This window comes from Equus caballus, chromosome 1, assembly GCF_041296265.1.
Source record: "Equus caballus isolate H_3958 breed thoroughbred chromosome 1, TB-T2T, whole genome shotgun sequence".
Lineage (NCBI taxonomy): Eukaryota > Metazoa > Chordata > Mammalia > Perissodactyla > Equidae > Equus > Equus caballus.
This window is the reverse complement of record NC_091684.1, coordinates 3952998-4013945: the sequence shown is the minus strand read 5'-3', so window position 1 is coordinate 4013945 and position 60948 is coordinate 3952998. Positions and strand designations below refer to the sequence as shown.

Sequence of the window (60948 nt, the reverse complement as noted above, 5' to 3'; positions counted from 1 at the left end):
TGCCTCCCCCCCCTTTCTTTCTTTAAACTCAAACTCCAAATCTGATATTGATGCTAGCAGGAATGCACTTGGACATCTGTTTACAGAATGGCTTGGCTTTTATTCCATCAGTTGTCTGGCTAATTGCTACATTATACTTCTGCTCCATTCTGCCTCCTCAGTCAACCCACATTCCATCACCCAAACAGACAGAATTTCAGGGACTTCTTATCTCTGAATCTCAAAATAAACTAGAATGCCAGGAACTTCATGGATTCTCCCTTGGAGGTAAACATTAGGAAGCTCCCTCTGACCCCTCTTGTTAGGTAGGTTCTTATGGGAACGTGGGGAGGCAAAGTTGGGAGGCGACTGGATAAGAATCATACCATGGGACCTACAACATACCTATGAGGGTTAAAATGCTTAGATTCATGCCAGCCACAAGTATTCATATGGGATGTCCCAGGTGCCATGAGGTTGATGAAATTTCTTACATTTTTTCTAAACAAGCTCCATCTCATTATTTGGGAAACTAAGGGGCCAGATAAAATGTTGCCAATGGTTTCTAGGTTTCTACAGGGAATTTTTCCTCTACCTGGAATCCATTTCCCCTCACCCCCACCCCAATCTGGTTGCCACCCTGCCCTCCTTTGGAGCCCAGCTTCATGCCACCTCATCCAAAAGCTCTCCCTGCTTCCTCCCTTGGTGGGGAGGATGTCCGTTACACTTGGAGCCTAGTACCCACCCCCCAACCTGCTCTGGGCAGGGAAGCACCATATTCACCTTTGCATCTGTAGCCCCTGGGCACCCTGCCCAACAGAGTCTGTGATGCAGCAGAGTGTTTGCAGGTGGACTGGGGCTGGTTTGGTGTCTAAACAGTGTCTAGAGAGAACCAGGCATTGTGCTGTTTGGATGCCCTAAAGATTTTGTGTAAATAGTTCCTTTCCTTGTTAATCCCTAGATGTTAGATGAGTAGAGATATGAAGCTCAATACAAATAAAGCCAGGAGCATCTTTCTTAATTAAATTTGAAATGCTAGTAATTATCCACATTATTAGAGGAAATCGAATCTACCTTGTGTCGCTGACAGGACGGGTGTTGGGAGGCTGGTACCTCCTCACTCATGATGGTTTAAGTCACATAAAAATTCAGCCCAAATGGCATCAACTGTCTTCTGAGTGTTCACTGCCCAGGGGTGCCTACTTCAAAGGAGAGACTGAGCAGCTTTTTACCAGTCTGATACACAAATGCCGACTCACACGGACTGCAGATGCCCTCACCGAGCTTGCAGAAGGGGTGGAGCTGTGGTTTTGGCCGGGGGTGGTCTGAGTCGCACTGGTGGCTGTTATCTGCTGCATGCGGAGCCTTCTGCCTCTTTCCCGGGGTGCAGCAGCTGTTGGCCCAGAGAGCAGGGGGTGGGGGTGGAGGAGTCACAGCCGGATGCTGTCACCAGTGGAGGGGTTGGGGCTTGTGTTATGCCTCCGAACACCCACTGCTGGTGTCTCTGTCACAGGAAGGCAGTCATGAATGATGCAAAGCCTTGTACCTTTAGAGGCCAAACCCCTTGGAAAAGCCAGTGGTGGACATTTGGAAATGCCAACATTTGCTCATTCAAGCCTTTTCAATTCCAAAGGGAACTGGAAAACTGAGATTATTCTGATGATACTTGTTTGTTCATTTTGTTTTTTAATTTTTGAAACCTAAATTCTCTAGATCAGCTATTTTTTCAGTTGATGTGTGTGTGCATGTGCATGTGTGTGCATTCATGTGTATCTACAATTATCGAAGGGGTACTTCTGGGAAAATATTTCTTTTCTTTTTTTTTTTTTTTGAGGAAGATTAGCCCTGAGCTAACTACTGCCAATCCTCCTCTTTTTGCTGAGGAAGACCGATCCTGAGCTAACATCCATGCCCATCTTCCTCTACTTTATACACAGGATGCCTACTACAGCATGGCTTTTGTCAAGCAGTGCCATGTCCGCATCTGGGATCCAAACCAGCAAACCCCAGGCCGCCAAGAAGCGGAACATGCGAACTTAACCACTGCGCCACTGGGCCAGCCCCTGGTAAAATATTTCTAAAATCTTTTGTTGCTAGTAAATTTTATGTTTTCTTTATATATAAAAAGCTGGCACATTCTAGATTAAATTAAATCACTAAATTGATATATTTTTAGTTTTTGGGAGTCTTCTCAAGTTTAAGCAACATTTGAATGACAAAACTTCAAGTTTGACAAAATAAAAGAAAACTGGAAGCTTAGGCAGGTTTTGAGAAGCATGTAGATTGAATTATCACTTTCTTCAAACTCAGTAAACTAATTTCAATGTGTTATACCAGAATGTGACTTTTGCCAGCTAATGGATGACATGGTTGGGTTTGCAGTTTGGGGCAAGGCCCTTTAAGGGCCCGCGGGCACTCATAGTCACAGTCAGTGCTGACTGAGGAGAAGGACCTTCATGATTCCTCCACCTCAGCTGCCTGTTTTCCTTGCCCCTCTCTGTCTCTACGGAGATCTTGGGGAATGAGGCACCCCAAAGGGAAAATGCGCAGCTCAATGATGTTCTGAGGTATTGATCTCCCCTTTCCCCTTGCTCCTGCATCCCTGGCCCGTTTCTCCAGACAGGTAACAGTCTGGCTCCACACTGTCCACCTTGGCAGGGGTGGAAGGGGGTGGCGGGGGGTGTGGTGGGAGGCAAGATCAAGGAAGCGTGGAAGCTTTCTGGTCTTTGGTCTGGGTTCAGGCCAAATGAAGGGGAAGGGTTTGTGGGAGGGAGAGGATTGTCTTCCAGATCAGCCCATGAGGTGCCCTGAGCTAGAGGGGACAGGTGGAGGGCTCCTGGGAAGGGTGGCCTGGCTGTGGCCCCTGGGAGCACTGCATGGAGGTGTGAAGGTGCAGAGACGGATGGCTTTGGGTGCTTCTTGGGAGAAAGGCTGGTGTCCCTGGCCTTTCAGAAGATTCCTGTATTCCAGTAACATGGGAGCAACAGGAGCCACTGGCCTTGACGGGGCCCAGACGCTGAGAAGGATGGGCCTGTCAGGGCTGCCCTAGAGGACAGAGACCAGAGCTCCTGCTGCACTGCTGTGGTGAGTTGAAGTGTGTCCCCCAAACTGTGCTCAGCCCCCGGGAGGCAGAATGTGCCCTTATTTGGAAATAAGGTCTTTGCGGATGTAATTAGCTAAGATGAGGTCATCTGCATTAGGGTGGGCCCTGAATCCAATTCCTGTTGTCCTTACAAGAAGAGAAGAAGACATGCAGAGAAACAACGCACAGGGGAGAAGCCCCTGTGATGACGGAGGAGAGACTGCAGCGATGTGTCCACAGCCCAGGAAGGCCTGGAACCACAAAGAGGCGGGAAGACTCCTCCCTCACAGCCTCCAGAGGGAGCGCGGCCGTGCTCACACCTTGATTTTGGGCTTCTGGCCTCCAGAACTGTGAGAGGATAAATTTCTGTTAAGTCACCCAGTTTGTGGTACTTTGTTACAGCAGCCCTAGGAAACTAAGATACCTGCCATGCCAGGTGCTGATGAATTTTTTCTGGAACCCTAACAACAGGGGTTTGGTTAAAAGAAAAAGACCCCAGCAATTGACTAACGTAGAATTTCCAACCAGCCTCACGTGATGGGTGGTGCAGGGTGGGGCCTCAGTGTTTTAATTGCTATGTCTTGCACATCTGAGTTTCTACAACCTGGTTTGCAACTGGCTGGATGTTCTTCATCCTCTTTTGTTTCCTTCCTCTTTCAAACTAGTATTTTGTTTGTTTTTTCTTCTAAATGTATCCCTTTAAATCTCTGGGACTCTCCTTTGCTGGGTCTGCTCACTGCCCCCTCTGCTGTCCACCTGGGAGATGATGCTGGATAAAGTGCCTGGTCCCTGCCACCCAGAGACTGTTCTCTCTTCACTGTCCACTCATCATCTCTGCAGGGACTCCCAGAATGCTAAATCTGTCACCATCCCAGCTTGGAAAGCTGAGTGCCCCAAGAGGAGGTGGATTCAGAATAAAATTCCTTATTATCATCCTTAAGAGGCAAGACCTGTTTCCTGCTAGTTCCTGCATAATGAGTCATCTTTTCCCTTCTTCCCTCTCCCCCAACCTCAGATGTGCACCTGCTGTGGTTCTCTGGATCTGTGGATGCTTCACCAGGCTTTCCCAAGGCACCCCTACCTGGCCTCCTTACCCCAGGGAGTCTGCTCGGCGCCATAGTCTTGGGACACCTCCTTAAACTCTCCAGATAAGGGAGGTAAAAGAAAAAACAAACACAGCTACATTGCAACTCATTTGTTCTCAGCTTGGAACATTTGCATCTGTGCGAGGCAATTAGGCTTAATGGAACGGCCCCGTGCAGAGGGTAAGTGGTTGACTGTGGATATCCGAGGTGCACAGTGGTGCTTCCCTCCTAGAAATGGCCTGTTTGTTCCGAAAGGTTGAAAAACCAGCTCCTGGGGATGACCTCCCATGGCCGACCTTGGTATCCGTCTGTAGTTGCTTTATTGCAGGAGCCAGCAGGAGGGCAATGAGGTGGGTTGGAAGCATGATGGGGATGGGGCTGTGAGGTTTGTCCAAGTGATCCACCCCGATCCCAGACCTCAAAGGTCGTGGAGGAGATGGCGATTGGGGATCGGCAGGTTGCATCAGAGCCAAGGAGACCCCCGGAGAGAAGGGAATAAAGACCACATCTCCCTCCCCGCTGAGGTTCACTGTATGAAACCATCTTAGATTGTTGCGGGGTCATGACTGAGACCCGTGGGCAGAGGCGGCCCTCCATGGGGAAACCTACTTTGAGGTGGAGAGAGTCAGCTGCTGGCAGGGCAGAGACTCATCTTGGGAAAAGTCTGGTTCTGGCACTTGTTCTAGCCTGGCCTTGTGCAAGGGCTTCAAATCAATGACTGAGAAGGTGAGTTGGGGGTGAGTTTAGGATGCCCAGCTGGGCTCCACGGCTCAATGGCCAGCCAAAGCTGAGAGGAATTGGCAGAGGTCACTGTCCTTCCCACCCCTTCCAATGCATCCGCACCCCGCTGTACCCTTCTGCAGTTTCCCTGGGGTTTCTGGAGGCATGTAGGAGTTTTAATTCCAATGCAAGTTTGCATCAACCTGGAATGCATGTCCTGAGTAGGCATTCTAGAAGCAGGGTATCACCCTTGAGGTGAGACCCCAGCGGCACGGGACTTGAATTTCTGCTACTTGTCCCAGTGGGGCCAGGGCTTTGTAACTGGACAAGGCTTAGGGGAGGAGCTGCATAAGGACCCACAAGAGCAATGTGAGTCCCATGGGGTCAGATGACCATCGCAGACCGCACCCTTTGTGCTTCCTGCTTTCTCACTTACAGTGACCGTGATGCTGGTGTATATGTTGGCCAAGGTGGAGAGAGCTGGGCTTGGAAATCAGAGACCTGGGTGAGAAAGTGGCTGCTGCTATGTCTCAGCTGTCACTCCTCCCTGGGGGCATCACTCCTTTCTCCTGGCTCAGATTTCCTTGTCTGGGTGTTGGGTGATGCCTCAGAGCAGGCCTGTGGAAGAGCCTGTTTGACACTGAACGTCCTTGGGTAGGTGGCTCTTTATGACTCTTACTCCCTGCTGTCTGTTTTATGGTGATTCGTACCTCAGGCAGTTTGGATCCAGCCAACGCATGAGCCCTTATGTGAGCTTATTTCCCTCTGAAAACTGGTGGTCCCCATGGTGACCTCCCCAGAACCATGGGACTGGCCTTTAGGGTGTTTCTCTTGCCCCTGCAGATGCCCCCTGATACTGCTATTTATGCCTCACGAGCTCAGTTTGGGTCAGGGGTGAGTTTTTCCTGTTCACTCGTGTCTTGGTGACAGCATTTAACAAAGAGACGTTTTAAGGCATCTTCTGAACTTGTGAATTTTGAGACAAGAATTCTAGCTTTACAAAATCGCTTGCAGAAACAAATTCTGAACTGCAATTTACTTTGCTTAATGAAAAGAAACCAAAAAGCGTGGGCTTGCTGCTTGGCTGGATATTTTCTCTAGACATGGCCCAGCCCATACACGTTCGTGAGCCCCAGGTCTCCAAGCCAGGAGCTTTCAAACTTCAGTAGGTTGACGACCGTGTACAGAAAGTAATCAAGGAGGCTCGTCCTGGAATTCCAAAATAGGGAGTCCTGACTTTGCATCTAGGCGGATCACCACGCCGAGTTAAGAAATGAAACGCCTGCCAGTCCCTGGCAACTCATCACAACGTGTGCTGCTGATTATTTCGGACCCGAATTAGAATTTCCCAACAGAGTCCATCCGTGGGGTGTGGTGTAAAGTCCAGAGCGTGCCCTGGAATAGTCTGGTTTCTGGAACAAGCCATCTAGAGGACTGCTGGGCCGAGTCTATCAGTGTCTGGTGTCTGTGACGGTGAGCAGTTCAGGGCACACAATGGAGGGACACAGGTTTAGTTTTAGCAAGGGTGCGTCCCCTTGGAGAGCGCATGTGTGTGTAACCTCCAAGTGGGAGGAGGCGGCGGGAGGGAGGTGCTGAGGCCTGGATGCCCTGGCTACCTGGGAGTTCACAGTCCCTGCATCCGCTCAGCTGCACCTCCCTGGACTCAAAGTCACTCCTGAGAAGGAAGGCTTTGCCGTGTCATCTGACGGTTCAGGTCGTTACATTGGCCTTGTATCCAACGGCTCGCTTCAATATCGACTTCATTTTCTCCTGTCTCCATCCTAATTTTCCACTGACACTGTTGTGTAATTGCCTGAGGCCTGGGTAATTAATTGTTCGTTCTGGTTGCATCAGTTTAGTCCTCATGAGCGCGGAGGCCCCCATGTTGGGAAGGTCTCTGAATTGGATTTTCATCTGTTCGGCACTGTCATCGTTAATTACGAGAGTCGGAGTGAGGCCATTTTGAAAATGAAAACACATTACCATGACTTCCAGGCATACTGGATCCCATTAAGTTTCTCTTTCTGCTGCCTTGCAGATACATGCAGATAATGGCTTCAGATTGACGTGTAGATAGACGTATAGATAAGATCATGCCCTTGGAGGCGCTTCTATTCTCCTGACAAGGGTACCCGTGAGGGATGCCTATTTCTTGATTTTGCTGTGCTCAACTTAATCTGACAGTTGTACCCTTTGAGAAAGAAAAGAGAAGCGAGCCCCAGGAGACGGCCGCGGCCGCATTGTTCAGCAGGAGGGGGCTCTTGTTGGCAGAGGGCCCGTGCAATAAAGGTCTATTTGAGATGCAGTTTGAGTCTCCCCTCGGCCCCCGTGTGCAGGGTACCTCTCTTTTATGGATTCTTTGAGCACATTTTACTCATGGCCACATGGCAATGTGTCAGTTTACCTGCCTGTCACCACCTCCTAGAAGGACATGAACCTCCAGCACCAGATGCTGCATCTGTGGACAGAATAATGGCTCCATAGACATGTCCACGCCCTTATCCCTGAAATCTGTAAGTACTTATCTAGTGAAAGGGACTTTCCAGATGGGATTAAATTAACTATCTGGAGATGGGGAGATTCTCCTGGATTACCTGGGTGGGCCCACTGTAGTCACAGGGTCCTGACAGGAGGGAGGCAGGAAGGTCAAAGGCAGAAATAGGAGATGTGATGACGGAACCAAAGCTACTCCAGGTTGGAGGGATGAGCTTTGAAGATGGAGGAGGGGCCATGAGCCAAGGAACGCAGGTGCCTCTAGAAGCTGGAAAAGACAAGGAAACAGATTCTCCCCCAGAGCCTGCAAGAGGAAGGCAGCCCTGTGGACGCCTGGATTTTAGAGTTCTGGCCTCCAGAGCTGGAAGAGGATAAATTGTTTTTTTTAAGTCACTGAGTTTACGGTAATTTGTTACAGCAGAAGTAGGAAACTCATATGGTTCCCGATCCTTACCAGGTGCTGAGTGTTGGTCGAATGAAAGATTGCTGGAAAAGGTGAAGCCCCAGAAATGTGGTTTTCACGTGAAATCAATTTCAGGATGAGTGCAAATAAACTCACTGTCTCCTCACTCTGCTGAAATGAAGACCGTTTACTGCCTTTTGATTCATGAGGCTGAATATTCACATGCACGGAGCGATTTTGGTGAAGAGCAGCCTTCGACTGACAATTACAGCACCGTGTAAGACATCTATTAAATGGGAGCTTAAAGGTTTCCATTTAGCTTCCTTTCATGAAGTTTTCATGATGTGTTTAAAGTAAAAATTGTGAGTATGTCACCCTATCATCTTTTTCAAAGACACAGGAAAAAGGTAAGAAAAGAGAGAAGAAAAGCAGTGTTTTGAACTTTTGAAGGCGTCGTTTTCCTGAGCCCTCAAATTCCCGGTGGAAGACATAACACATACCTTTGGCTTAAAAGGATACTTTGTAGCTTTGTGTCTCTTTTGTCCTTTTTATTTTATACCTTAGCATGCCCCTTATTTACAGTCAGCACATTGCCTTCATTTCAATTAACCAGAAGCTGGGCATATCTTCAGGAAGGTGTCAGAGAGAGAGTGAGGGGCAGCAAGTCAGGGGAGCTGAGCGGACATCCTGGCCTGGCCACTGAGTGGCCTGTGACCCCGGGCAGTCACTTCCCTGTTTGATCTTGGTTTCCTCTTCCGTAAAATGAGGGGTCCGAAGAGATAACCCCCCGGCACACCTCCCTCTGAATTCTTGTCCTGCCCAGGCCGTTGTGAGAGCTAATGTAACGGGTCGCCCATCAGTTCCGTTCATCTAGAGATTTCCAAACAAAAAGTCTTTAGACGTATGCTGACCTTCCAGGCTTTTTCGTCCGAGGGGAAAAAAAAAAACAAGTTTCTAAACATGTTAATAAGCTACCCAAAGACCACCATTCATCATTCTGATTGAAACCTTTTAAATGGCGTAATTGTCCTCTGTTTTTCTCAGTTACTGTAATGAAGTAGCTTTTGGGCCCACAGTGATTAACTACAGGCTTGATAGAGTGTGATGCATTTGTCTTTGGGTGTCTGCTTTTTTTGCTTTTAAATTTATCTTAACTCTCTATGTGGGGTGAATTGGATAGGATGGTGCCCCAGGAATGATAATTATTGCCTCCTTCATTTCATCCAAAATTAGCGAGTGGTCATGAAGCTCATACTTTCCCTTTCCATGCGGTGATTTTCCCCTCTTTTTGGCTTATGCAAAAGCTCAGGGCAGTGCTGGTCTTTAGGAGCTCTGCTTCCAAATGAAATCCACAACCCCATAAATACATACTTTAAAAACAGACTTAATATATGGCTTCTTCAAAGATTTATGAGGTTCTGCAACTAGATTTTGTATAAAGAAATTGCAGATCCTAAATTTTATGTTTTAATAAGATCAGAGGGACTGATTCATTGGCTTTTTGGTACTTTACAGAAAGTCGATAAATACAGTTCTTTGACTCCTATGAGACTTTTGGATTTTGGTCTTCCATTTAAGCTCAACTGTACATTACAGTGTAAGATTTCTTGTTGAAATGATTCAGAAAATGCATAATTCAATAACTGAACTGGAAGTCCTTGGGATCATTCACCCTCTCGGATGTGAAGAATATGTAACCCCGTTTGAATTCCCAGTCTGAGGATACTGTTTCTAATTCCACGGGTCAAAGAATTGTCTGGAGTCCCTTAGCAGTAAGTCGGTTGTAAAGAGAAAGATGTAGAAATAATTGCTTATGGCTTTGAGAAGTCTATGAAATCCTGCTGATCCAAATGAGATAAATATGTTATGAGATATAAGAATTATCTGCTCTGGTAAATGTGAGGTGGCCATAACTCACCAGTGTGATTGCATCCCCCGTGTGGAGAATAAACAGTGAGTCACACAGAAGGAGTGGAGACAGGCTGCCAACGTGGGTGGCAATAAAAATGGCTGTCTTTGTTCTTTGCCATAAAACTGACATCCTGCTTAACGACATGACCTCGAAGCCAGCCAGTCACCTGAGGTTGTTTCTGCCTTGCTCTGAAGGATGTGTGTTTAAAGTGAAGATGGAGGAAGTGTGGAGCGGGGAGGCTGGATTGCTGGAGGCACAGAGCATCTCTGTTCTGCACTGCCGCCAGCTGGACCTAGGGTCACAAACAACGTGCCCTGTGGTCCCACAGCAGCCACCGGCCATGCTGGAGATTTAGAACCAGCTCTGGTACCAAGCAGAATTTTGGCATTAATTCTAGTGTCAATTTTCTGGTACCTATGGAGGACTCGGGCGGCACCCTGGACCCGGAGTCCATGTTCTCCTTTCAGAGTGATCAAATGCAGGATGTGGACTGAATAGAAAATGGCATTGCAGCTCTTTTATAAGCCTTCTTTTTAAAATTTTCATGAAAATCACACAGGGAATTCAAGTTCTTCATAGAATTCAAGAAAACAAGAATATACAGATCTTTTAAAAATGAGTAAAGATCACCCACATACTTAGCACCTGGAGTCAACCAAACATTAACGTTTTAAAGTATACTCTTTCAGACTTTTTATACATGTGTGTATGTGTATATTATACTTTTATGATAAAGGATTGCACTTTACATCCTTCTTTCTTTTAATTGAGCTATGATATATACACAGTAAAGTACACCAATCTTACATGTACAGCTTGATACATTTTTACATAGTTATACACTCACGTCACCCCCCCCCCCCCCAACTTCCCTGATCAAGGGAATGGACACTCCTAGTGTCCTGGAAGTCTCCGTTAAAGCCCTTTCTCTTGAGTAGATACTCTAGGAGAACTATTGCTGGGTCATAAAATGCCTGTATGATTAGCTTTAACAGGTACTGCTAAATAGGTTGCTTTTTTTTGAGTGTTCTAATTGTTCTGTATCCTCACAAATTCCTGTCTTTAATTTAGTCATTCTGGTGGGGTGTAAAGGTATTTAACTATGGTTTTAATATGCGTTTTTTTTCTGATAGAGAACTATGTTGGAAACCTTTTCATATGCTTATTGGCTATTTGAACATCCTCTTTTACAATTTACCTTTAACAGTCTTTGACCATTTTTAAAAATTAGGTAGACTTTGGTCACTGATTTGTGAGACTGGATGTGAGTTCACGTTTGGACATATGCTTTTCAAATTTTCACTCAATTTTTTTTTTTAATGAGTGGGCGTTCTTAATGTTAATATGTCAAATTTATTGTTTTTCTTTTCTGTTAATGCTTTTTGTTGTGTTAAGAAATATTTCCCTATACAAGATGATGAAAATATGTTCGTATGTTTTCTTTTTAAACCTTATCATTTGCATTTAGGTTTACAATAAGTCTTGAATTAATTTCTGGATATGGTTTGAAGTAGGATAAAAGTTTATGGGTCTTTTCCCATCTGGATATTCAGTTGCTTCATTACCAAGTATTAAAGAATCTGTCCTCTCCCCACTGAATTCAGATGGCTTTTTTCGTAAAGCAGGGGACTGCATATGCATGTCTATTTCTGTATTTTTCACTCTAGCATCGGTCTGCTTAGCCATCGTTGCAGAGATGGCACATGGCCCTGATTCCTGCAGCTTAGAGTAAGTCTTGCTACCTGATCGTTTGTCTCCCACCTTCTCTGTTCTTCCTCTAGACTGACTTGTCTATTCTAGGTTCTTTGTATTTCCAAATAAATTGTAGAATTGGCTCGTCTGTCAACTTACACAAAAATACTTGCTGGGATTTTAATTGTGCTTGCATTGAATCAGGAGATCACTTTGAGAACTGACTTTTTTAAAAAAGTGCTTTTTCTAATCCATGATTAAGGAATATCTCTCCTTTTACTTGCATCTTCCTTATTTCAGTAGTATTTTATAGTTTTTGATGTAGAGGTCTTGCACTTGAAAAAAACAAATTTATTATAGATATTTGATGTCTTTTGATGCTATATTAAACAGTATTTGAAAAACTTTTTCTTATTTTTGTTGATAGTATTTAGAAACGAAATAGACTTTGTTTATTGATCATGTTTCCAGTGACCTTTCTAAGTTCACCTATTAATTCTGAGTTTATTTGTAGATTATTTTGGATTTTCTATATATGCAATTATGTATCTGTGGATCATGACATTTTAATTTCATCTATCTATATATCATCATCATCAAGTTTACAAATTCCTTGGCAGAAAATGTTTCATGACAGCTTTTATCATCTTCCTGAGGTTTATGGGATCTCAGTGATGTCTCCTTTTCCATTTATGATAGTGGTAATTTTTTCTTCTCTTTTTGCCTCATCATTCTTGCTAGGAGATTTTCAATTTTATTAACATTTTTAAAATAAGATGATTTGACTTTGATTCTCTGTGTTGTAAATCTGTTTTCTATTTCGTTGATACCTGCTCTTGTCTTTGTTATTTATTTTCTTCAACTTTAATTTGCTGTTCTTCTAGATTCTTAGATGGAAGTTTGGATAATGGTTGTCAATCGTTTCTTCCTGTCTTCTTTTAATATTTACATTTAGGGCCATTAATTCCTCTCCAAGCACTACTTTGCCTTCATCTCACAATTTTTAATATTCATATTTCCATTATCGTCCCTTCAAAATGTTTTCCTTCGTAATTTAATCTTCACTGTGGGTTTTTGTTTGATTTCCATACACTTGCCTGCTTTCCTACTATCTTTCCGTATTTACTTTTAGTTCTGTTTCATTGTCTTTATCCAATATGCTGTGTATGATTTTAAGTCTTTGAAATTGTTGAGACTTGCTTTATGAGCCAGCAAATTGATTTATTTTGGTAAATGTTCCCTGTCCACTTGTAAAGGATGTGTGTTCTGTCATAGTTGTGTGCAGTGTTCTGTATATGTCAATTAGGACCTGTTCATAAATCATGTTTAAATCTTCCATATCCTCACTGAGTTTTTGCTTGTTTAATTAGCGTCCTTTCATTTAAGCTTGAAGAAATCCTTTTAGCATTTCTTGTAATGCAGGTCTACTGGTGATGAACTCCTCCAGCTTTTGTTTGTCTGGGAAGTTTTTACTCTCCTCCATTTCTGAAGGACACCTTGGCCAGGTAAAGTGTTCTTGGTTGGCAGTTTTTTCTTTCCGCCCTTTAAATATATCATCCCACTCTCTCCTGGCCTGCGAGGTTTCTCCTGAGAAATTCACTGACAGCCTTATGGGGATTCTCTTGTATGTGAGGATTTTTTTTCTCTTGCGGCTTTTAAAATTTTCTTTTTCTCTTTTATTTCAGACAGTTTTATTATAATGTGTCTTGGAGAAGATCCTTTTGAGTTGAAAAATTTGAGGGACCTACAAGATTCATGAACTTGGTCCAAATCTCTCTCCAGATTTGGGACGTTCTCAGCCATTATTTCTTTAAATAAGCTTTCTTCCCCTTTCCCCCTCTCTTCTCCTTCCGGGACTCCAGTGATTCACAGATTGTTCCTCTTAATGGTATCCCATAGTTTACATAGGCTTTCTTCACTCTTTTTCATTCTTTTTCCTTTGTTCTCCTCTGACTGGATAATTTCAAAAGACCTGTCTTTGAGCTCACAGATTCTTTCTTTTGCTTGCTCTAGTCTGCTGTTACTCCTCCCACTGCATTTTGTTTGTTTCACTCATTATATTCCTCAGCTCTAGAATTTCTATTTGGTTCTTCTTTTTTTTTTAAATGATTTCTGTCTCTCTATTAAACTTGTTTTGTTTGTTTACTGTTTTCCTGATTTTCTTGAATTGTCTTTCTGTGTTTTCTTGTGGCTCATTGAGCTCTCTTAAAGCGACTATTCTGAATTGTTTATCGGCCAAATGGCAGATCTTCGTTTCTTTATGGTCAGTTACTGGAAAATTATTGTGTTCCCTTGGTGGTGTCATGTATCCTTGATGTTTCATGTTCCTTGAAGTCTTACGTTGCTGTCTTCACATCTGAAGAAGCAGTCATTTCCTCCAGTCTTTCCCGACTGGCTTCAGGAGAGGAATATCTTCTGTCAGCCCTGAGGAATTCTGAGGCTTTCTGAGAACTTTTCTGTGTATATGCCTGCTCCACATTCCTTGTCCCCTCTTAGGGGGGATTCTTAAGATTGTGTGCCTTCTCTTGATCCTGAAAATCCAGGCCTGGTGCTGACTTCCTCCCATTGTCTTTCCCTAGGGCAAAATTGGTATGTCTTTCTGTTGAAGTCCTTTTATCATCATGAAATAGTCCCAGTTTCCTCTAGTAATACAGAAAGTGTTACATAATCTGACATTAATATAACCAAGTCAACTTTCTTTTGGTTAGTGTTTGCGTAGTATGTACATTCCAATGTTTTAACTTGTACCCTATGTCCTTGTATTTAAAGTGTGTCTCTTGTTAAAAGCAGATAGTTGGGTTTAATCTTCTTATGTAGTCTGACAATCTTTGTCTATTTGAAGTGTTTATTCTCTATATATTTGATGAAGTACTGATTTAATTGGGTTTAAGCTTATCGTCTTACTCTTTGTTTTCAACGTGTTCTACTTTTTTTTATTCCTTCTTTCTTGCCTTGTTTGAGATTAATGAAGTATTTTTATTATTCCATGTTGTCTTCTACATTATTATTTTCTTGGTGCTTTTTTAGTGGCTACTCTAGAGATTACAATATGAATAATTCATTTATAACGGCTCATCTCAGTAATTTCACACTTCCCTACTAATGGGTCAGCCTCCAACACTTTAACTCCATTTACCCTTTTCCCATACTTTGTGCTATTATTCTCATATATTTCACTTCTACATATATTGTAGATTTAGACATTATTATTAACATTGTAGTAGCCAGTAAATATTCTTGTGTATTCAGTCACATATTTACCCTTGGTGGCGTTCTTCATTGCTTAATGTATGTCTGTGCTTGCATCTGGGATAATTTTCTTTCTGCTGTTAAAAACATCCTTTGTTATTTCTTGCAGTGTGGGCCTTCTAGAAACAAATGCTCTGTTTTCATTGGTTTACAAACATCTTTATTTCTTATTTTTGAAGGGCTTTTGCTTGGGTATAAAATTTTTAGTTAGGATTGGTTTTCCTTTCAGCTTTTTACCAACGTCATTCCTTGTCTTCAGGGTTCCACATTTTCTTTTAAAAAAATCATCTATTAGTTGTCTTGTTATTCTTTTGAAAGTAATACAACTTTTCCCTCTAGCTACATTTTCTCCTTATTTTTGGTCTTTAGAAGTTTGACTATAATATTTTTAGATGTAGTTTTCTTTGTATGTATCCTTCTGGGACTTCACTGAGGTTCTTGAATCTGTGGGTTAATGGCTTTCATCAGTTCTGTATAATTCTTAGCCATTCTCATTTCAAATATTGTTTCTGCCTCATCATTTCTCTCCTATCACTTGGCACTCTACTTATATGTATGTTAGTCCATTTGACAGTATTCTACATGTCTCCAATTCTCTGTTTTGTTCTTACTTTTTGTTATATTTTCCCTTCTGTGCTTTAATGTAGATACATTTTAATTGATATTTCTATGAGTTCATCAATTGTCTTCTGCTGTGTACAGTTTTTAATGTATCCAGTGCATTTTACTTTCAAATATTGTATTTTCAGTTCTAGAATGTCTCTTTGATTTCATTCTTTTTATAGATTTCAAAATTCTCAATCTTTTCATTCTTTTATCCACTTTTAAAATTTTTCTTTAACATATTAATTAGGTATTTAAAAGCCTTTGTATGCTAACTACGTATCTGGACAATCTGTGGATCTGCTTACATACTCTAATTTTTATTTTCTGGATTATTGGTCACCTTATTCTGCCTCTTCATTTGTCTCATAATCTTTGAATATATGCCAAACATTGTGAATAAAAGAACCATAGAGGCTGCAGATGATGTTAATTTCCTTTGTAAAGGGTTATCTTCTTCTTAAATAGTATTTTTTGCTTGAGTTTGAGTGGCTGATCAGTCAAGAACTGTGTTTGGCTGCTGTTTGTGTAAAACCCAGTCTATCGCAATTCCCTCTCTTCTTCGTGGACGTGGAGCTCCTGGGCTATTGATGTGGAGACTGACAGGTGCCTGTCTCCTCAGCTCTGAATGCTGTGGACATTCACTTCTGTCTTCAGAGGTCTGATCTTAGGTTTTTAGCCTCTCACCTCCCACAACTTCAAATTCATCAGTTTTCCTGAGCAGGATACTGACTCTGTGTTCTAGGCAGTCGCTCTTCCTCTAGTGGAAATTTGTCTCTTAAGCTCTCTGTAATTGCATGATATTTCAATCTGCCAAGTGGAGGTTTCTGACTCCAGCTCCCCAGCTCCCTTGCAACCTCCAGTGTTGGTCTAGAACCTAGCAAATGCCCCAAGGATTTAAATTGGCTGTTTTTTGTTTTTGTTTTGCCTTTTCTAGATTTCAATACGTCATGCTAGCTTGTGTGACTGTCAATAGCTCTGCTGATGTTTCTTTCTCCCACTAGAATCTTTCTATGTAGGTCAAGTCAAATCCTCAGATTGCATCCTAAATGTGAGAATGCTCCCACAAGAGAAAACTTCTGGCAATCATCAGCTCTACTAAGCACTCTTCTTTCTCTGGAAGATTTGCTCATCTGGACATTGTTGCTACCACAGCGCTCTGATGTTTTAAAAGTATGGCTTTCTACAGTTTATCTATTTTTATCCTAAAGTTGTAGTGGATAATCTGGCGGGATAGTGGGATAAGCTGGCTACAAACTTTTACATCCTACTTGGAAGAAAAGCTCTACATCTTGGTTATAATCTGTTTTTTTTCTTGTTAATATGTTATGAACTAATTTCTCATAATAAATTTATGTCAGTAATTATTCTAAAATATTATATAAAAATCTGTAAAGATTTTAATTAATCCCCTTGTTGAATATTTAGATTATTTCTTAAATGTATTTTAGCCAAGCTTCTGTCTTTATGATAAATCCTTAGAAATGGAATAAGAAAATAGATTCTTTGAAGTCCTTTTTCATTACCTCTTCTTCTTAGAGAGTGTTTAGGTTGGTTTGCACCATCCTCATAAAGCCCTTTGCCTCAATTTATCAGACAAGACTTAGATATTTTCCTTATTTATAACAAGTTTGTTCCCCTATCTTGCAAAATGTTGACACTACTTATGATTGAGAACCATGTCTATGTAGGTAAATATTGTTAATACATCCATTGATATTCAACAGTCCTTCCATTTTCTACAGAGTCTGCTGTGGGCACTGCATTTGTGCAGCAGAAGATGCATTTCTCTTTTCTTTGGTTGGCTGCCTGCTTTCATTGCCTGCTAAACAATGCTTGAGCTGTCCTTAAATATTCTGTCTCTCTTATTCTTCTCTTGCCTCTCCATTTTGACTAATAGATAAGACATAAGTGGCTGATAATTGAGAGAGAGAGAGAGAGTGTAGAGCAGTTTTTCTTCAGACCTAGGTGATTGTTCAACTTCCCTAGGTAGCTTGTTTTAAATAAAGATTTCCTCAGTTTCTTCATCTGTAAAATGGGGTATATAAAGACTTAGAATAGTGCCTAGCACATAGGAAATTATCAAGCAATGCTGGCTGCTGTCATTGTCATGGTGGTTGTCATCATGACTATCATCACCACTATCATCATCATCATCACCTTCATCACCATCTTCATCATCATCATCACCACCATCACCATCACCTCTCCACCACCATCACTATCACCTCTACTGTAGAATCGGAATCTTCAGGGATGGGGCTGGAAATCTATGTTGTGAATTTATGCCCCAAGCAGATTTTATAATGTCACTGGTCCTTAATCAGTATTTCCTAACAACCACTGGCCTAGAAGGTGTTTTAATCATCTCTTCTTTTTGTATTAGTTGATTTCTATCTTTATCGTATCACCTGGAAGACATACCTACACTTTGGCTTTTGTTTCCTGGAGGAATTCCCTGAAACAGTTTAATATTGTCTTCCCCATTCTGCAAAGACTAAGATGTGAACAGCCATATAAAGAACATTGCAGCATCATTTGGAAATCCTGTTAGTAATGGCCCTGCTCCCACGTTCCTTGGACCTCACATAAAGGATTTCGTATGTTAGAATTTTGGATGTATTTTTTTCTCTCTTATTTTCCAGTGTGTCTGTAGTGTTGCTATTTACATCTCATAACAAACGTTTTAATAAAAGCAACATACATGCAATGAAATGTTCTTAGTGTTCAAGGCGAAGGGAGGTCTTCTCTAGCAAATATGTATCCACGTAGACAACAGGGTTTTCCTTGTTGTCTTAGTGTCTAGGGAACTCAGAACTAAATGTCATGCTCCATTTTGCTCTGTTTGTTGATCCAACCCTCTCCATCCTTCTCCCACTCCTCACCTTCTTATTCTTGTGCTTAAATTTTGACTGCATTTGTTCCTCTTATTTTGAATTGTTTCAAATCTTTAATGGCGGTGGGTGGTGGTATAAATAATAAATTATAAAGTAATGATCTCTAACTGCAACTGGGCCATCAGAGCTGCCTAATAATGGTGTTACAATTCTCCAGCCAGTTTATTCTCCTATCCCCTGCAGTGGCTTTTTCAAATCTTCTCCATTTTCCTCAAATCTCTGACTCGTCCAGCTTCCACACTCACTCTTAGCTGAATTATTTCCCTCTACTTATCACAGAAAATAGAAGCTGCCTTCTGGAACTCCCTCTTTTTCCTACAAACTTCTCTGCACCCACATGTATCCTTTCTCCTTCTTTGCTGGCAAAGTATAGGAGGTGCCCTCTTGCCGTGTGAGACCAGGTCTCCAAGAGCAGTCTGTTTCCAAGAGCAGATTCTGTTCCACCTGCCTTCGTTCTCTCTTTCGCCCACAACTTCAACTCTTCCGCCTCTTCTCAACCCTTGCTCCCAGCATTTAAACATACTCAATTATATGCCATTAAAATGGAAAATTCTCTCTGGCCCCACTTCCACCCAATCTCATGCTTCCATACTGTCAAATTTCTTGGACAAGTTTCTACGCTTTGTTCCCTTCATGAGCTGCTCAGCCCACCTCCGTCTGCCCTCTCCTCCCACCACGGTCACAGTGCACGGAAGTCCCCACTTGGGGGACCATTTGAGCTTTCAGCTTTCATGGAGGCTGCGCTCACAGTGACCAAGAGCACAGTGAGCTCTGGGGCTGGATCATGTTGGTGCAAGTTCCAGTATTGCCAGGTACACGCTGGCTGATATAGGGCCGCGAACCACTCCAAGCCTCAGTTTCCTTAGCTGTAGCATGGTAACCTAACTGGTAATGATTCTCACGTTCAGGCTACTGTGAGCAACATGTGAGACAGTGCACCTAAAGCAGTGAATGCTCTGACGGGCACGAAGCTGCCGTCCACTGGTGTCTGTTGCTCTCCCTCCTTTTGTCATTTGTGCTGTGGCTGCTGCTATCATTTGCCCTCCAAGCAGCATTTACACTGCTCAGCACTGTGCCTTCCCAGAACATCCTTTTTGATCTTGTCCTTTGACAGTCATGGTCCTGTACCAGGCTGGAGGCCTGCCCTTGCTCCCCGTGGCACCCGCAGCATTCCTTGTCTGCACTGTGTCAGGCTGCTCCATGAGCCGCTGCAGGCTTTGATCCATGCACACCTTCCCAGATGGATGCAGTTGTTGGAATGGTGGAGGCCGTGGCTCCTGTGTTGCTGACCTGACACACACTCTGTGGATGGAAGCTCGCTGGATGTTTGTACAAGGGGGTCTGCTCTGCAGAGGGCTGCTGTGACCCCAGGGTGTCAGAGCCAGTCTGCCCATCAGAGGTCCGTCAGCAGAACCACAGTGCGATGACCCATGGCTTTGGCAGCCCTGTTGGGACTCCCGGCTCCATCTGCTCTGATTTTATTCAGATATTCATGTATTCCAAGAGTGACACATTTGAATGAATTATGTTAGCAAGGCTGACTCCAGAATCTGCAGTGCTGGGCTGCCTCGGGGCTAGGCACGGGGGTTCCTATCACTTTCTAGGGGAACCTTTTCTTACCTTCTGGCCACTCCCAGACTTTCCACTCCCTGTCTAGGGAGCTCTGTGTCCACCACCTCCTTTATCATCAGTGCAGGTCAACATGAGGGAGAGGGGCCTCAGTGCTGGTCCCAGGAAGGGGAGTTGTGCCCCTTCTTGGAAAACATTTTGCGTTAGCCCACGGTTTTGTAAGCCTTCGCAGAGCAGAGATTCCCCAGGTACCGGAGGGCAAAAATGTTGACTCCAACTCTGTAGTGAGGTGGCAGCCAAACCTACTTGGACTTTTAAGTCTAATTTAATTTAATCTTTTGCTTTGAAGTAGCAGCGTTGAGTATGTCCCCCTACAGGAGCTCCGTGTGCGTCGTTCGTGGACCTCAGTGTGTGATGGGTGAGGCGAGGCGGGGGTGAATGGGGGTGGCGTCCTTCAGGTTGTCAGCCCCTTTGTTCTGTCTCCATCAGGAGCCGGGCTGTGCGGGTGTCACAACCAGGGCCTGAGTCACCTGGCCCAGAGCACTGGGGCTTTGCAATGTTTCCACTTCAGAGAGCAGAGTTCTGTTTGTGGGAATTGACAGAAAACATGCAGAAAGTGAGGGCCTTGTTCTCTGAGGGCAGCTCAGTCCTTTCAGGCTGGACAGGCAGTTCGTCCCTGCCAGTGGGGGCAGCCCATGAGAGCCGCCCTCGACCCTGATCAGCCTGCCAACGCCCTGAGTGTTAGTATCGCTGCCCCCGGATCCATTAGTGCTTCTGCTCAGCCAGCGCCGGCATCCTGGCCTCCACCCCGAGGCGGAGGCTGGCTTACCACCAGAGAGTCCATCAGGGATGCAGTAGCTTCTTTGAAATTCCTTCCTTAGTGGGCTTGCGGAGCCGCAGGGCCTGTGTGGGGCGAGGGCCTCTATGCAGAGGGCTCTGTGTTGACCTGCCTGACTGGAGGGTCCTCAGCTATAGGATGGGCAGTGGCTCCTGAGCTGCCCCAGCCTGGCCTGGACGCCTCAGGACCTCCTGCCCTTCTTTCCCAGAGGACAGTGGTGGACCGGGCCTCCTCTCTGTGACCGCAGAGCTGGAGGGTGCTGTTCATGCTCCCCCAGGGTCGCTGTTTCAGTTGACGAGTGTGGTCTCCTAGCTCCTCAGTCCAGAACCAGGCCTTGCTCCTCTTTGTGTCATGTTCAGGGTGTGCTTGTAGGCTGAGCAAAGGGAAATCAGGCCAATAAAGCCATAATCAGTGGACAGTTGCTGTGGGGGGTGCCGCTGGTACTGTGGGCGGTCCTGGGGAAGCTCAAACACGCCTGGTGCTGGCTGCATCCCACTATGAGCAGGTGATGCTCCTGGGATCTTCGCGACGCTGGCGGTGGTGGAGGGGCAGCAGGTACAGCCTAGAATTGTGGGAGAGATAACATCCCAGTGGGGAAGGGAAGCTGGGGACGCCTCCTGCAGCATCCATCCTCCAGGTGGGCGATTCCAGGGGAATCTGGGGACTCTCCCTGCTGGCTGTCTTCTTCCCCATCTTACTCCCACTACCACTCCTTGGCCCAGGATCAATTTCCGAGTGCCTGTCTCTGTTTCAGCTTTCAGGGGAACTCAAACTCGGATACTGGCTCATGTGAATGCCCAAAGTGGAGGGGCTCATGTGGCTGCCTTGCAAACTAGTGGTACTTTGGGGAGTTTTCTGAAGGGCAGGAGTGGGTGGGATGCCTTCTCCTGCTGATGAATGCTCACTGCTAGGGGCAAAGGTCCTGGCAGCCATCACTGTTCACGAAACAGTGCCTGAGGAAGGGGTTCCTGGCCATGCCCCCTCCTGCTGCTCCTCCCTGAGCCAAGACACATGTGGCTTCTACTGCTTTCTGGAGACAGGCACTTTGGGCAGGGTGCCTGGAGGGAGAACCCCAGAGATGTGGGCCAGTCTCCAGCATCTTTTGTTTCATGAGCATCCCCACCACAGCCTTTGCCGTGCAATGTCCTACAGAAGAACAGACCGGAGGATGCCTTCCTCTCAAGGTTCCTGGGTTCCCCCTGCACAGACCATGGATGAAAAATACATGTTTGCTCCCAGGGTTTAAGTTAATGAATAATATCTCAGAGAAGGCAGCTCTTAAGAAGTTGTATTTGCAACACCTCTGACCATGGCCCCGTAATGGGCACCTCATTACCAGTCCAGTTTCTGAGCAAGGCCACGAGGTATGAAAACAGCTGTGATTTCCGAAGTGCCCTGGGTTCATGGTGCTTTTTGTGTTCGCTGCTGTGCAAAGCTCTGATTTCCCCCAGAGAAGCTGAATAATGGAACACTTCAAGCTTTAGCATGATCCTTAATATTTCCATCTCAACGGGGTTTCCGAAGCACCAGGTTGATATTTGTGTGCAGTGGCGGGAGAACAAAGCCATGTTAAATTTTAAGATGTCTGCAAAAATGCCAGAGGCTTTGTTATGTTGTTGTTGCCTTAAAACTTTTGTTGTGGAGTGTGCCTGAGTAGAATATTGTGTATTTACGTGGTGGGAAAAAGACAAAAAGAGTTAATATAGTATGAAACCAAACCAAGCCACCCCACCCCTCTCCATCGTGGTAACTGCTTTGTCTTGACCTCCTGGGTTGGACTGCCCTTTTGGTAGATTTCCAGAGAGGAAGTATGAACATTTGGCACACTGGATTTAAGGCTGACTTTGTCACTCTTGCCTCTGGAAATGTCCCTTTCGATCGACACTGATCGGCCAATGTGGATGAGAATAATGATCGTTGATGGCAGATGTTCTTACATGAGAATCTCATGGATGTTCGAGACTCTCTTCCCAGGAAATACACATATTTTATCACGACACGTTGAGAATGATTGCAGGAGGGTCGCATACCTACTAAACACCCCCCTTTTACCTCAGCTGAAAAATAGATTCCTAATCCACGAGAAAGAAGCCTCCTGGATGGATATTTGAGAATCATGGGTTGTTCTGGGAGAAACAGGGCAGTCGGCTCCAGGCTACATGTAAACGCACAGTAACTGAAGTCAGCGCAGATTACAGGGCTCATTTAAAATACTGGCTGAGGGGCCGGCTCAGTGGTGCAGCGATTAAGTGCGCTGTTCCACTTTGGTGGCCCCAGGTACACCGGCTCGGATCCTGGGTGCGGACATGGCACTGCTTGGCAAAAGATATGCTGTGGTAGGCATCCCATGTATAAAGTAGAGGAATATGGGCATGGATGTTAGCTCAGGGCCAGTCTTCCTCAGCAAAAAGAGGAAGATTGGCAGTAGTTAGCTCAGGGCTAATCTTCCTCAAAAAAAAAATAAATAGATAAAATACTGGCTGATGGGAGAAAGAGTGGACACACCCACTGCAGCTTCAAGAAGGGAATTTGCATGGTGTGGGATTAGTATGTGCTTTCTGGTCAAATTGCTTTTTATGGTTTTCTGTGCAAATATAATCAGGGCCATTCTATAGCATCAAGAGCTGCAAGTTAAAAAAAAAAGAAAGAAAAGGAAAAGAAAGATAAAATTCCCCATCCACCATTCTTTAGAAGTGAGATGGAAGCTGGAAGCGTGTGACTGAGGGATTGGTGAGGCGGCGTGTGCTTGGTTAGACTGGTAACTTCCTAAAGAGGGAACTGTTGTTGGAGGCACAGGCCAGCCACCAAGGACGAAGGAGGCTATTCGGAAGGAGCTCATGACGTCGCTGGTCTTGGAGAGGTCCAAGGTCAGGACCATAACCCAGCTGTCCTCAACAGATGCTGCAGTGCCCACACCTGAGTTGGCAACATTGGGGTGTGGAGAACTTTCTGGACACATTCTCATGCTCAATGATCTGGGCAGAAACCCCAGAACTGCCAAGGTTTTGGAAACAGGAATTGGTGAAGGCAGCAGCTAAGAAGACTCTACTCTCGTAGACGAATCTCTCCCTGTTTGACTAGAAAAAGAGGCGCATCTTGGGGGAAAAAACAGGGTTTCACGTGTGCCAGTTAAATCTATTCTTTTGGTAAAAAAGCCTCAATTTTGCAGCTAAGAGATTTGGCCGGCCTAATTGAGTTGGTTTTCCTTTTAATGGTAATCATAGTAAAGAGCCCTAGAAATAATTTTCTTTTTGGAAAAGTTCCCTTCTAAGGGAAAAATTAAAAACATTCCATTGAGACATGCAGCCTTGTTGTTTGTTTTGGGGAAAAAAATGTTAATTTTCTTTTTTCCATTTTGAAACTTTTGTTTAAAAGCTCCATATGAGTGTGTAGCTTGTCCAAGCAGAGTATTTGAATGTTGTGTAATTATATGAGCCATTAAAAATGTGTATTTTATTATTTCTAAGTTTGGTTTTCCCCAAAGACTGAATTGAAACGGTCTAGAGAAATTTTAATGAGAGCATTAAGCAACTTCCATATTTCCAGAACAATGTTATTTAGAAAAGTCATCCTTGCTGGGCTGGAGCTGAGTAAGATAAAAGGGGCGGGCGGCGTGTATGTGGGCAAGGGCCCTGGAAGCTTCCTCTGGAGGCTGGCAATCTGGGGAAGGAGTTTCTCCATGCTGCTCCCTCACCTCCTCATTTGCTCACCTTAGAAACTTGCTTTGAGTTTCTCACGGTTTCTGTGGTTTCCGAGCTGAGAAAGGGGGCTGGCCAGCTCCCAATCCTTTTCTACAAGAAAAAATGACTTTAAAGATACTTGCACGTACAAATGAAAATATTTAAAAATGTACAAAAATATCCCCAAAAGAGGTATGAATTTCAATTCTAAAAAAAGGGGAGTGAAGAAAAAGAGAGTAGCTGAGAAGGAACTGCTCCAAGCACTGGAGTTGAGGGGGTCTTTGCGCTGCTCATGCAGCCACAGGGGACGGAGCGGCAGAGGGAGGCTCGGCGAGGGCAAACTCACTCTCGGAGTTGGGGCAGCTGAGCCAAGCCCAGGGACTGTACCTCGTGCCTGTCTCTGTGTCCCCAAACAAGAGGGAGTTTGCAACTCCCACCTGAGCACGTCCAGACCCAACCAAGCTCAGGGACAGCCAGAGGGGTGGGGGCAGAAGCTGGTGAGACACACTAAAGAAGGAATATGCTGTCCAGTCCCGCGAAGTGAAGTTTGGGCTCTGAGGGGGACTGCTCTGCAGGGAGCTGATCCCCTAAAGCAGAGGCCCCAGACCCCTACCCAAGGCAGATGGAAGGAGGGCCAGTCTTCCTGGCCTTTCCATCTCAGGACCCCATGGCTCTTTGTTGTGTTGACCGTAGGAAGGCCGGGGAGCTGGGACAGCCCGGAGCCTCCCACAAGTAGAGGTGGTGTGTCTTTCCTGCCTAAATGTGTTTTGGGTGGAAACGTGCTCATCAACTGGTCTCTGCCCCAGGAGCCCATCATCTGGCATTCCTATGACAGAGAAGCTGGGGCTCTCCTTGTTACCAGTCCCCCAACAAATGGCTAACAGGAAGCAGTTCCATCCTGGGAGAGCCTGGGAGGGCTGCCAGCAGCATAACATCAGGAGTCAGGAACCCACTAGTGGCCCTGTCCCTGTCCAGATCCAAGAGGAAATGGTGGGCCTGCTGGGCTTGTTAGACTTTGGCAAATTGGTACCCATGCTTGATGTTTTATTGTATCCTATCTACCCATTTACCCAGATGGGTTTTATTTCTGTCATTGTTGTAGAGTCATCAAAGAACACAAAATTAGGGGTACAGAACGGCATATTTCATTCCATTTAATTGTTTGGGTGTTTTGCACAATCATTTTCCAGGGCTGTAACTTTCTGAAGTTTCTATAAGGAAAATCAAACTGTACCTCTACTTGGGTTGGTGTCAGAGATTATGAAAATGTAATATGAACAAAAATTAAGGATGTTGTAATAAAAATATTCTGGGGTAAGTTTATAAACTGATTCTCACAGAACCCCAGTATTATTGTGCAAAGTAGATGGTCCTACAGAAATGATTTCTCTTGAACTTATTTTGGTAAAGTTTAAAAAATCTGCGATAGATTCATAATATTACCTTGTGGTATTTTCTGACAGTGTTAATTTTCCTTTTCTTTTTTTTTTTTGTTTATGACTAAAAATGTCTTTATTTGCCTTCATTATTTTTTCCAACTTTTAAAAACTGTGGTAAAATACACGTAACATAAAATTTACCATCTTAGCCATTTTTAAGTGTGTGGTTCAGTGGTATTAAATACATTCATGAAGCTGTGCAGCCATCACCACCATCCATCCTCACAATTCTTTTCATCTGGTAAAGCTGAAACTCCGTCTCCATTAAACACTAACTCCCCACTCCCCTTCCCCCGGCTTCTGGACCCCCATTCTACTGTCCGTCTCTGTGATTTTGACTCCTCTAAGTACTTCACGTAAGTGGAGTCACACTGTATTCGTCTCTTTGCGGCCGGCTTATTTCACCTAGCATGATGTCCTCAAGGTTCATCCAAGTAGTCATGTTCTTTTGAGATGAAGGACCTGTCGAATATTTGTGTTTATCCAAAAGCTAAAGGAAATTGGAGTCCACACCAACGTACATGAGATGAAAGATATGTAATGACGTGACTGCTCATGGAAGTGGGGAGTCAACGGGGAACATCGGACCTGCAGCTCTCCTTTCTTTACCTCATTCTTGACTGTGTGAAATTCTTTCTGAACACTCTGTCCCTAGACAGGGGGGAATCTCATTTTTTTTTTTTTTCAGTTGGAGCCTGTGCTATGGCGATGGAGGGTTATCTAGACTGCATACTCTGAAATTCAGTCCAGGATGCTTGACCCAAGAATCAAAGAGAGAAAAGAAAATGGAGCCTTGCACGCTTTCTGGCATCCCAGGATTGTTACCCTGGTGGCTGTGAGACTCTGTGGTTTGGGTATTCAAACGGTTGATAAGGACAAAGACTGGTGAGTCCCTCCAGTGGGGAGAGGTAAGCACTCCCTTGCTTGTGCTTGGTGAATGTGGGGGTAAGCTGAAGCTATCAGTGTGAGCTGATGCCCTCTTAAACTGCTCTGCTGTGTGCTGTGCCCTCCTGGTGCTCAGACCTGCGTTTCTCATGCTGTTCTCCACTACAAGGAACCAGGGCTACTTTGAGAGCCCTGGGTTTTACATTTGGAGTGAGAGAACGCAAGACAGGCCAACATCTTCTTGTGAGAAAACAAGGATGCATCTAACTCTTGGGGAGATGGTGACAGCGGAGCCAGAGAAAGAGGACATCGCTGGCTAACATTTTACAGTTTGAGCTTCAGAAACAAATCGATGATGACAGACCCCAGTGCTTACAGCTGAATTTGTAAAGGGCGGTAAAGCCAGGATGATACTCAAAAGGGGCAAAAAATATGACATGTTAGAAAAAGGTCGTAGAAATTAATGGCAGTTATTGATCAGATCCAAATTATAGAAACTACACACACATGATCCACAATTCCTTGGCATATGACCACCCATTGGAGTCTGGGGAGGATGCAGGGAAGGAAATTGTGAATGTGGTCTGGTAACAATTCGATGTCAAAAGCACCTGACTAATGAATATTAAACAAGGTGCCTGGGCCCATGGGACCTAGTAGGCTTTCTGGGATGCTGGAAAGCTGGAGGTGCTGTTTAAAGATGCCTGGGCACTGATGCTGCTATCTGGTCTCTAGGAGGTGATGCAGACTTGATGAACCTTGAAAACCATGACGATATTTGATGTCTGTAAGAATTTCCCTTGAGGGGCAGAGATGATTTGCATACGTCCTTCATGATTACTCATGTAAACCTTCCAGTGTAAAAGCACCTTGGCACGAGAAGAGTTAGCTTATTTGGTCTGTTAAGACCCTAATTTGCTAATTTGGGGCGATAGTAACACCACCAGCTGTGTGTCCCCTCCCTCCAACCCCAATTAGAGACTTCAACATCCTGAAGAAGCTTCTGCATCTGCTCATGCTCTGTGTGGCCTTATTTCTATATCAGGAGCTTGATCTAGCTTTAGTGTGTGTGTGAGCGTTAGAGTGTGTGGGCATGTGTATGAGCGCGTGCGTCCTGGTCCCGGTTGGGATGATGGATGTATGGTGAAGATGACGTGCATGTTTGGGGAAAAAGGTCAGTTATCCTTAGACCGGCTGGGTTTGAGGCACCTGTGGGGCATCCAGTAGTTGCCCCAGTTGGTTGGAAATATGGGTCTGGAACTGTGGAAAGGTCAGGTTTAAAAGTGGCTCTGTGGGAGGTACTGGCATAGGCATGGGTAGATATGGTCACCTGGTGACGGCTGATAGAAGAGGGCAAAGGTCAGGGCTGTGTAATCCCAACAGTCATGATGGGAACCTCAGAGAGGCCAAGTCATGCACCCAGGTCCTCCCCTCTATGGGGAGGGGGAGGTAGGCCTGGTGTCAATGTCCCCAAACTTCCCTGGTGATGACTCCGTACTTGCGACTGTAGATTTAGGAGGGACATTGGAAGTCACCTGGTTAGACCCCTGGCTCCGATAGATACCAGCTGAGTGACATCAGGCAAGGGGCTTGACCCTAAGTCTCAGTTTCCTTATCCATGAAGATGACAAGAGTGCCATTGTCCAGAATGGTGAGGCTTCCCTGAGATGACGTGCATAAAATGCCGAGCATGGTGACCAGCACATAGTAAGCACTCAAAAGTCATTATTGTTCTTATTAATCAGGATGCCGTCCATCTACCTTCTGGAGTTTTCGTGACAGATGCACTTAGCTTAAGTAATCCCTCTGCGGGGCTCCTCAGACCCTCAGTGGGGATCTCTTCAGCAGTTGAGCCAAGTGAATTGTTAAGACATCCTTGCCGCCTGTCTGCTGCCAGAGAGGGAGGTGTTCATGTCTTCCCGGAGCCGTGGAGACTGGGCTGCCCCCGGGAGCTGATGCCCACCTGCTCACCTTTCCTCTGCAGTGACTGAAGGGGCGGGGCTTCCCTCCGGTGGGGTGGGGGAGAGAGAGAAACAGGGTGGAGGATGTTCATTTATTTCGAGTAAAATGTTCCATCTGCTCTCCATCTGTGTTGATAACCTCGCATCATGTGAGTCTGGGCTGGCAGACGCCACTGAGTTAATGGGACCACCTGCCAAGCAGCTAAAGACCTCCTTTCTGGACGTAGAGTTCTCAGAAAAGAATGCATTGAGTTTAATGTTGAGCTCTAAGTATAATTTGGTGTGAGTTATTTTTAGGTAGAGATTTATGAAATCATAATGCAATAATAATGTGAGGAGAACCACTGATCCTAGACATATATTAACACCAGGACAAGATAATGCAGTGAATATTTCCAATACATGTGTTTTGGAAAGGTGCAATCTAGCCTTTTATGTGTGTCAAAATGATCAATACCCTTTGTTACCTCAGACCAGTCGGCATTTTCCTGTTCAGGAATTGGGTCATATCCCCTTTAAATTCGAGTCCTAATCCTTATGTCTTAGAATGAAAGCCTATTGTTTTTCCTTTTTGCCCCTCTTCTCAAAAGGCTGTTGTTATTGCCCCCCACTCAAGACGAGGCGGTGTGTAGGATGATTTTGAATTGAACACTTTCCACATCCGGCTAAATCCCGGGAGGGCTCATCTCCAAGGAGAGCTTGTCTCCCAGGAGAACACGTCTACTCCCCCTTCCATGCCCTCCGCTCCCGCCTCACCTGGACCCACAGAGCCCATAATTCCAGAGGGGCCGAGTGGGTTGGGGAGGATGAGAGATCCCATGGGAGCCCTGTCTGCAGGTTTCCTGTGGAGCAGGGGGGCAGAGAGCTCTGAGCTTGCAGCCTAAATGGATTTTGGGTCTCTATCCAACACGCTGGCCTCCATTTTATTACTTGAAACGTTCCTTTGAGGAGTCTATGTTCTTGGCTATCTGCACGTATTCTGAGTGTGAAACTATACATTCGAATATGTTGCCTTCAGTTTCCGCTGTGGTCCAGATAGACTCCAGGAGACGTGAGCTTCCTCTGTTGACATTTTTCTCTAAACCCTAAAGCGTGGTTTGGCTCCCCCGTGTGCTGTAGGAATGCAAAGTGAGACACAGGTTAGATCTCAGAGAAGGCTGGAGATGGACAAACCACTGGGACTCCACCTCTTCCTCCTGTCTGTGCCTGGTGGCAAGTCACTTGATTCTGAAGTGAGGCCATCACTAACGGAGGTTAAGGGTCAGTTGGGGGGCTTAAGGCTGGGAGAGCCCAGGGTGGCCCGAGGGAGGGGGTCCTGCCAGGAGTGCGGGGTTCTGGTGGAGAAGGAGATATGTCTGGAACTTTGACTCCTCCAAAGGAGGCTTTTCTTCAGTGGCTGTGCCCCTTGAAATTGAATGGAATGAGGGCCACTGTGGACTAGGTGGCAGCAGCTGTAAGCTACGTGGTTTCACTTTCAAGAAATAGTGCAGTGAGAGGGCAGACACCTGAGGGCAAGCTAGCTGAAGGGGCGAGCAGCTGACTTTTCCCAAGTAAAGCTTTCTTTAGAATGGCATGTCCCTCTCCTTTCCTTTTCCCTTCAGATTTTTATGTCTTTCCTCTGAGCTACTTTTGGTTATTAAGACATTAGATAGGAGGTTCCTCTCTCAGGTCATTTGAAGTCATTGCGACACACCAGCTCTTGTAACGAAGTGCCTCCGTGGTCTGCATGCTCTGCTTTCCTTAGGGACGCACGGAGGGCCTTGGGTCAAGGTTTCTGTGTGTGTCAAATGGTGTACAGACTGCCGTGTGACCCCAATCCCCCCACTACCGCTTCCATGGAAATAACCCAATTGGTCTGTTTCTCCACCGCCAAAATAAACCAGCTGGAAGAGCCTCGATCGTTTAACTAGTTTAACTGAGGCAGCAAAACAAGGCAAAATAAAAGTGAACTCTTGCTTCAGGTAAAGACAACCCCTGTGTTTCCTGGGCATCCAGCTCACAACAGCCTTGCGCTGCTCCTCGCTCCACCACATCAGCACGTGCTGGGGGGTTAGACACGGTCTTTCAAATCCAATGCCATTAGTTATACTTTCCTTTGACCCAAAGGTCTTGGTATGGTATGAGGTGAATTACTGAAAACTGCTTTCTGGTTCCATTAACAGGAATTGCTGCACTGTGGCTTATTTACGGGTACTGTGTATTGGACTTAAGAAAACCCATAAATTATTATTTGCAGATGCAGTTCTCCTAAGTTTTGGAATGAAAACTCTGCAGCATTGTTTGGAGCCCAGTTTAGGTGGTGTTGGTGCACTATCCCCGCACTGGGAGCTGGCCAGCTCTGGCCAACTCCAGTCCTGTCCTCTCAAACACCGAACCTCGTTTTAGAGGTCACTAGGGCCACAGTATGAGCTGGTGGCTGGATGTGGTGCCACATAGGAGGCTGTCACAGTATCGGGAGGTAGAAGATGAGGGCGTGACACAGAGCAGTGCTCAGACATGGAGAGCAGGTGACAGACTCAAGGGAGTCTTAGGGGGTGTCTTCAGTTGGATCTGGAGTCTGCTTGGATGTTGGGGATGGTGAGAGAGGTGAAAAGGATGATGTGGATTCAAGGTTGGGCGAGTGGATGGACGGATGGTGGTGGGAGCCCAGGGAGAGGAGCAGGCTGAGGAGAAAGGTGATGAGTGTGATTCTGGGCAGGTCGGGCTTGAGGGGTCTGGGGGACCCATTGGTCCAGTTCAGGGGAGGTGGCTGGGCTGCAGGCACAGCTCTGGGTCTTGAAGTCATGAGAGTGTAGAGTGAAAAGAGCGGCGACCTCGCCACATGGTGTTTGTTTTCAATTTCTTTGATTTTTGCTCTTATCTTTGTTACTTCGTTCCTTCTCCTTGCTTTCAGCTGTTCTTCTTTTCCTATTTTCTAGTCGTGGAAGTTTGGATCATCACTTTGAGAGCTTTCTTCTTTTCTAATATGAGAACTCAATATTACAGATCTCCCTGTGAGCACTGCCTTTGCTGCGTCCCACACATTTTGACGTGTTGTGTTTTCATTTTCATTCAGTTAAAAATATTTTCTAATTCCCCTTGTGACTTCCTCTTTGACCTATGAGTTACCAAGAGGTGTGTTGTTTCATTTGGCATCCTGGGGCATTTTTCAGAGATCTTTCTGTTACTGATTTCTGGTTTAACTCCATCTGTATCAAAGAATATACTTTGTATGATTCCAATTCTTTTATATTTGTTGAGGTTTGTCTTAAGGCCCAGAATATGGCCTAGTCTAGCGAATATTTGATTTATTCCTGAAAAGGATGTGCATTCCATTGTCATTGTACAAAGTGTCCTGTAAATGTCAATTAGGTCTTGTTGGTTGATAGTGTTGTTTAGGTCTTCCACATTCTTACGGATTTTCTGTCTATTTGTTTTTTCTATTACTCAAAGAGGACTGTTGAAATATCCAACTATATTTATAGATTTGTCTGTTTTTGCCTTGCAGTCCTCTTAGTTTTTGCTTCATGTATTTTGAAGCTCTGTTGTTAGATGCATGGGCATTTAGGGTTATCATGTCTTGTGAGTTATGCAATGTCCCTCTTTAACCCAGGGAGTAGTCCTTGTTCTGCAGTCTGCTTTGTTTGATATTAATAGCCACTCCAGCTTTCTTTTAATTAGTGTTTACACATTGTATCTTTTCCTATCCTTTTGCTTTTTAACATATGTGTGTGTATCGATACCTATGTCTGTATCTGTATCTGTATATATATCTGTATCTATATCTGTCTATATTTTACTCTCTCTGTCTTTATATTTAAGATGGGTTTCTTATAGACAGCATACATTTTGGTCATGTTTCTTTATTCAGTCTGATCACCTATGTCTTTTAATTGTTTCTTTTTAAGCCATTTCCATTTAGTGTAATTATCCATAATGTTGAAATTAAAACTGCCATATTGCTACTTGTTTCTTTTTCCCCTCTGATTATCTTAGTATATGCTATTTTCTTAAAAGCTTCACCTCCCTTCCTTTACAAATTCTTCCTACTTCCAACTGCCATGTGTATTTTTTCTCTCTGCAGAACTAACGCTTAGCATGCTCTGGAATGTGCTCCATGCTCTTGTTATCAATACATTCAATGTGTGTGAGTCTTATCTCCCAATTAGATGGAGGGTCCTTGAGCCTGCAGGCCATGCTTTTATGTCTTTTCTGTTCCCCACAGTGCCTAGCAGAGTAGAAATCTAGAGAAGGAACTTACTACCGAACTAGGGTGACTCACTCATCTGGTTTCTTCAATCATTGAAGATGCTAAATGCTACTGGAGGGAAATCATGCAGTTGCCACACCAGTGCCTGGGACCCAGCTGCCAACTACCTTTAGCTAACCCCTCAGTTTCCCATGATATTTGTGATGAAACTTTACTGGCTTTCTCAGCTTCTCAGCCCACCCTTGCCCCTCCTTCTCAGGGCTCCAGAGATGTTATTCCACAGAGCTCCATCCACGGTCCACTTCTCCCTTCACATGCTCTTCTCTGCTGACCCCTGTCAGCTATACCACACCAGGCTGAGCTCCGACGGAGACCCGTCTCCTTTGCTCCTGGCTGGTACTCCCATCTATACCCTACTGATACCTGAAACTCCATGTTTCCCATACTGACCTTTCCCTTTGACTTTTTATCTTGGATGAAGGAATCATTTTCATATAGGACCCAACGTCAAAGTCACTTTGAGGTCTTTCTCACTCATCCTTTCCCTTCCCATATAATCAGTTGTCAAATCCTGTCTTTCTCCCAACTTCATCTTGGCTGTCTTCTCCACTGCCACTGGTAGCTCTCTCTGGGACTAGAGCAGTGGCCTGTACCTGAATGTTCTGTGCTTGAAGGCTCCTTTCCTTGACCAACCGACCCCATGACTTGAACTACTGTGCCCTCCATTCTCCTTCTTGTCCTCTCTGCTAACTGAAGTTAGACATAGTGCACTGTCCCAGCTTTCCCGCATTCCAGCTTCCATCCTACTTTCTGCGTCTTCCTCTGATGTTAATGGAACCTCGCGTCATCCTTTACACCGCTCAGTCTCATATTGCCCTTCTGTCTTCTCCCTTAGGATGGAAATTCTTTGCAGGCAGGGTCCCCATCCAATCTGTCTTTGTAACCCCAAGCCTGGCACACAATAGCTGTTGAGTAAAAGCTTACACCCAGCAGATCTTTTGTTTGGAGCCTTCTGCTTGCCTTGGTAACGAGAGTCCTGCTGGAAATGGCAGTTTGACCAGCTTGCATTTCTGTCTCTGCCCCAGAATTTCACCTTTTTTATTTGGCTTTCTGTCCTCCTTAAAATGAGGGACACAGTTACTCCCTGTACTCCAAAAACCTGGGGGAAGTCTGAAATAAGGAACAAGAGAAAGTCGTGAGAGGCCTGTAGCTATTGGTAGCGCCTCGAGTGGGCTGGCCTGTGTGTTATCTATACCTTAACCTCAACTTGGAAAAAAATGCAAACAAATAAATGGAAGGAAAGCAGCACAGGGCTTTGGTCACCACAGAGCCACAGCGGGATTCGACCCTGTGGGGATATTGTGAAGCTATTTCACTGCAAGTGCATTTTTTCTCTCTGAAAACACATCCCAAACACCGAGACAAGGTTTGTTTTGTCCTGTTTAACATTATTTTCCAGTGGACTGACTTACTCTGTGGAGTGAAGTCTCTTGCATTTGCCTAGCAGCTGATTTGGGGGAGAGAAAATAGCCTTGTCATGTCACATTAACAGCGAGGGAACTTTCTGACTGGCGGCTGCCCAGCTCTACAGCTACATTGACCCCTGTGCAGAAAATCAGCATCAGCTCCCCAAAGTGCTCCTGATTTCTTGACTCGGCCATTTGTCAGGTTTCCATCATCTGCTCCCTGGGTCACCATCTCTGCGGAGGAGCGGAGCCTTTAAAGGAATAGACAGTTTATCCATCTCTGCAAAACACGAGAAGCTGCCCCGCAAAGCCTGGGGTCTGAACGGAAGATTGAGAGGGTTGCTCCTCCTGGGAGAAGCCACAAACCCCTGTGCTCCTGGCTGCTTTCGGTTTAGCCCAGAGGCCAGCTCATCGAGGAGCCAGACTCGCCCTGTGCCGTAAAGAGACTGAGTGGGGAGGCAAACTTTTGGTTTGTTTGAATATTTAGATTCCAGCATTGATGGGAAAATATTAATTCTCTGATAAATGTGAATTTTCTAATCTGTTTTTAATTGAATAATGTAGAAAAAGGAACCTTTCTAAAAGGCTCTGCAGTAGGTATTTTATGGTGCCTTTTCTCGGATCAAGGAGTAATCATGGTGTCCCTTCTTGCATGAACAGTCCATAAACAGGTAACTATTTTCTCCCCTTATCCTTCCTAGGTTTCAATTGCGTGCGTGTGTGAGTGTGTCTCTGTGTGTGTGTGCGCATTTCGTTTGGGTATGCGTGAGTATGTGCATGTGTGTCTCTGTGTGTGCATGTGCATATGCATGTGTGTGTGTGTGTGTGTGCGCACAGTACGTGGAATGGAAGAGTCCAGCGGCTCATTGATCAGGACTGGCTACCTTCTGAAGCCTGGTGCTTTCCTACTTTAAGGGATTCTCAGGGGCATAGACTTAACAGTGAACCCAAAGAATCTCATGTGAACTTGCTCATACAATTCGTGGGACTTCTCTCATCTGGTTTGTACGGGCCATAGGAATAAGCTGGTAAACGGAGAGAAGGAAGGTGCTGCTACCAGAGTCTCAGGGGGCTTTCCTTCAGGTTGCCACATCAATGCCTATAAAACATTAGAGACGCGCATGCCTGAGGGGGTTGGCTTTTCTTCTGGGAGCAGTCATTGTTGGAGGTCTGCCTCCTCTCCATGGGGTGGTCACTGAAGTGCGCAGGTGCTGCGCACGGCCCCTCCGGGAGATGCAGACCTCGGGCCAGCTTTGCAGCTGTCATGGGGAACCAGCAAGGCTCTCTTGTGCTCTTGGCCTCAGTGTGAGAACTGGGGTAACTGGCAGCTGGAGTGATGGCTCTGAGGGGCCGGGCCCTGGGGGGAGAATGCCAGAGGCTTTTCCGGCTGTTTCCAAGCATGAAGCAGCCTTCCAAGGAGACAGCGACCTAAATGAGGAGAATTAGGCTGGATTAAACGACTCATTAAATGTTTCCTCCACAAAAGCAGGAGGAGAGGCAGCAGACGGGGCAGAGCCAGCACGATCAGTGTGAGGGGCGCAGAGGGCGACAGAGCTGAAGCTGCCCCGTTCTCCCAGCCCACGGCCACTTCCCGCCCTGCCCTGTGCCTGTCTCATAACAACCTGGTTGTCAAAGGAGGTGAATGCATGAGGTGGTGGCCCATAGGTGACGGTGAGTGATGCACACACCTGGCTTGGCCTCCAAGGCCTCAGCTGGCACTCCTGAGGGCATGGCCTGCATACACCTGCATGCTCCACAGACACTCCTGTTTTTAATTTTCTTCATACTGTCAGCACACCAAAATTCTTGGTTGCTGATGACATCTCATACAGTACAAAACGAAGGGCTGACAGTGTTTAAAATTTGGAAAAATCAAGGTGAATGCAAATGCCTAAAGAAAGCCCTGCTTCGGCCCCATCATGAACAGCAACTGCTGCCATTCGCTTACCCCATGCCCCACACCCCTGCCCCAGAATTTGGTTTATGATTCTGTTTTCCAATAAATGCAACCAGGACTCCTTGGAGGGCAGCTGATTTTATTTCACTCTTAAAGCAGGGAAAGATCAGGGTGGCTTTGGAACACGCTCTTGTAGCCAGACAGAGAGAATCCTTTCCTGAATGGGAGGGGCAGAGTTGAAAGGCGAAAGGATCCAGCAAGTGTCGAAATATGAAAGTCCAAAGGAGAAGCTGTGGTCAGTGGAAATATGTTGAGTCTGTGAGAGGCCGTGAGCCCATCACCATGCTTAAGAGAAAAATGTTAACATAGAGTGGATACAAAGGGAATTCTCAAAGCCAACAAGAGTATATAATAGTGTAGTTAGTTAGATGTATAGTTTCCTCTCTTAATTATATTCCTGTCTCTGAAGGATGGAGATGTACTTGTTTTTGTGTAAGCAGGAAAGAAGGATTGTAGGGATGTGTCCGAGAGTCCAGCAGTCCTGGACCAGGTAGGAACCATCTGGAGAACAAGAGAGACCCATCCACAGTGGAGGCCACATGTCCTCATGAGGAGGAAATGGAAGGGGATGGCTAACACCTGATAACACCAGTGCTGTCGCTCACAGCAGCCATATGCAAAGAGGGTCATGGTGTTCCAGAAATTCAAGTTATCCCAGTGGACTAGGAAAGAGAGCCATCTGCCCAGATCCAATCCCTTCCTTCTAGACCGAAGGTCTTCAAACTTTTTTGACCTGACCCATAGTAAATGCTGCATTTTACATCAGGGTCTGGAGCATGTGCGTGCTCACACATATTTACTAGAACAGTAGGTACATAGGACCTATGCTAGGTAAAAGACACACACAGCAGGCCTTTATATCTTTATCAATCTACCTATCCGGGAAGACAAGTCCCAGTGAAGGCCACTTGCCCTCCTACAAATGAGGCCACTACACGTAGGGGGCACCCTCACTGCCTGAGCAGCCAAAGAGAGTCCAGCAGGGAAAGGATGATGGAAGTGCAGAAGAGTCATGGCGCCACCTCCAGTCCCAGAACCAGCCTGCTGGGGGCTAGTAGAATCAGGGCCTCGGGTATTTCTTGGGGGCTCAGTGGGGGAGACCAGGCCTGGGAATCGTTAGTGAATGTCCTTTGAGGGCCACCACTCAGAACAAGGCTTGCCAGCAAGTTTCCCTTGTGACAAGAGAAGTCTTTTCAGGCAAACTCGGTTACCTTGGAGGAGGGACAGCTCCTTGGTGGTGGATGTGGATAAAAGAAGATAGAATAGCACATTCATCTTAAAGAGAAGTTTTGACTCTAGCAAAAGATCTCAAAGATTCGGGTTGCCGTTCTGTTTTAAATTGGAGATAATGTCTCCTCCTTGTCATTAATGGAGCGTCTACTCTGTGCCAGGCTCTGTGCTCGATATTCCAATGCCCCATCTCAGGAGAGCCTGACAGAGCCCTCTGCAGTGGGGACCTGGCCCTGTCCTATGGCAGAGGGAGCCCAGGTTGGTTTGGCCAAGGACACAACCCTTGGTTAGTGGTGGGGTCTGGGTTAGCATCCACATCTCTAACTGCAGACACATTATTTTCTCATAACGGCTTTGTGTTGAATCTTTACACATTTCTTAAGCCGCATGGAGGGGGAAAATCACATTTTATTCTAAGGGAATAATAGCTCGATTATTCCGTGCTATTTAATATTTGTAAATACTTTCCAGTCTAGGAACGTAACTGTTAGTGTAGTAATACAATGGCCCCATGCAGCTGACGCTCAGTTGGCCTCTCTCTCCTAAACCGTGATAGGTACAACAGCTATTTCCCAGTACATCGGCTTTCAGCACCAGAGTCTGTAAACATGTCATCCCAATTTGTTATGTTTCCACCTCTGTATCTGGACCTGTCCGAGATCATAAATTATCAAATTTTGGATTCTGAAATGCACAAACCCAGAATACTCTTAGTGCAATATTGAAATAAGTGCTTAAGATGGAAACAGTCATATTTTTCCCTTATTATCCTTCTAGCCGTTGGCTCCTCTGTGGCTGAGGAAAGAGATGAAGTCTCGGTTATTGTTCTGGGGAAGAAGGGAATCACTGATGACCCTCCACCTCATCAGCGCCATTCCTCCAGACTCCTCCTCTCAGTGTTTGTGGCAGACGTGGAGGGGTAATCGCTTGGCTGGTTTTCGTTCCACCTTTTTCTCCTGTTCCCTTCCTTCTGTCTGCACTAACAAGCAGTGAAATGGACAGGGAAGAAAGGAAAGAATTGCAGAGCAGGGAAAATTCAGCATGTAAATACCCTGTCTGGAGACGGCTGCTTGTTAAGAGAGTCTAAATTTCATTGTTATAAATAGGGGCTACAAGCAAGGTCCCACAGCCTTTTGAAAAGGCCATCCGTCTCTCTCCAGGCTCCTCCAACCCATGGGCAGAAATGCGCTGAAGCTCTTGCCTTAAGAATGAGCTTCCACAAAACATGCCCATCCCTAGCTGGTCCAGAACCCGGGGCACCACTGTGCTCCTGGCCAAGAATCACCCAGAGGTGTGGCCTTGCCACGCCCCCTGCAGGAAGGATCACAGAGGGCTTCTCTCTTCATCTTCAGGATTTCCTTTTTATGCAGATGGATACACAGAACCTTAAAAGGTACACTTCCTTGGGTTTGATTTGAAATTCCTACTTTGGTGAATAGAAACTGTATGTTAGAAGTGACCCCCCACCCCACCCTGTTTGGGAGACGGTCAACGTTATGTTTAGGTGGGGCTTGACCCTTTCCCCTGTCTTTGTAGTCATGATATGGAATATTCTATACACTTGATGGATACATTTCCTCCTACCTATACTTTCACTGTGGGCTAACTGGAGATGGGGTCTCCATTCTGTGAATGGGGTCTCAGTCTAGGTTTATGTATTTTTGTGTGATAACTGACATGTTTCCAGAGTTTCAGAAAGGTATCAACATTGTCATCAAGAATTCCACTAAATGTCTTATGGGAAACTCTTCTCTGAAACCCTGAAAATGGGGATTCTAATGGGACTACAATATGTGCTCCTGACGTCTTGTGGTCAGAAAGGAGGAGCTGAGGGATGCCATACGGATGTTCTAGCGGGAAGTCGGGAGACACACACTGATTCAGTTTCTGATGATGTCTGGTGTCCTAGGCGGACGTTTAGGGAAATGTCCTCGGGTCCTGGGCGGTGGTGGGGTGGTGTCCACGTGTCATGCTGCAGTGGGTAGTGTGGCCCACAGCCTGCAGTCCTATTTGGTAGGCCAGCTGGACAGGGCTGTGCTGACGTTGTGACGGGTTAGCCAACTGGCATTCCAGACCTCAGGGACAAAAGCACCTGACTGGAAATCCAGTCAAGTTGTGGGCAAATGTCTGTTTGTGTTTATTGACCAGTTAGCCAGTGAACAAGAATCACACAAACCTCCTTTAGTCGGGCTTGTGTCTCTACATTGCTGGCTCCCTCCGTTGAGAGTGGACAGCTGCCCGCCTGGCCTATGCCACTGTGCCTTCTTCTCTCTTTCGGCTGCTCCCACCAGGTCCTCCTGAGTCTCAGCCCCTGTGTCCTCTTCTCGATGCTCCTCCTGGGCTGTCTGGCCTCAGTCCCTCACATTTCCTTGTTGGGACTGATTTAAGTTTCTGTCATTAAAGTGCCAGGACTTGCCCCTGTCTTAGTCAGCTCGGGCGGCTATGACAAATTGCCACAGATAAACAGCAGTAGCTTATTTCTCACAGTTTTGGAGGCTGGAAGTCCCAGATAGGGCCAGCATGGTTGGGTTCTGGTGAGGACTCTCTTCTGGATTGCACGTGGCTGTCTTCTCACTGTGACCTTATGTGGCAGAAGAGATGAGGAAGCTCTCTGGGATCTCTATAAGGGCACTAATCCCTTTCACAAGGGCCCCATCCTCATGACCTAAGCACCTCCCAAAGGTCCCATCTCCTAACACCATCCCATGGGGGGTTAAGTTTCAACATTCGAATTTTGGGGGGACTCAGACGTTCAGCCCACAGCACCCCTGACTATGCAGTGCTCCCTCTAGCAACTGTGCAGTTGCTACAGCCCTCCTCTTATCTCAGGTTCTCTTTTTCTCATCTCTGCCACTTGCTCAAAGAAAAGACAATGAGTGAACCCAGCTGACTGCAGGGGAGGAAGCAATGTCCCTCCTCTGGCGCGAGGGGCTGCGTGTCAGCTCCTGGGAGGGAGGGGGCTCTGCCTTTTCCACTGGTGTCCTTTGGTGGGCTGGCTTTGCTGGGACACCTGACCAGCCATTCTCCTCGGTGATAGGATCAGGGGAAGTGCCACCCAGAACCAGCTCCAGGGCACAGCAGGCTCAGGCCAGGGAGGCTCTGTGTAACCCGTGTTGTCGGTACAGACAGTTTAGGGCAGCAAGGCACCCTCATCAGTGAGGGTGATGGGAGCCCACAGCCAAGGGCCCAGAGGCCAGCCAAGGGCCAACCCTGCAAGCAGGGCTTTCCAGGGAGAGTGGTGGGGACTGCCACGTTGGTCTCTTTCTGCACAGGGACATTCATTATTTCCCAGAGAGCTTAACCTCCTTTGGAAATAGCTTCATTCTTAAAAAAGTGTGGCCAGCATCTTCATTTTCTAGAAATAGATGGTTGGCTCTCAACTGCCCCCAACGTCTATCTAGATTTCTAATCCAATAAGCACGTGCCTGGCTCTGTGACAAGCCAGAACCACAGGATATCTGAGTGGGATATGCATGAAATTCCGATGGGAAAGGCCTGTGCAGATCCTGAAACTTTATTCAAATGCACTGATAAAATGGTAGAGCATTAAAAGTCAGATTTAATCCCTTACCCTTAGAATCAATACAATTATTGTGAGATGATGGATATAGGTTATCCCTTTGAGTGACTGTGAGTTTTCAGACTTGAAAATATCCAGCTGCTGGATAACTGCACAGACAAGCCTTCCGCAGCTCCATAACCCAGGGCCGGGATGGCATTAAACCCGCCTTCCCTCTTCGGTGAAACAGGTTCCAGTTGCCAATGTTTAATTGAGGAAAAAAAACAATAAAACTGAATAATGCAATTGATTTGGCGAGGAGTTAAGGTTGTTACAATGTTTGAAGTTAGTGGCTTGTTGAATGTTTTAAGGAAAATCCAAATTTAAAATATGTATTTGTTTTCCTCATTACAGACCCTGTTGCAATGATTTCTTGTTCCTGAAGCAAAACTCGGAGAGAATAAGTCTCAAAGACAGCTGTGTTGATTATGTTGCTACCACACGCAGTCTCACGTCTCAGCTTCCAGGGAGGGCCTTCCAGGACAGTACGTGTCCCGAAGTGTGCCACCCTCTCCGGGAGAGCCAGCTGGTAGTTTTTGGCAGCTGGTGGCATTGAACTTGAGCTTCGTTTTGGAAACATCTTCTAAGACTCACCTGCTGCTACACCTAATGGTACCAGACCTTGGGAGACAGTGTAGTCAGGAACCAAAGGGGCTCGTGCGAAGAATGAGCTGGTGTGGTAGGAGACGGCCACAGAAGGGAAAACGCCTGATTCTCCGTGGGCCTTCTCCACACACCGGGAGGCAGGCGTTCTTAGTGTCCTTCGCCCAGCTGCACCCCCACCAGTTTCAGAGGAATGTCCATGCTGGGAATCTGGTTTTCCCCTGGAACGCCATCTCTGTTTAACATCAGAGGGTGATGGATTTTTTTAAACAGGAGAGTGGCTTGGCATACTCCTCTACTGGCACATCCACTTGTTAGGGAGGGGACCCCATGTGCTGCATCTTCATGGGAGTTGTGGAAGCACCACAGAGAGTCAGTGGGCATCTCGGCGGAAGACGATTAGAAAGGAGTCTTCTCTGGACTGGGAAGCATGTGAAGGAGGGCCGGAAGGGGGGCTGGATGCGTGGAATTCAGGTTTGTATCACAGCTTCAGGAAGGCACTTTCAGCTGATTGAGTAGCATCTTGTCATTATTTAAGCTGCTGTCCATCAGTAGTCTTAAAATCCTTATTCTCTTCTTGGTGACTTATAGGAGATTCTGACATCAACTGTAAAAAGAAGAACATTTAAAATTCTATTTACTTGAGAATAATTGTGAGGCCAAGTTGTATCAGAAAATCCATTAAGTACTTAAAAGATTAATTTTCGTTATGACTGCTAGTTAGTAAATATTATCTTTTATATCATCCTGAACAATAATATGAGGGATGGGAACTATTTAACTTGTTTTGGTTTGATTTTAAAACTTTAATTATGGTAATATTTGGCATTATTATTAGTATTATAAGAGGACTGAAGCAAATTACTTTTGGTGGTTGATTTCTTGAAACAGTTTTTACTGGATCACTGGAAATGAAGCTTAAATCCTGGAAGCAAGTGTAGAGATGGGAGGAAATTGAGTCTAATGGGAGAAGAGTAAAGTTACCTGGGAATTCCGATTTATTTTGGGCAAAATCTCTTATGGTTAGTTGCGTAATGATGAAGGAGTCGGTGTTCTGCCTGTTCATTCATTCATTCATTCATTCAATGAGTACTTACCGAAGCTGATGCATTCTTTTTTGGGGGGAGTGATATTAATTTAAAAAATTTTATTTTTAATAAGCAATGTGTAGATCTAAGATATACAATATGCTGATTGGATATTCGTATATGTAGTGAAATGATTACTATAGTAAAGCTAATTAACATATCTTCTCCTTACGTAGTTACTGTCTTTGCTGTGAAATGAGAGCACCTGAAATTTACTTGTGGGGGACTGGAATTGGCCACCCCAAGATATGCCTCTTTGGCATGAGGATTATTTTGGGCTGGTTACCTTAAAAACTGCGGATAGGAAAGAAACTCGGAAAAGTAGAATTTACTTACCCTTTGTTAAGAGACATTTATATTGTAAAAGAAATCTCCATCTGTAAAGGGGTCTCCCTCTCTGTACCAGGAAGAAGGGGGGTGACCTTATCTCTAGAAACTCTTATCAATGCAGAAGGCAAGGACTTAAATCTGCATAATAACCTGATTCTTGTTTACTGTGCTTTTCTGGCAATCTCCTGTAACTGACTCCCCTCAGCCCCAACATCCTCCTTTGTCTTTAACTGAAGATGATATTTAAGGTGGTAGCTTCAGCCATTTTGGCGAGTTGCTCAGCTTGCCTGAGCCTCTCCCATGTATACATGTTATAAAGCTTTCTTTAATTTTCTCCTGTTATTTTGTCTCATGTGAATTTAATTCATTCTTTGGCCATAAGGACCCAGAGTGGGTAGAGGAAACGTCTTCCTCCCCTACATACTCCTTTAGAAAATTTCCAGTGTTCAATATAGCACCATTAACTATGGTCATCATGCTGTACCTTAGATTCTAGACTTACGCATCCTACATAACTGCAACTTTATATCTTTTGGCCAACATCCCCTCACTTCTTCCACCTCCACCCCTGGTAACCACTGTTCTACTCTCGGCTTCTATGAATTCCAGTTTTAGATTCTACGTGTAAGTGAGATCATGCAGTTTTTTTCTTTCTGTGTCTAGCTTATCTCATTTAGCATAATGTCCTCCAGATTCATCCCTGTTGTCACAAATGGCAACAACATTCCTTCTTCAGGGATGAATAATATTTCATCACATATATAACACACCACATCTTCTTTACCCACTCATCTGTTGATGGGTATTTAGGTTGCATCCATACTTTGGCTATTGTGAATAAGGCTGCAATGAACATGCGAGGGCAGGTATCTCTTTGAGGTACTGATTTCATTTCCTTTAGATATAAACCCAGATGAGGGATTTCTGTTCTTTTTTTTGTTTTTCTGAAGAAGATTCGCCCTGAGCTAACATCTGTGTCAAACTTCCTCTACTTTGTATGTGGGTCACCACCACAGCATGGCTGAAGAGTGGTGTAGGTTCACACCAGGGATCTGAACCTGTGAACCTGGGCTGCCAAAGTAGAGCATGCTGGACTTAACCACTATGCCACAGGGCCAGCCCCTGTTTTTGGCTTTTTGAGGAACCTCTGTACTGTTCTCCATATGGTGCTTCTTTAAGTGCTGGCTGTGGTTGAGCACAGAACAGCTTCTGTCCTCATGGGCTTGTAGTCTTACATTGACTGAGGCCACTTTCAAGCTCCAAAGCTAGGCCATTGAGAGAATGCATTGCTGATCTTTTTAAACAAGAGTCAACGATGTCTATTCCCCATAGAGAGTGAACGTGAGAGTGCCCTGGGGGAGGGGACACGGGAAACATCCGACAGCCCTCCAAGCTCTCGTGGCTTGTTTTGCTGTTGCTTATGGCACTTTCATTCTAAGACTGCCTCAAAATCTCATTCAGAAAGCCACTGTTTAAGTGGAAACACTGCCTGGGAAGATCCAGGAGAAACAGCAGGTGGTGTTAGTGTTGTCCACAATGTTTCTCTTCTTGCTGCTGAATTTAGAGCAAAACTTTGTGATGGCTGATTTCCTATAACTCTGTACAAGCTCACGCTGTCTGTCCATTGCACTTCCTCTGAGTATGATCATAATCATAACTATAATCATGATCATAAGAATAAATCTATGTGGACTTAACCTGATGTGGCGAAAAGAGCGAGAGTTTGGCCTTGGAGTGGCACTGACTTCTTTTCTGGCTCTGGTGCTTACCAGCTGTGTGAGCCTGAACAAGCCGTCGAACCAACTCGAGCCTTGGAATCTTTGTTTATAGCATGGCAGCAAACAGACTACCCACCTCAAGGGAAGGTCTCGAGAATTCTATTACTGAGGGTGTATAGCGATTGGCCAGCAGCTGGCCCACGTCAGGCCCTCCGTCAGTGCTCTGTACCCCTTGGGGTTGGCTGTAAAGAGTTTTTCTGCTCTACAGAGAGAATTCTCTCTGAGTGGTAGCTGTGAGACACTACATATCGCATCACTGATTGTATGTCTCTGACACGTCACTGGTGATATTATTCCTGCTCCAAGAACAACTAACAATACTTGATAGAATTAGGCACTGGTCTTTCAGAAATAGTGACTGAAGTAGAAAAAATAAAATATTTAGGGGGAAAAGAGGAACAGGTTCTAAATCGTGGCTGAAAGCATACTGCTAGCCCAGGCCTCAGAAGACATGATGATGACAAATCTGTGTCTTTGCAATCAGAGGATTTATCAGCATGATCAGCTGCACTCCAGCCCGGGGGGTGCCAGGCTGGCAGACAAGGCTGCTCCTGTGCCGTCTTCTTGGAGAATCATCTCTGCTGTTTGCAGCCCTGCCAGATGTTTCAGCCTTCAGACTCAGGCTGTTTCTCCCCTCAAGGATTGCTGGAGAGTGCACGGCTGCGGGAAGTGCTGCCCTGAGCACATTAGGACCCTGTGGTGTCCAAGTGCTGCTCTGAGTCAGTGGGCCGGCCCTGCCTCTAGGGCTGAAGGCTGTGCCAGCTTTGGAGAACTCTGCCTGGCTGGCACAGGGAAGAGCACTTTGAAATGATTCACAATGTCCTGGGGAAAATGAACCTCACTTTCCATTTCCTGCCTGGCCCGGACCGGGTGACTGCAGGCCCCCTGTCTGCTGGCAGCTGCTCTCACTACTCATGCATATGTACATTTTGAACAGATTCGTTTCTCCTGGGTGTCCCCATCTATGGGGGTATCATCAATGTTGGCTGTAGGTGCGTATTCAGCCCTGAATGGAGGCTCAGCCTGTGTGGCGACCCAAGCACCCTGCCTAGTTGTCCAGGCAGCCCTGGATTTGAGTTAGCTGGCCTTCAGAGGGATCAACTCTTATTTCCTCCTGGTTCTCTGTGTGCTTGCACATCAGACCACCTCTGATTTAGTGTCCAATAGGAAAAAGCAGAATAGCGTGACTTTGCTGATGCCCGCCACCTCCTCCTTCATAAAGGTAAGACAAAGCTCAATTATGGTGCAAGAGCCATGCAGAACCCGGGGCATCACAGTCTGAGAGAGAAGTTGGCATGAATGGCATCTCTTGGCCAGGAGTTATTTGGTTGCAAGGGACAGAAACTCACTTGAGGTAACTTATGAAAAGGAAGGTTTATTCTAAGCATGGAGATCCTCTCAAAATCCTAGTAAAAGTTAACCCGTCAGGGCTCAGAAGGACCAGGGCTGGCTCTACTCCAAAGGAAAACCTCAGCAGATGGATTTGTAGATTCCCTCTGGAGCTCACGATCCAATGGACCCATCCTCACGCCATGTGTCTGGCTCATTTCTGCCTCCCTGTGAATCTCTTAGGCTCTTTCCACATCACAATTCCAAATTCTAGGGGAGGAATCTGATTGGCCTACCTTGAGTCAGGCGTCTTAGGTCCAATCAGCTTGTCCAGCAGAACTGACCATAATACCTGATACATAATGGAGTGGGAGCGTGGCTACACTGAGGTGGCAAATAAACTCACATTTACCAATGCTTCAAGCTGATAAAAATGCCCACATGAGTGCATTTTAATGAGAATTTGCCATTTCAGCTAGCACCGCTAAATCTGTACAACTCAGATTGTCAATAGACTGTGGTCTCTGACTATCTGTTCATAAGCTTCAGGAGGGCAGGAGCCACATCACAGGTGCCTAGTACACAGTTCAGCCTGTATAGGTACAGATGCTGGGAGGGGGGAGGGGTCCTGAGGACTTTGGATCCACTATCCTTTTGAAAAGGGCACAAGTATTGAGAAGCTGGGCTAAGAGAGGATCTGGGTGTTGAGAAGATGCTGGGACAGGAATGAGGAAGAATAGGGGGGATTGGGTGGAAGTTGTGGGGTAGGGGTAGGGTAGTGTCTGTCTTTGTTGAGCTCCCCTCTGCTCACTTTGATTCTGCGGGGAATATAACATTATTTGATGTTAGCCACTAACCATAGGTGAGGTACTTTGTCACTCCCTCCCTTTTGCTCAGAACGTTCCACATGGAGCCACACCCTGGCAGGCGGGCTGTGGCCCTATGTGCAGCCAGAGCCCTAGCGGGCTGGCCCTGGGTCGCGCTTGCCTCTGCCCTGTGGTGTGATTGCTTATAACCTTGGCCGTGATGCTCAGAGCCCGGGTGTGTGAGCTGCTCCTGCAGGAAAATTTTGTAAAAGTGAAAAGCTGAAGGAATGGCATTTGTTTTTCTAAGTAAACTCCTGACTAGTTTTGCTTATTGGATTCTGCAATTCTGCACACGAAAACATCAAAACACAAAGTCCACCTCCATTCCAAATAGCCGAGAGAAATGAAATATTTGTGAGGGTCGGTGTTACCAAACTGCATATGTGAAACGGCTGAGCGCACCAATGAGCGTCCCCACTCTTGTGTTGGGACTGGCGACACCCTTGACAAGCTGGAGCAGCTGTGACGTGACGTTCGCGCTGTTGCTGTTGGAGAGGTGACCTTGTGGGGTGTGTTTGGGGATGCAGGCCTGGGGCTTCTGTCCTGGTGGGTCGCAGCTTGAGGGGCCCTGCCGTGTCCCTGACGCTGCTGCTGCTGGGACAGGGGTCACTTCGGCCCAACCAGTTCCCACCCTGCGGGCGACCCTGCCCGAGACCGTGCAGCTTCCGCCCCTGCTTTGTTTTGGGGACTGCCCTGCTGCTCTCCTCTGTGCCCAGAACCGCTGCACGGCCGGCCAGGCCCCGTGCCTCAGTGACACAGTGGGACCTCCAGCACCCAGGGCCTCACAGAACAGCACCCTTTGCCTCATCACTTGCGAGGGCTGCGGTGCCATCAGCTCAGCAGCCCAGGGCACTGCGGCCGCAGTGATAAGCTGGGGACAGGGGGCCAAGGGCCTTGCCTGCCATGGGCTGGGAGCAACAGCTGGAGGCAGGAGCCATCTGGATGGCGTACCGGGGGCGCTCAAAGGGGCAAACCTGTGCTCTGAACTCGGATCTGATTCTGTGTGTCCTTCCACAGCTCTTCAGAGGCTCCTTTCACATGCTTTCATTTTAACCTACTTAACCCCGTGAGGGGAAGGCCACCAGGCGGGTTCTAGGGCAGAAGGGGGCCTTGCTCTAGGGGAGCGGGATGCCAGCTTCTGCCTGTGGGGCCAGGCACGGCCGGGTGATTGGACCCTGTGGTGTAGACGTAAACGCTTCTCACCTATCAGCACCCAGCCTAACAGGTAAAGGGGTAAGGCAGGTGCCGACAGGAGTCTTCGTCCCTGAACTGGGGGACAGACGTGGGGAGGGAGGGCGGCCGCCTCCAGCTCAGAGGTCGCTGGCATGTAGAGGGCATACCTGCCAGCCGGGGGAGCTCTGCTCCCAGGCCACCCCTTTCCAGGCTGGGCGGCAGAGTGGGGGCTCGGGGACCCAGGGCGGGGGAGGGCTCGGAGTCCTTGGTCTTGTAGGGCCCAGCGCAGGTGAAGGTCTGTGCTTTTCCACCCACTGGGGCCCAGGAGCAGCACAGGTGGGGTGACCTAGAGAAGGACAGGTAGAGGTGGGGGCTGGTGTCCCCTCTCTGCAGGGGATTGCTCTTGGAGAGAACTTGACAGCTGCTCTCAGATGTGGGGATGCGTAGCCTGCAGACCTGTCTGCCCCTCGACGAGGAGCAGGGAGAAGTGTGCCTGGACAAAAGGATGAGACCTGCACCCCTGCAAGCTCACGGGGCAAGGCGCCCCCCGGTCCCTGTGGCTCCGGGTGAGGAACAGGAGGGAAGAGGGCTGGAGACCTCTCTGGGCAGGGGCTGGGTGGGGACCGCAGCTCGACAGGGGCCAGGGACATGCTGCGCCTTTCAGAGACAGTTGTCCGGTATAGGATGTGTTAGTGTCCTGGGGCCATGATCACCAAGTGCCACTCGCCGGGTGACTCAGACCGCAGAACGTTATTCCCTCACAGATCTAGAGGACGGGAGGGTGAAATCTGAGTGTCCGAAGGCTCCAGGGGAGAATCTGTTCCAGGCTTTTCTCCTAGCTGCCGGGGACCTGCGTGTTCCTTGGCTTGTGGCTGCATTGCTCTGACTGTCCGTCTTCACGTGGCCTCTCCTGTCTTCATATCATCTCCCTTCAGTGCAAGTCTGTCTCCAGGTCCAGACGTCCCCTTTTTATAAGGACACCAGTCACTGGACCACGGCCCCCCCAATGACCTCATTTTAGATGTCAAGTTTCCTTTTTGTCATTTTACCTCTGTCAAGTTTCCAAGTAAGGTCACGTTCTGAGATACTGAAGGATTCGAATTTCAACATATCTTTTTTGGGGGACACAATTCGACTCAGTTCAACACAGGTCAGCAGGTGGGGCGGTGGGGTTTACGTCAGAGATGGGAGTTTTGAAACAGCCTGGTCTGAGATGGAATTTTGATAGCTGAACGTGACTGGAGGGTTCTGGAACGTGTCCAGGAAGTTAGGGGCTGAGAAGGGAGTTGACAGCACAGCAGTGCTAGGAGAGGAAGAAAATCATCATGTCAGCTCTCTGCCATGTTCAGACTCGTCCCACTGCTTCTACGAGGAGGGGACTCCTGTCCGCTCCGTCCTTCCACACGCGCTCCCCACGCATGAGCATCCCGGGCTGCCTCACTACAGCGCCACACACCGGGAGGCTAGAAACAACAGGCGTTTCTTCTCTCACAGCTCTGGAAGCAGGAGCCCGGCAGCAAGGTGTTGGCAGGGCCGTGCTCCCTCTGAAGGAGCTGGGGGTGGGGGTGGTTCTTCCTGCCTCTTCCGGCTTCTTTCTGGTGGCTGCTGTAGTCTTTGACGTTGCTCAGCTTGCATCTGTGTCGCTCCATCTCTGCCTCTCTTGCCACTTGGCCTTCTCCCCTCCATGTGTTTGTGTCTTCACATGGCCTTCTTATAAGCGCATCAGTCATCAGATTTAGCTCACCCGAGGCCAGTATGATCTCATCTTAACTAATCACATCTGCAAAGACCCTATTTCCAAGTCAAGTCACATTCTGAGGTTCTGGGTGGATGTGAACTTTTGGAGGTGACACAATTTAACCCAGTACAGAGCAACCTGTAGATGGCCAACTCTAGAACTTGTCAATGGGACTCGGCACCCCCCCCCCCCACCCCATAGCATCCTAGGCTGAATGGGCTTCCATTTCCCAGTTCAGCTCTCAGTGGAAACCACAACTCTGTTGCCCTCCACTTTCCACTGCTCCTCAGCCACCGAGCCAGCCCTCAGAGGTGGTGACCTACTCTCCAGACCCCTCTACTTGCCCAGGTATGAGGCTGACAGGTGAAGAGTGCACAGTGCCCTTCCCTTGGTGCAGAAGAGCTCTCTAAAGCTGACCGGACCTTGAAGGCCTGTTGGTGGAAGAGTCACCATATAAGCTCCTGCGCCCAACTCTTGGGTCTCTGACTTCCAGGACACTGTGGTGCCTCCCTGAGCCCTGCATCCTTCCAGAACTGTGTTCAGAGCTTGGTTGGATCCAGACAGATGAGAGAGTGTGCCAGGATGCAGCCACACCTGTGACCCACCCCAGACCTGTTACCAGAATCAGGGTGTACCAAATACCACTCGAGGAAAAGATAGACTGTCAGCTTTTCATGATTCCTCTGTGAACTGGACCGAGATTTGATCTGTGTTCCCATGTCACCAACTCGCACCTGGGCGCTGCCCTGTTCTTCTTGCTCCTCGTGGTCTGTCTTTTCCAAGAGATAGCAGGCCCCTTGTGCTCACGTACACACTTTTTCGCTTGAAAACTATTCTCCATTAAAAAAATATAAACCCTCAGCAAACATTTACTATATTGATTTTGCATTTTAAATTTGATTTAAAAATAATTTCAGCTATGTTGTCATATTTACTGGCATGAAGTTTTCGTAATATCACCTTGCACCTTTTTACTGACTTTCACGGAAGCATCTGCTAGGTGCCAATTGCTTTCCTTGGTATCTGAGACAGAGAGAGGACACCTCCATCCTCAGGGAGCACGGAGGAGATGGTGCTGGATTCCACCAGAGAGTCTGGGCACTGTCGGGTTATGTAGTCCATCCCTCCCAGGACTCGCTGTCTGAGGGCAGAGGCAGGGAGGTGCAGACTGGTGGGAGAGTGGGTGGGCTTGAGGGGGCTCAGAGAGGCAGGGGAAGGGGCTTGGCTTGAAGACAGATGGGACCACAGTGGACAATTGGGACTTGATAGGTTTTATCTGGTGGGAAATCTTTAAGGTTTTTTTTGGACTTCACTGGTTTTGGAACAATGATACATGCTCTTCTAAAAAGTTATGCAATAAAGAAAGATGTGCATAAGTGAAAAAAAAAAAAGGCACTCACTCAGTTGCCCATTCCCTGGAGGGCCCCTGGTGGATGTTTGTTGCATGCCGCCCCAGTCCCCTCTCTGTGCATGTGCACACGGACGGAATGAGGACGGCTGTTCAGTCACATGGCCGGTGGAAGGATCCTGCAGGAAACGGTAAAACAAGAAGATACTGTGTATGCTGTCTTTTAGAATACGGATGAAATTTAATTTTGCATGAAGACAAAAGAAAGGAAAATAAAATTGAAGGGACTGCTGAACTTCAGATTAATGTGTCTAATTAAAAGAGATGTTATCATTTTTCCATTTATTGATTGTCTGTCTGTTAGGAATGATAGAGATAAGCATTGCTATACTTGCATTCTCCTTCCCTCAGCTTTTTGTCAGTTACGATTTTAATGTGGTCAAAGCTGCGATCACACACATACACTCTGTCTCTCTAATTCCCACTTATGTTTAGTCTCAGTTCTATATTTAAAGGACTTACCTCTCGATACCAGTCCTTTTAATGAAGGCTGCTCCATTCCTAGGTTGTTTCAATTCATTCCCTAGTTGGCCAGATTTGTTGCCAATCATTTTTTCTCTAGAGGAACCCAGTTGTCATATTCCCCAAAGTCTTGGGAGCTAGGAAATGTCTGTCTCTTTCTGTTTATATTCTGCTTCCAGGGTGGGCATTCCTTTCTCACTTGAGAACCCCATCTTCTGGCATCTAGTGTTGGAGTGGTGCAAAGACCTGTCTGCCATATTTTCCGTTGACTGCACTTTGTGACTGAGTAGGTTTTCCAAGGAGGGCTCATGGTTGATGCACATTCCTCAGGTTCTTTCACGTTTAAGAGTGTCTGCCTATTGTCTTTAGAGCTGAACACAGCTTGGCTGGAGCTAGCATTCTGGTGTCTCATTTTCTCTTCCTCAGAACTTTGTGGCTAGTGCTCCGTCATCTCTTGTAGCTCTGATTTTGCCTGAGGAGGACTCTGAGTCAGTCTGGTTGTTTTAGTCTTGTTGGTGAATTCTTTATCTACCTAGATGGTCCAAGCATCATTTCTTTAAACTGGAAAGTCAACACGTTAACCAGGATATGTCTTGTTGTAGATTGTTCTGTTTAATTTTGCCCTGAAACACGATATGAGAATTTGAGCTATAGATTCACAAAATGTTTCTCTTGTTAAATCTTTCCTTTTATCTTTGACCCCATGGGTTCGACATATTGGGCTCTCTGTTGTTGGGAAACCAGTTTTCCTTATGTTTGAGAATTGCTATCTTTGGTGTCTATTATCTCTCTCTGATTGCTTTCTCCCTTCCACACCTTCCTTTTCCTCCACTGTGGTCATGGGCTTCTCTCCATATCTCTGCTTCGGTGTTAGTTACGTGTAGCCTCTTCCTTGATGTTTTGACTTTACATAGTATTTCTGTAATGATGGTGGTTTGGGTCAATTTGTTTCCTGGAGTCTGCAATTTCCATTCTCATCTTATTTTCTTATTTTATAATCTTGCCTTTGAATGACTATTTTTATTGGATTTCCGTTCCTAGTATGTCCTTCTCAAGCAGGAAGCACACTTGGGGAGTTTTCTTCTGTTCCTCGGGGATGTGTACTTTGGTCTAGGTCGGTTAACTGTCCTTCACAAGCCACTTCCCTCCCTCCCTCCTTTTCCCTCCCTTCTCTCTCCCTCCTCCCTCGCTTCCAGACTCTTACCTTTGGCTGGCATTGGTGTCCCAGAGATTCCTTTAGCAAAGGAATCCTGGCTGCTGCATATTTGAATTGCTATGCTGAAGCCAGCCACAGCCCAGACCAACTAAATCAGAAGCTCTGAGGGGCAGCCCAGCATCTGCTTTGAAATCTCTCCAGCTGTTTCCAATGTGCATCAAGGCCGAGAACTATTGCTCTAAGGTCTCAGTTATCTAGGAAAATTAAAAAATAACCAATCACAGAAGTTCAACCCCTGTTATAGAAAAGGGGTAACCACGTGAGAGCATGGTCTGAGTTGGGGCTTGTAAATGTCCCACAGTCCAGAGGTGGTGACATGGCCTGGGGGGTTCTGCTCCCTCTCAACGTCCCTGCTTAACGTGATTCGGCCTATTTGGATCTCCCTGAGGGCCCCCTCCTGCAGCCTGGAGGTCTTGCATGGGATGCAGGGGGTGCTTGCTTTGCATAACACCTCCCTTTGCTTCCAAACACTTATTCATCTGGAGAGAAAAGTCTTTCCTCAAGCCAGCTCGGTTTGCATTTTCTAGCTTCTGCCAAAGCCAGTGCCTGAGCCATTACTTTAAAACCAAGCCATGAATTGCTCATTCCTCACTAATCCCCAAATGGAAATTGCGATTTTTGTTTACTTTCCTAAAAAATTCACATTAAGCCTGAGGCTCTGCTGAAGGAATTTTAAGCATTCTTTGAAAGCTGTAAAGATGAGTTGGGAATGAAATGACCACTCAGCTTTAACTAGCACAGTCATTTTTAAAGCATGTCATTAAGTAGAAGGGCACAGTGGTGACTGAGAAATGATCTCCAGCCACCGGGAGAATGTTAATTTCTTCGGACACATCACTCGAAATGAATTTGCGGTTAAGGAACAATTTTGGAGCCAGGTAAAACCTCGTGACAATGAATAGCATTATGATTCAGTGCCCCAGTATTGACTGAATATTTAATTTGGCTAGGGAACGTGCTAAGCGCTGGGCACCTGCTCACCCCGGAAAACCTGCTCTCGCTGAGTGGGGACAGACAGCTGCAGTCAGGGCTGGGCGGACCACGTGGTGAAGTATTTTCTAAGGTAAATATGTCCCGAACAGCAAATGCTTCCCCTGCTCATGCCCAGAGAACACTCACTCTATAGCGGAAATACGAAATGATGATTTGTTTAATCCAGGAGCGTTGAACTTCCCTGACCCTCCTCTTGCCCCATGTCCCCGCCACTCTGTACTAATTTTTCAAACTACCCACAAGAGCAAAACGTCATGAAAGGTTTGAGCTTGGAGGAGGAAGAGCAGGAGAGGCGTGGAGTAGGCACAGCGTGCTGAGTTTAGACTTCATCTTGGAGAAATTTGCCAATTCTGCCTCTCGTTATCTGGCTGTGGATGGGGCATGAGACATGGTGGTGTGGGTCACGGCATAGGACATGGGGGTGTGGACATGGGGGCAGGGGACATAGGGGTGTGGGACATAGGGGTGTAGGTCCTGGGGGCAGGGGACATAAGAATATGAGACGTGGGGGTGTGGGACACGGGGACATGGGACATGAGGGTTTTAACCCTCATCTGTTGTTTGTGGTGGGCAGAGCGCTCTCCTACGTTCAGATGCTGATCTGTAAAATGGGAGGCTGCTCCCTGCTCCCCACCAGCCTCCTGGGGACTGGGGACCTGTGTCCGGCCCCCATGTGGAGAGTCCCAGGGTGCCATGTTTTGTGCAGTGCCTCTTGAGGGTCCCTGCAGACCTCCTTTTCCCCTGTATGCAAACCGGTAGCCTTCACTTCTGGGTTCCACCATCAGCCCATTGTAGGTGTCGGCCTCATCTAGGTGAGCAGCTCTGATGGGCTCTGAGAGGGGGATGCAGGTGTCAGATCTATCAGGATGGAATGTGAAGTGGAGAGAGCAGACTCTAGGCAACATTTAGGAGTGTTGAACATGTGGCCTTTCATGACTCCTGTTTGTGAAGCCCAGTGGCCTCTCCTCTTTCCACACGCCTCTCCACTGCATTTCAGGAAGCAGAAGGCAGTGAGTTGGGTGGCCCTTTGTGCATAAAACGCACATGAGGCAGGAATGGATCCATCTGCAAGTTGGGAGATGAGACGTGCCTAATGCAACGAGGACTGCTTCGGAACCCTGAGAGATGAAGAACTTCCCTTTAGAGTTAAAAAAAGTTTGAAAAATGAGATTTTCAGACTTAATGGAAGCTGCTTTTCAGGCACTTGCCTGCTAAACTCATGAAAATGATGCCTCAAGAATGTTTCCCTGTTTGTCAGTGTGACATTTGGAGTTCAAACATAAAGGACTCTGTTTCTTAGGCCTCCACTGTAGCCCCGTGGCATGAGGGTCCTCACGGTGGATGAAGGCAGTGTGGCAGGGCCAGGGGGGCAAGAGGCCGAGCCTTGGGCCAGCCCATTTACCCCTCATGGGCTCTGTGACCTTGGGCCAGCCCCTTGGCTGTCTGTGCTTTGGCATTCGAGAGTACATCTAAAATACAATCAGGGTTCTTATTAATTAGTAATTACTGTTAATTAAATGCTTATGAGCATTTGGGTCCCTCCACCTACCTCTCTGGATAATGAAGGAAGAATGGGGCGGGGTTCTGAGCGATGGGTCATGGGGATTGTTAGATTGTTTTCTCCACTTTCATGCATGTTTGAACATTTCTAGAAGAAGCAGAGTTGAGACATATTACCATATAGATGGAGAAATAAAAATTGGCCTGGATATAACAAACAAGAAACATTTTCCAGTTTGAATCAAACTTTGGGCTGCTTGCCTTTCTGGGGAGGAGAGGGCTGGGGCCTGGCTTCAGGGCTCTGCTGTAAGACAGAGGGTCAGCATGTCCTCAGGGGTCTCCATCGTCTGGTTGGAGGTACCAGGCTTTCCTATCATGGACACAACATCAATTCAGATCCGGAGCAATCTTAACACTCACATGGTGAGCAGGCACTTCTACCAGAGGCTCTTGTATGTACTTGTGTGTGTGTATGTGTGTATGTATACACCTGTGTGTTTGCATTTGTACGTACATTGGCACACATGTGTATCTGTGCAGGCATGTGTTCCTGTGCACGTACACATTTAGGCATCATTGCTTATGTGCACATGTGCATCTGTGTACATGTGCACATGTGTATGTTCACATTGTGTTGCACATATGTATTCATGTCTGTATGTGTATGCATGTGTGTTTATGTCTGCATGTACATGTTTGCATGTGTCCACATGTGCATGTGTGTACGTTGATTTGTGCACCTTCATGTATGTGTGGTTTTGCAATGAATGTCTGAATGCGTGTATGTGCATATTGTGTGTGCACACATGTATTCGAGTATGTATGTATGTCTGTATGTGCACGTACATGTGTATTTGCACGCATGTGAATTTGTGTACTCAGGCATGTGCATTTATGCATGAGCATGCATGCATTTGTGTGTCATGAGTTTGTACACATGTGCCTGTATGCAGGTGTGCATGTGTAGGTGCACATTTCACTGCATGTGTGTATTCATTTGTATGTACATGCATGTATAATTGTGTGTGTGCACATGTGTGTATGTGTGTGTATAGGGAGATAATTGTTCTCCAATGCCTAGCAAAGCACGAGTCCAGGGCCAGGTATGTGGTGGTTCTCCATAAATGTAAACTTGTTAGAATTTTGAATGAAGGTGTTTTCTGACAAATAGTGACTGAACGTTTAAGCACTGTAGATAATGGTTTGTGGTTATCATTCGTCTCTTTCATTTTATTCCCTTTGTTATTTTGTAAACGCAAAGTAGAACCAAGCGCGTGCCCCTGCCTCTGACATTGCCAGGGTCTGGGGTGGGCGGTCTGGTAGTTAATGTTTCTTGAGCCCCCACCACGTGCCAGGCTGTGGACAGGGGGCCTGGAATCCAACAGTGGCTCAGCTGCACGGTGTTAGCCATGAGGAGCCTGGTGCTTTCAAAGGGCAGACTAAGGAGTGGGCCACACGCCTGGAACGCCTTCCTCCTCGTGCAACATCACGGGGGCCTTCTGCGGGAATCCACAGCTTCTCCCATCAGGACCAGCAAGAAGGCCAAATTTGCCAGGGAAATAAGCCAGATGACACAGGTTACTGTGCAAGTGGCAGGGGGCTGGAGCACAGTGCACAGCAGTGACAGAGCTGGCTGGTCTTCGGTCCTGGGGCTCCCAGTGGCAGATGGGAATGGACCCTGCTGTGCCTTCTCTCCTGGGACATGTGGTAGGACATCTCCTCTCAAATGCCCATGCCCCTCAGCTGTCTGTTCTCTGGGGGAGTAGCCTGGGTTCTTCAGCACTGTCATCTAGGAAAAGTGATTGAGCTGTCAATGGTTTGCACAGAGAACTTTCAGGAAAGCCGTATTCAGGGCAGCCTCCCTCATCATCTTCGAGATTCAGAGTCCAGATCAGCAGCTCTCAGGAGCCCTATGGGCACAAGGTGGGAACAAGCATTCACACTCTTCTCAGCTGTAAGGATTTAAATCCTTAGATTTGGGGTGTAGGACCCCAGTAGGCCCAGTGCAGCCATGCGACACCCCCAGGCCTGGGTGAGAGGGGCAGACAGGTGCATTGCTCAGAGCCAGCCCGCCCAGGCTCAGAAGAGCAGACCCGAGGGCGGGCTGGGCTGAGTGCAGCTCACCCCACACGGCCCAGTGCGGGCAGCCCACACTGACTGGAAAATGGTGCGACAGTCTGAACGAAACCTTCCGTCTTTCCCGTAACATGTTGCACGTGGCAGCTGTAGGGCTGTCTGCTATGGCCATCCATAATTTATTGGTGTTCTCAACTTGAAACTTCTCTTCTTGTCCAATATCAACAATTTCCAAGACACGCTTGGTGGTGGCTCTGCCCTGGTCAAATGCGCTGAGGCTGCTCCCTAGCACGCTGCCTGCTCAGGTATGGGTCAGTGGCACCCCTTCTCCGGTGCTTGGAGCAGACTCGGCTTTGGTTCACAACAGGACCACAGAGCCTCGCTAACGACCTTGTTGGCGCTGACCGACACGGCAGCCCTGGCTTCAGGGAGGATGCACACTCGCCACCTGCACACTCTTGGGCCTGGGCCCCATCTCAGGTGGCTAATGGCTTTCAGGCGAGCCTGTTGACGGGTGTTGAACCCTCACCCCACACGATTTGTGATCACAGGACGGTAAAGATGGGGAAAAGTATCTTCTGCAGGTTCATTTAGAAAATAAGTTTTTGAATTATAGCGTCGTGAGTACACAGATAGAAGAGAGGGATTTTTTAAATTGATTTTCAACTTTCGGCCCTCTGCCTTTTCCATGTGAATCTAGACGCTCCATGTATGGGAACCATCCTCACAAGGGTTCCCTTGGAGTTTCCTTAGATTTGGGTGTAGAATTAAAACAATCCTATTGTGTTACACAATACCTTTTATGTATTATTGATGGTGTTTTATAAAAGTAAATTGCATCACTAGTGTAGTCGCGCAATCCAACGATGTCAGTCTATTAACATTTTATTGCTGGCGGGGATAGCTCACTGGCTGTTTGATAACCATATGATAGATCCCAAGGGCAGAAGAGCATGCTGAAAATACAGAAAATTTAGCTTTCCATAAACATATTAAATCATTACAATTTGTTTATGATAGCGGTTCTCTTGGACTATAAAATTATTTTCTTTTACATTTGCAGAACACTTTGATGTCCCCCATGGATTTCACAGTATGTTGCACAGACATACAACACAGTGAGCACAGAAAACTCATTTAAAGTGTCTGCTCCTCCTGGGTCAGCAGTCTAGAATGTTTTCTTAAGAGCGTGTGACTCCTGCCCACTCCAAAAGGCTGGGAGGCAAGTACTTGCCAACCGTGCAGCAGAAGTAGGGCCTTGAGTGCAGAGCCTGAAGCCGTTACTCCATCTGCACGGCCGACTTAGAGCTGCCTCCAGCTCCCTGGCTGCTTGGAGAGGCTCAGGAGCAGGTGCTGGGAAGCAGGTGGCTCATGGCCAGTGCAAGGCAGAGCTGCCAGCTCCTGCCTGGGGCTCCTCTGGTTCTGAGCTGGTGGTCCAGAGCTGGGGTGGGTGTCAGCAGGTGTGTAGGGGTGTGGAAGGGAACCGGGACCAGCAAGTGGGCATCCAGCTGGTGGGAGCTCTCAGGGAGCAGGTGCTGGGGTGATTTCCTGGGATCTGGGTTTTCCAACCAGAAGCATTCAGAACATCCAGGGTGTATGGCACAGGTGTGGCCTCTGATTGGGTGAGGGACGACATGTGACCAGACACAACTGGAGGATCTGGGGAGTCACTGCCTTCAGAACCCTGGTCAGGGTCAGTCTGGAGCTGTAGAGATATGTAGAGTTTGAAACACTTCATACTTTCTCTGTGCCAAGACTTGTTCTATGTTCTGGAGACTCACAAATGAGTGAGATGGAGTTCTTGCTCTCGAGAAGGACCAGTGTTGTAAGAGAGATGAAGCTCAAAGTAGTTAGACCATGGCGAGATGGTTCGGTGCCCATGCCCAGAAATGTGGGAACTGGTCCCGGATCTTAAGGGATCACCCTTCCTTGGGGGAGTTATAATTGGGCATGTACCGCGGTGGTGGGCTGCTTCCCACAGGGGACGTTCTGGAGTGGAAGGCCAGGAAGGAGATTGGATCCTGGGAGATGCTGAGGTGACTCCAGCCATGACTCAGACTCCAGGAGGGGTGGGTTCAGTCTGAGACCCAGGCGCCACCTTGGTGTTGTCACAACATGGGCACCGATGCCATGCTGGCTCTGGGCACGACTCCCTGTCCAGTCACTGTGGGCTGTCAGAGGCCAAGGGCCCAAGGCGTGTGGGGAGGACGTGCTGTGGTATTTCAGGATATTGGCACCAGAGAGTGTGGACTAGACCCGTGAGTGATTAGGGAATGGCCACAGTTCAAATCCTGCTCTGCCACCTTGAGCAGCTACTCCATCTTGCCCTGCCTCATTTTCCCCAACTGTAAAAGGGGAATGTCAGTGATAATTGATTCATGGATTTTTCACGAGGATTAATTGAGACAAATTATGTAAAGCCCTTTAAACTCAGGCCTGCTGTACAGGAAGTGCTCAATGAATTGTTGCTGTGGTTGATCTTAGGCTCTTTCTCACCTAGTCTTTTGGTGAAAGTCATTGTCTTTGATGCAGATAGAATCTCTGGGGACACAGTGTCCATATTTGTAAGCAGTTGTATCTCTCTTTTGCTGTTCTTTTCTTTAAATAGGTCAAAATCAGAATATGCAGAAGTGTAACCACCACGATCTCACGGAATGTTGCCGTGCCTGATTATCTGATGCGGGATAATTATGCCTTGAGATCATCTAATCTGCTCAGACGCAGGCCTTCGTCATTGTTGGATGATGTCTTGTTTGCTCACACAAAACGAGGAAAGGCAGATCCAACTCGCTCTTCTCTCTGGGAAGCTTTTCTTTCATGAAATGAAGCCATGGCCACCAGTAACTCTTTCCCATGAAGACAAACGCACTGTCTTTCAGGCAGAAAACAATTTTGACTCCAGCCTATCTGATTCCAGGCCAGGTTTCCCAGTGGGAATCTGACTTGAGAATTTCAGGAAGGAATCTTGCTCTGTGGGGTCAGGTGGATGTCCAGGCCGGGCAGGTGTGTTTGGCTTCTGTTCTTTGCTAAGGAGTGTCCAGACGGGAGGCTGTTGACAGTTGTGTGTGTGTATGTCTGTGTGTGTGTGTGTGTGAGAGAGAGAGAGAGAGAGAGAGATCATTGACTTTCTGGTCAGAATCAATGACAAATGACAAAAATAGAATCCTTTATTGTAATTCCCTCCCTTAGACACCCAGACCTCAAAGCTGAATGTCATCATTTTCATATTGTAAGCTGTGCCACCCGGCGAGGGGCAAATGTGGTCCCAGCCATGACTCCTACACTCAGCGGGGGTGCAGCCATCTCTGCTTGCCTCCCACCTGAGCCCCAGAAACTTGCTATCCAACCTCACTTACGGTTTAACTAGAAGTCCAGCACACGTGGTTTGCTGGCATTTTATGACCTGTAAGTCAGTCTCAGCTCTTAACTGCCCAACAGCCTGAGCTGTCTTGACTGGTTGGGGTTTGAGCTGGTGGTGCAAGTTTAATCTTTTGAGGACA

General features: G+C 46.6%; 1 long non-coding RNA gene across 1 annotated transcript; it reads left to right on the top strand.

Annotated features, from left to right (window-relative positions):
* Positions 1-1914: 1914 nt before the first annotated feature.
* LOC138920527 (uncharacterized) lies at positions 1915-42746 on the top strand. Its single transcript, XR_011431882.1, has 4 exons — positions 1915-2045; positions 2950-3063; positions 4077-4326; positions 41243-42746. It is a non-coding gene; the product is annotated as an uncharacterized lncRNA (long non-coding RNA).
* The last annotated feature ends 18202 nt before the right edge of the window (positions 42747-60948 follow it).